The following is a 72,089-nucleotide window of genomic DNA, read 5'->3' on the forward strand; positions in this document are numbered from 1 at the left end:
ATGCAAACAATAGGGAGAAAAAAGCAGGTGTTGTGGTACTTGTATCAGACAAAATAAACTCCAAAACAAAGAAAGTCACAAGAGATAAAGAAGGACATTACCTAATGATAAAGGGGTCCGTCCAACAAGAGGATATAACCATTATAAATATATATGCACCCAACACAGGAGCACTGACATATGTGAAACAAATACTAAAAGAATTAAAGGAGGAAGACAATGCAATGCATTCATTTTAGGAGACTTCAACATACCACTAACTCCAAAGGACAGATTAACTGGACAGAAAATAAGTAAGGACACAGAAGCACTGAACAACACACTAGAACAGATGGACCTAACAGACATCTACAGAACTCCACACCACAAAGCAGCAGGATACACATTCTTCTCAAGTGCACATAAACATTTTCCAGAATAGACCACATACTAGGCCAGAAAACCTCAGTAAAATAAAAAATATTTAAATTCTATCAACCAACTTCTCAGATCACAAAGGTATAAAACTAGAAAAAAATTGTAGGAAGAAAACAAAAAGGATCGCAAACACATGGAGGATGAACAACATGCTCCTAAATAATCAATGGGTCAATGACCAAATTAAAACAGAGATCCAATGCAAACAAATGAAAAGAACAGCACAAACCCCCAACTTCTGTGGGACACAGAGAAGGCTGTTCTAAGAGGAAAGTATATAGCAATGCAGGCCTATTGAAAGAAGGAAGAATCAGAAATGAATAGTCTATAAAGTCACAATTATTGAAACTAGAAAAAGAAGAACAAATGAGGCCCAAAGTCAGCAGAAGGAGGGACATAATAAAGATCAGAGAATAAATAAATAAAGTTGAGAAGAATAAAACAATAGAAAAAATAAACAAAATAAAGAGCTGGTTCTTTGAGAAAATAAACAGAATAGATAAACCCCTAGCCAGCCTTAGTAAGAGAAAAAGACAATCTACACACATAAAGAGAATCAGAAATGAGAATGGAAAAATCACAATGGACACCACAGAAACACAAATAATTATTAGAGAATACTATGAAATCTATATGCTAACAAGCTAGAAAACCTAGAAGAAACGGACAACTTCCTAGAAAAATACAACCTTCCAAAACTGACCAAGGAAGAAACAGAAAATCTAAACAGATGAATTACCAGCAATGAAATTGAATGGTTAATCAAAAAACTACCCAAAAACAAAACCCCCAGGCCAGATGGATTCACCACTGAATTTTATCAGACACATAGAGAAGACAGAATACCCATTCTCCTTAAAGTTTTCCGAAAAATAGAAAAGGAGGGAATACTTCCAAACTCCTTCTATGAAGCAAGCATCACTCTAATACAAAAACCAGGCAAAGACCCCACAAAAAAGTAAATTACAGACCAATATCCCTGATGAACATAGATGCAAAAATACTCAACAAAATATTAGCAAACCAAATTCAAAAATCCATCAACAGAATCATACAATATGATCAAGTGAGATTCATCTCAGGGATGAAAGGATGATACAACATTCGAAAATCCATTAACATCATCCACCACATCAACAAAAAGGACAAAAACCACATGATCATCTCCATAGATACTGAAAAAGCATTCGACAAAATTCAACATCCGTTCATGATAAAAACTCTCAACAAAATGGGTATAGAGGGCAAGTACCTCAACATAATAAAGGCCATATAAGACAAACCCACAGCCAACATTATACTTAACAGCGAAAAGCTGAAAGCTTTTCACCTAAGATCGGGAACAAGACAGGGATGCCCACTCTCCCCACATCTATTCAACATAGTATTGCAGGTCCTAGCCACAGCATTCAGAAAAACAAAGAAATACAAGGCATCCAGATTGCTAAGAAGATGTCAGACTGTCACAATTTGCAGATGACATGATATTGTACATAAAAAACCCTAAGACTCTACTCCAAAACTACTGGAACTAATATCTAAATTCAGCAAAGTTGCAAGATACAAAATTAATACACAGAAATCTGTTGCTTTCCTATGTGCTAATGATGAGCTAGCAGAAAGGGAAATCAGGAAAACAATTCCATTCACAATTGCATCAGAAGAATAAAATACCTAGGAATAAACCTAACCAAGGAAGTAAAATACCTATACCCTGAAAACTACAAGACACTCTTAAGAGAAATTAAAGAGGACACTAACAAATGGAACCTCATCCCATGCTCTTGGCTAGGAAGAATTAATATTGTCAAAATGGCCATCCTGCCTAAAGCAATCTACAGATTCAATGCAATCCCTATCAAAATACCAACAGCATTCTTCAACGAACTGTAACAAATAGTTCTAAAATTCATATGGAACCACAAAAGACCCCAAATAGCCAAAGCAATCATGGGAAGGAAGAATAAAGTGGGGAGGATCTCGCTTCTCAACTTCAAGCTCTACTACAAAGCCACAATAATCAAGACAATTTGGTACTGGCACAAGAACAGACCATAGACTAGTGGAACAGAATAGAGAGTCCAGATATTAACCCAAACATATACTGTCAACTAATATATGATAAAGGAGCCATGGACATACAATGGGGAAATGACAGCCTCTTCAACAGCTGGTGTTGGCAAAACTGGACAGCTACATGTAAGAAAATGAAACTGAATCATTGTCTAACCCCATACACAAAAGTAAACTCAAAATGGATCAAAGACCTGAATGTAAGTCATGAAACCATAAAACTTTTTGGAAAAAACATAGGCAAAATTCTCTTGGACATAAACATGAGCAACTTCTTCATGAACATACCACCCCAGGCAAGGGAAACAAAAGCAAAAATGAACAAGTGGGACTACATCAAGCTGAAAAGCTTCGGTACAGCAAAAGACACCATCAATAGAACAAAAAGACATGCTGCAGTATGGAAGAATATATTCATAAATGACATGTCCGACATAGGTTGACACCCAAAATATATAAACAGCTCATGCACCTCAACAAACAAAAAGCAAATGAGCCAATTTTAAAATGGGCAGAGGAGCTAAACAGACAGTTCTCCAAAGAAGAGATTCAGATGGCCAACAGACACATGAAAAGATGCTCCACATCACTAATCATCAGAGAAATGCAAATTAAAACCACAGTAAGATATCACCTCACACCAGTAAGGATGGCCACCATCTAAAAGAGAAACAACAACAAATGTTGGTGAGGATGTGTGGGGAAAGGGGAACCCTCCTATACTGCTGGTGGGGATATAAATTAGTTCAACCATTGTGGCTAGCAGTATGGAGATTCCTCAAAAAACTCAAAATAGAAAAACCACTTGACCCATGAATTCCACTCCTAGGAATTTACCCTATGAAAGCAGCAGCCCAATTTGAAAAAGACATATGCACCCCTATGTTTATCGCAGAACTATTTACAATAGCCCAGAAACGGAAGCAACCTAAGTGTCCATCAGTAGATGAATGGATAAAGAAGATGTGGTACATATACACAATGGAATATCATTCAGCCATAAGAAAAAAACACATCCTACCATTTGCAACTACATGGATGGAGCTAGAGGGTATTATGCTCAGTGAAATAAGCCAGGTGGAAAAAGACAGGTATCAAATGATTTCACTCATATGTGGAGTATAAGAACAAAGAAAAAAACTGCAGAAGCAAAATGGCAGCAGACTCACAGAACCCAGGAATGGACTAACAGTTACCAAAGGGAAAGGGACTGGGGAGGATGGGTGGGAAGGGAGGGACAGGGGGAAAAGGGGGCATTACAATTAGCAGACATAATGTAGGGAGGGGCACGCAGAAGGCTGTACAACACAGAGAAGACAAGTAGTGATTCTATAGTATCTTACCACGTAATGGACAATGACTGTAATAGGGCATGTGGGGGGGACTTTGTGAAGGGGGGGCCTGGTAACTGTAATGTTGCTCATGTAATTGTAGATTAATGATAACAAAAGAAAGAAAAAAAGAAAATAAATAAATAAATAAATAAATAAAGAGAAGTCATCACCAGGCAAATGGAACTTTTTCTTTGCATCCACATTTGTTCATAAAGATAACAGAATTGTCAGAGACATCCTATCATAGCACCAACCAAGATTTTGGGAGAAATGAGTGGATCTTTATTTTATGCTAATATAATAAAATCCTTAAGAGGGGAGGGCAGTAGTAAGGAAATACATAAATATGACAGTTAAATTAAATACATTTGCAGCACAGAAAGTTAAACAGCATTTTATAATTGATAAGCACATTCCTGACAATGACCTAGGTATAAAAATTTTGAAATATATGCAGCTAATATTTTGAAAACACAATAAGCAACAATGATTATTAGGAACTTAATCTTTCCCAAAAATAAGGAACTTTTTAAAAGATGATTTAAGTATATGCCAGAAGTACATAGAGTTTACAAAATATTCAATAACAAACTATAACCTGTTTTCTGTGTACCTAGTAAGTTGGTTTTGAAGAGAAAGAAATCTCAAGTTCTGACTGTATTTTCTATGTACTATTCATGTACTAATTTCCTTTAAGGGATTCATAAGGCACCTTATTTTCTTACCTTAATATAGCTTTGCATGAGTGTGTTTAAACATATGTAACTGTATAGTTATGATAATGTGAAACTTTCCAGCTTATTTTTAAAATATAATTAACTTTCTAAACATATTAAATAAAACAATGCGTATGTTATGTTGAATGTATATCTTAATAAAACTAATAATTCTTCTAATAAACAAAAATATGAATGACATCTATTATCTCATATACATTCATTTCTCTCTGTAACTAGTATATATAATCTAGACTCAACCATTTATCTTTATGAGAATCAACCACTAAAACTTTTCCCTTCCAGAAATAACTGGAACCCAGGAAATCAAGAACTATCTAGTACTTTTTCTTCACCACATTTCATATTATTTATACTATGTTAAAGTAACAATAAACATATTAATACTATCCAAAGGATTTGTTCATCCTTTTAATTTATAGCTGTTATATAAATAATGAAGAAGAGTAAAAGAAAATTGTGTATAGTAACCAATGCTTTGTACACTTTTCCTGCTTAGAAATTGTCCAGATAGCAAAAGAATATTTATTAATTAGCTCAACTTAATATGAATATGAGGGCACAAAGTTAACAAGGATGTGGAACTCACAATTGGCATTGTCTTTATGATTTGTAGTACTATTAAAATTCACAAGACTAAACTTTTAAAAATAGAGCCGTGCTTCATTTTATTGTACTTCACTTTATTGCAATTTGTAGTTATTGCATTTTTTACAAAGTGAAGATTTATGGCAACACTGCATTGAACAAGTCTATCAGTGCCACTTTTCCAACAGCATTTGCTCACTGTTGGTCTATGTATCACATTTAGGGAATTCTCATGATATTTCAAACAGTTTCATTATTATTATATGTGTATGGTGTTCTGTGATCAGGGATCTTTGATGTTATTATCATAATTGTTTTGGGTGAGTGAACTGAAGCCATGTAAGACAGTAAACTTAATACATGTGTGTGTTCTGATCACTTCACTGACCAGCCGTTCCCTTGTCTCTCCCTCTCCTCTGGCCTCCCTGTTCCCTGAGATACAACAACATTGAAATAATCCTACAATGGCCTCTAACTGTTCAAGTGAAAGGAAGAGTCACATGGATCTCACTTTAAATCAGAAGCTGTACATGATTAAGTTTAGTGAGGAAGGCATGTCAAAAGCCCAGATAGGCCAAAAGCTAGGCCTCTTGCACCACACAGCTAGCTAAGTTGCGAATGCAAAGGAAAAGTTCCTAAAGGAAATGAAGAGTGCTATCCAGTGAACAAATGGATGATAAGAAAGTGAAACAGCCTATTTGCTGATATGGAGGAAGTTTTAGTGTCCTGCATAGAAGGTCTAACTAGCCACAGGATTCACAGACAAGCCCAACCCAGTGCAAGGCCCCAGCTCTCTTCAATTCTGAGATGGTGGAGAGAGCTGAGGGAGCTGCAGAAGAAAAGTGTGAAGCTAGCAGAGGTCGGTTCACGAATTTAAGGAAATCTGTCTCCTTCACATCAAAGTGCAAGGTGATGTGGCAAATGCTGGTGTAGAAGCTGCAACAAGTTCTCCAGATTATTTAGCTAAAATCTTTGATGAAGGTCTACACTAAGAACAGATTTTCAATATAAATGAATGTGGATAAAGTGAAGGTTCCTGTGGCCAGGATTCTCACCTGGCCCTGGTGGGCTAGCTCACTACATACGTGTGGGCAATACGTTGTCATTGACTCTATACAAAGAGCTCTGCCCAATGCTCTGGGCAACATGGTGGCAGGGCTGCATGGCTGCAGGAGAGCAGAGATGAGACTGCAGTCATGGAAGCTCCGAGGACAGAGACTGAGATGTCTGCGGGGCCAGAGGCCCAGAGGCAGAGACTGGCTTACTGCATGCAGACTCTCTCTGAATGGAGGGGATTCTGAGTGGATGGGATACTAGTGATTGACCTGCCACCATGGGAATAAAGTTGCGTATAAACCCTTTCACCCCGAGAATGTTCTACTGTCATTTCTTTGGTCACACTGAATCCATAGTGAACTTGGCCAGGAACGAAACTCATTAGCAAGACAATGAAACAGCCTTATATTGAAAGAAGATGCCATGTAGGACATTCACAGCTACAGAGGAGAAGTCAGTACTTGTTTTCAAAGCTTCAAAGGGCAGGCTGAATCTCTTCTTAGAAACTAAAGCAGCTGGTGACTTTAAGCAGAAGCGAGTACTCATTTACCATTGCAAAAATCTAGGGTCCTTAAGAATTAGGTTAAGTCTACTCTGCCCATGCTCTCTAAAGGAGGGAGGAGTACTTCTAAAATCTAGTATTTCACCAGTCAGTTTGGAATCTATTTCTACCACGTTTCAGCTTCCCAGGAGTCCCAAACTTCCCCATCATGCCTTAACTCTCCTCTCTTACCTACCTAACCCAGTAACCACCAGCGCGAGGCTACAAACTGCCTGCTGGTCTCCGGCCAGCCGGCTTGACGTCGTCACGTTGTGACATCGCGAGCACCCCCACGCGCATGCTCACTGTGAGGCCAGGCACCCTGTAGGCTACGGGAGCCGAAGCGCCCCTCAGCTACACCGGGAGGAGCGTGACTGGAACGCGCCTTCCCCTCACCGGGCAGCTAGGGTCCCCCTGCTTTCCAACCAACTGCCAACCGGGTGCCTCCATTCCGGAGAAGAGGAAGACCCTGAGCAGACGCCATGAGCATCCTCCTGTTCTTACTGAGCATCATTTTCATAGTCTTGTTCTGTTTATGTAAATGCTGTTTTGAGGTAAAGTGTAACTGGAATTAGGTGAAGCTAGATGAATACGTGGAGGGTGGGGCGGGGGGCGGGGGGATGTCTAAGAGAGTAGAAAGGTAGTAAAATAGTAAAGTTAAGGGGAGATCAATTCATTCCTCTCTCTCTCCTGAGAGCCCCAGATGGTTACTCTTCACCCTCACACTTCCCTCACGTTCGCAGACCATTCGACGGCCCGGGTCCGTCATAAAAAGCCCCGTCACTAAGCGATACTGCCCGCTTTTCACCCACTTGAAGAGCTGAAAGTGCCCACTCCCTACCACCACCTCCCACTTTAAGAGTGTGTACCTTCTCTATCTGTGGCTTCCACTGCCCCGCATGTCACTACTTGCCTTCCTCCGCTGTATTTTTCCTTTTCTGACATCTTTATGAGAGCGTTTTGAGCATTCACAAATAATTCCAGTCAAAATGTGGGTTTCCTGGTGATATTTAAAGTTTCAAGTGAAGTACTTTTAGATATGGGTCAGACACGGTAAAAACATAGACCGACTGGGCTGCTCAGAAATGTACGCCAAGGCTATGGCATTTAGGCATTAAAAGGCTGCCTTCATATTTTAGTGTAGTCATTCAACAGATTTTTAATCTCTGATTCTTAGGGGAGGACAGTCAGGTCACTTTGGTAACCAAGACTCAGCATGTTATTTGGTAGTATTAGAAATTGCTAAACTCAGTAAACTACATATGTGTAATGTCTTTCCCTTACAGACACACAATGGTAAAATACCCGCAAGTTCGACTACTCTCGCCCCAGTAAGGCCGTCGTCCTCTTCTTCTGGGTCAACTAAGAGCACCACTGATAGCCTTTCAGTCAAGAGTCTCTCTTGGGATAGTTTAAGTAATTATCCTGATTCAGGAGCCACGCAGGACCAAATACTGGCAAACCTCAGGATCACGCAACTCAAGCTGACTGAATTGGAACATCTACTTGCCCCGGGTGCATCAGATAGCTCGACGTCCACCGACGGTCTTACAGACCATACTGATGATGAAGGCACTCATTAAAGGCTTTGAATCCACTTTGAGTGGATTCATTTGATTGTATGTTTTTATACCAAATAAATTATTGCTTAGAAGGAGAGGGAATGCCAAGTCAGTTACAAAATCCAGACACTTATCAATTTGCCTACTCACATTTAAAGAATTGGTTGTATGTGGCTAATACATATTACTGGGGAAGGAATGAAAGCACAATAGCAAATGAGAAATAGTGCAAAAGCTTTTTTTTTTTACATAAAATACAGTAAAATTATAGTTGTAATAGTGATTTTAAATTCACTCGAGTGTGAAAAACAGTTTTGAGTAATGGTTTACAATACCACAGATGTCTCCAAGTTTGCATTAGATGGGACTTGATGGGGTTTTTTCCCATTATGCAGAAGACTCTTTCTTAACCACTGTTGAATCTGTGTGATAATGAGAGCTATCATTGAGCACCCTAAAATATGCTAGTCACTGTTAAGATCTGTACTTTACAAGCTTGTGAAGAGAGTCACACAAACTCTTTGTAGTCAGCTCTTGAAAGGGACTTCTTCCCCATCGACCCCCACACCCCCACACACAACAATTACATATTTCAGTAGAAATATGTATGTAAATCTTCCCAGAATTGCAAGTCACCTGTAGAAAATTTCATGCCTTTTTCTATTTGGTGAAGAACAGCACCCCTCAAGTAGCACCAAAATATCATGGTGGAATACATATAATGTAAAATGGATTCACGTTAAGAAAAAGTATGTCTAAGGTCTCGTCAGCTGTCCATTCCAAGTAATATTTTATAAGCTCCAGAATAACTAAAGAATTAACAATCTGTTGAAGTTCACTAACATCATTTGACCTACCCTCAAAGAAAACCCTCAAAATATCTAACATGAGTTCGTTTAATCTACAGTTGACCCTTGAGCAATAGGAGGGATGGGGGAGCCAACACCCTCCCACCACAGTTGAAAATCTACGTATAACTTTTTTGACTTCCTAAAAACTTAACTACTGATAGCCTATGGTTATCAGTTAACATGAACAGTCAAGTAACACATATTTGTGTGTTACATATATTGTTGTGGATAAAATGAGAGTTCCTGTGGCCAGGATTCTAGGATTCTCACCTGGCCCTAGTTGACTAGCTCACTGCACACCTGTGGGCAATACATGGCTGTTGACTCTATATAAAGAGCTCTGCCCAGTGCTCTGCGCTCAACACGGTGGTAGGGCTGCAAGGCTGCAGGAGAGCAGAGCAGAGGCTGGAGTGGTGGCAGCACCAAAGCAGAGAGGCCCAGAGGACAGCTTTGCAGGACGACTGTGCAGAGAGGCCCAGAGGCAGAGACTGGCTTGCTGCATACAGACTCACTCTTAGTGAATGGGATTTTAGTGACTGACCTGCCACCTGGAAATAAAGTTGGGTATAACTCTTTCACCCCAAGAACGTTTTGCTGTCATTTTCTTTGGTCACATTGAATCCATAGCGAACTTGCCCGGGGCTGAATCCCATTGGCAAGACAATTGTACACTATATTCTTACAGTAAAGTAAGCTAAAGAATGTTTTCTTGTATTGTCCAAAAATTTCTCAAGTCCCCCCCAAATTTTCCAATATATTTATTGGAAAAAATCTGCATATAAGTGGACCCATGTAGTTCAAACCCGTGTTCAAGGATCAACTGTATATGTACATCAATCACTGAGATTGTTTAATTACAGGCCTACCTATTTATGTAACTTCATGCCCCCTCCCTCCCAAAATAAATTACCAGTATAAATTAAAGAAATACCTAATCCTTTACTTTAATCTTCAATCAAAAGGAAGAGGAAAAGGAATTTATGATGTATAGGAAGTGAAGACTTAGAAATATTCCTTTTAGTCCTCACTTGCCAGGAACAAAAAGCCAGCAGTACTGTATACAGTTTTTAAACTTTTTTGAGTCACAGATCTCTTTGAGTCACAGCATTCTGATAAAAGCTATGGACTCTCTCCCTAGAAAAACACATGCACACATACATATGGAAAAATAGTGCAGTAATTTCAGTTTCATACATTCTGTGAAGTCCAGGTTAGTAACCTTAATAGCTTAAAAGTTTCTTACATATTTAGGCAATGTTCCTCAGCCTTGGCTGTGATGTTTCAACTAATTGTCTATGATATATAATCAATGTGTAATCCTATTCATAATACAACATGTTTTCATTATCTTTTGTGAGGAAACTGGGACATAGGACTTTCTAATTTGGCTATCCTCACTCTTGACAGGTTTAACAAGCTTATTTCCTATAACTATGCAAATAAGTTATCACCTGTAAGTGGTAACTTACTCAAATAAGGCAAAATCTTTCTAGTTGTTCTGTTAACTATATATTGCAAACATAAGGTTTTAGATTTTATTGAAGCCATTTCTTCATTATATTTGTTACATGTTTTATCTGAAATTAAACCTAGATTTCAGAGAGTATAATGAACTACTCTTAATTTTGTGAAACACAGTAGAAATTAGATGGATCCTATTTATCTTCCAAATAAAACCTAAGTAAGACATTACATAGGGAATGAAGTTCTCAAAGCTTCTGGATTCAGTTTTCTAGATTTATCACTTACCGCCCATAGGATCTTTATTTTCTTTCTTTTTTCACTATTTGTAAATGAAGGACATAACCACTAAGTTCACATAGAAAAAGTGAGCCATAAACACATGACGCTTTCAGACATATTTGGATCAAAAACGTTAAACTGTGGTCTTCATATTACATAGATAGCCCATTTTTTCCATATATGTATGGTATTTCTAATCAAGTGAGGCCTTCAATTTTAACACTTTTTAAAAATATACTGATTTATTTTCCCCAGCTCTATGGAAAAAAAATGATTGCACACTGTGAAAATATAAGCAAATATTTAAAACTTGTATAATAGAAAATATAACTATTTTCTAAATCAGCTCAAACTAAAGCCTTCAATATATTAGAAAAATATTATGGTGATATTTACAAAAATATTATTGTGAAGTAGAGACAGCTATGTGTGTTACACAGATAAATATTCTAAAAAGAAATATAATAATCACATTGCTACACATTAGATTTACATTTTTATATTACATTCCTACTTAAATGGGAAAAAGGCTTATTCTATTATGAATATAGTATATACATTTTTTCTACTTAATCAACATACAAATAAATATTTTCCTCTATTCTAAAATAATCACATCATGCAACCATATATTTTTTAAAATTTGATCTCATTCTGGTAGTCTGCTGCCACTAATAGTAGGTATTTCATGGTTAGTCTTATTTTCAGGATCTATCATGTCTTTATATCTCTCCCCACGATGTCTCTCCAGGTATGGGCCCCAGTTAGAAGCTGGTCTGCAGGAGCTTACAATGCGCTGAAGAGGAAAAAAAAAAGGAAAAAGAAAGCTTGTTTTGGAACTTAAGTGCTACTATCTGTAAACAAGCAAATATCAAAAACTGTATTTTCATTTTAGAAGGTTGTCTCTTTGCTAACCAAAATGAAATTAAGAACCAGTAAATAAGTAAAAAGTGATCATCTAAATTCTTAATACACAGTTTACTAAAAAATGATACTCAAATTTAACCAACTAGCATGAGGGTTCGGTGAGGATCTAAACCAGTGTATACCTGGAAAGTTTCAAGAATCAAAGAAAGGGAGCTCCAGGGTCAAACCACGGATATCGATATCGATCCACTCATAATGGGCTTGGAAATTTATTTAAAACCTGACTCCTCAACCTACTCATGATTGTCCTAGTGAGATGTCATGATCAACGCCATCCCCCTAGGTCTCCGTGGGACGACTCAGCTCTAGGCTGGGTTCAAGATAATGTACTAGGCTTTCCCCAGTCTAAATATATTAGAATATGTATTATAATCAAACAAGCTTTTAAAAGTGAAGATTACAGATATAAAGCAAAAATGTCATCTGCTCTGTGTCATCTTCAGGAACAACTCAGTACAAGTATAAATGTCATAACTTTTACGTGCACAGTAAGCACTTGAATAGGGCCTGAGGACACAGCAAGCAAGACAAGACTCCTCCTTGAAGGAGCTTGTGGTCTAGTACAAGGAGGCACAAATATATCCACAGCATATATAATGCAATGTTATGCACCTAGTAATGGATGATTGTCTCAGGTATAGAAGAAGCCTAAAGGAAAGAGTGATCAATTTGATCTTATGTTCATAATTTCATATTACCACCCTATGGGGAAATTAATTTTCACTTTGAATATAAGTACTTAATATAAAGTATAAATAATATGAATTTAATGTGCTTACTTGAAAGAGGTTTCCTTTAGCTTGAATTATTTTTACGATAGCCATAATTGGAATCCAGATAATGCAGAAAATAATCATACACCAGCCTAGAGCAACACCCCAGTCAGGGTATGGAATTTCAGCATAATAGGGTCTATGAAATTTCACTAGTGACCAGATCAAAATTGCCTGAGAAAGTAAAATATGAAAAGACAATACTAAAGATGAGATTTTATTGCACTAGTGATTTCAATTGCACTAATGATTAGCAATTTGATGCCACTCCTCAGAAAAAATTTATCAAAAACAATTGAAATGAAAACGCATGCAAGCAGCCCAGATAAGTAGGTAATAGCCAGAAGATAACAATGCTAAATGAACCAGTCTAAATAATTTGTGTCTGGCTTTGAACAGATTCTCCCAAAATTAGCACCTCCACATATATATCTATAAAAGATAATAAATATTGTCCAACATGTATTTCAGCAAAATACTTTACCAAAAGATGTATCAGATTGAAAGTAAAATGATGTCTGAAATTTTCTGATTGAAATTCTAACTTTCCTTTATAAGTGCACGGTTTTATTCTGTGCCTTAAACTGGCCCAGCATATTGAACACTTCAGAGAATGTAAAGTACCCTTTAGTGAACATGTTTTGCTCCTTATTAATTATTTTCACTGTACAGAGCACCCCTTACTCCACACCCAAAGCACATACACATTCACACATACTACTGGTGCATATTTACCAAACACACTTTACTTCCAGCCTCTTAGAAAAAAAGCAAGCTCAATGTATGCTTGGGTAAAATGGTGAAATTTGAGTCTTAATGCTGAAAGCAGTTTAAAGCCAAATACTAAGAAACTTTCTAGACATGTTGCTGCATTAAAACTAATTATTTACAAATCTGCAAAGCAAACAAAAAAAAACAACCCCAAATCACCTAGTAGTTTCTCTAAATTTAGCTCTTTGTTTTACTAAAATCAATGAGCAAATAGAATGTAAGAACCTTTATAAGATAGACAGTCAAGTTTAATTTTAGAATTAGATTAATTCACTAAATTACAGTAATTTAAATGCATTTCACAATTACCATAATCTTCCATAACTACAAGAGAATGGATGAGGGACAGTGGAGTCTAGTACATATAAGTTTATATAAAATAGACAATAATATGTATCATTTAATACTTTCGCATTTTAAAGTAAATCCAGTTGTCAAATTTATGTAATCAATGAAAATTAGCTAGCTAAAATGCCTAGTTAGATCTTCTAAATTGATAAGGAGCTTATTTTATTAAGGAGACTTGTCAAATGAGGAAAAGAATATTTAGTAGCCCTGTCCAAGTCCTTTCACAAGAATATGGAGCATCCAAATATTTTAATTCAGCACACCCAGTCCCCAACTACTCACTATTTGAAACTGGCCTTCTAATGTTAAAAAAATAAAACAACACCCTCTAAAGACAAACATGATATTTCAGGTGTGAAGCAAATGCGAGATCAAATTCCTTAATGGCTTTTCTAGGAAAGCCTTGGAAGCATGGAGACAATGAGAGCCAAGACACATCCTCTGTGAAGCTTTGCCACTTCCTCCCGCAACCATTATCTCTAGTCAACAGGAATTCTCCAGCCTCCTCAATGTTTGTCACTCATCCAGCTACTGTCCTGAACTGTTATTTAAAGATAGCATGTCTATATGTCATGTGTCTCCAGTAAGACATCCTATTAACATAAACTAGTGTCTGTATTAACACAGGTGAGTTTCTTTTAGTAATTTCAGATATACTAAATGCCTCCATAAAATGTACGCAGTAAAACCTGAGTGTTGTTTCTTAGCTCTTAGAGTTGTTGTTGTTTCTATAGTTCATATATGATAAATTAGTTTATTTATTTACTTTTTTTTATAAATTGTTTTACTGAAGTAGTTGACGTACAATATCATATTAGTTTCAGGTGTACAACATAGTGATTAGTATATTTCACAGTTAGCTTCAGGTGTACAACACAGCAATTGGTATATTTAGATTGAACTCCTTGGTAGCAGTCTGGCTTGTAGGCATTTTTGTATTTTCTGTACCTAGCAGAGAGGTTTGGAATGTTGTAGATGGCTCAGCATATATTTTAGGGAATGAGCAAATGAATGGTCTATTTTTATTTATCCTACTGATGATTTTTAAGTATGTAGGACCTTTAAGTCTATAGGAGGCTGTTTATTTTCTCAAATGGTACATGTTCCCTTGAAAATAATACTGCAAAGGCATTTTAATTTAAGCAAGTTGGAGGTGTCAGTCATAAAGCAAAAGTTGAAAATCATTAATTTATGACATTAGTTTTCCTTATGTGAATTATTTCCAATGGGAATTATTCTTCAAGTTTCTCTTAGAATTGTTTGGATGCATACATATTATTGGTACCAAACTCATGGCATATTAATACTTACCATCAAAAGGAGAGGCGTAAGGACAAACCAGCAAGTTCTCCACCATAGCCAGAAAATCCATCTTTTTGCTCCAATCATCATTTCTATATCTTCAATGAATCTGTTCCCTCCTAAAAAAAAAACCAACAACAAAGAGTGCATTCATCCCTTGCTCATGTTTTCTTCCCTTAATCATTGTGGCCCCAAATATCAATCTGACTAAATATTTTGCTATAGCACAGCAAGGAAGCATACACCTTTAACTATATTTCATTCATAGTATATTTTTTCCCAGTTATAGTATACTTTACTGTTATAGTAAACATAATGAAAAGGAATCAAACTAAATTATTTTAATAAAAGGTACAGATAATTCTATGGTCACAATTTACCATAAATCCAGATGATTCCTATTAGTTCCAGTATAGCTGCAATCAAAATGCCCCATCCAGCACAGAAGTGGTCAATCAGATGAACCCAGTAAATTCCAGCCTACCAAAAAAATGTCAGTTACTTCTAAGTATATTTTAATTATTTTTATGATTGATGAAGTATCCCAATTGAATCTATTAATTTGGTTTTAACATATCCTCCTTGGCTTCGAAGTAATGTTTTCAAACGTAAATACAAATGTGGCTTTAAATAGCTCCAAAAGAATTCACCTTTCATTCTATACTGAGTCACTGGGAAAAAAAATAAGCATTCAGAATAGCTGATTATCAAAATGATGTGCATTGTCTGTGGGCTCTGTAGTAGCTGCCAAGAAACAGTGTGTATTTTTGCAGTCTATAACTTTATTGTAATTGGGAAAATGGTCCATTATTGGGCCTCTTCCCACTCTGCAAAATATACTTCCTATGGAAATTGTGTTACAATGGGAAAAAACCAGGGCTGAAACTCAGCAAACTTTGATCCGAGTCAGGCTTGAGCTTGTCACTAAGCATCCTCTTAAATCTTTGGTTTCCCCATTTAGATCATAAAATACATTCAGACTCACATTTTACTGATGAAAAAAACACTACACTGTACCTGAGTGACACACACAAGACCAAGGAGAAACAAAACCAAGCAGCATCCCAGCGTTATGGGGATCCTCATTTTCTTCATCACTTTTGGAAATAAATCCTGAATTGTAGTTGTCATCGTTTCTTCAGAAGGGAAGAAATGACATGTTATATGCCAGCTTGTTTGCCGATAGTTTAAATCAGAAAATTCAACCTCTGGTAACCAGATTCACAAATACATGCTGAGCACATACTCTAGACCTTCCTCCTTGCTTTTAAAAATCCACGGGGTCTCATTGTGTATATGTACCACATCTTTTTTATCCTTTCATCTACTGATGGACATTTAGGTTGCTTCCATATCTTGGCTATTGTAAATAGTGCAGCAATAAATATAGGGGTACATCTGTCTTTTTCAAACTGGAGTGCTGCATTCTTAGGGTAAATTCCTAGAAGTGGAATTCCTGGGTCAAATGGTATTTCTATTTTGAGCATTACTCAGCCATAAGAAAAAAACAGATCCTACCATTTGCAACAACATGGATGGAGCTAGAGAGTATTATGCTCAGTGAAATAAGCCAGGTGGAGAAAGACAAGTACCAAATGATTTCACTCATATGTGGAGTATAAGAACAAAGGAAAACTGAAGGAACAAAACAGCAGCAGAATCACAGAACCCAAGAATGGACTAATAGTTACCAAAGGGAAAGGGACTGGGTAGGATGGGTGGGAAGGGAGGAATAAGGGCGGGGAAAAAGAAAGTGGGCATTAAGATTAGCATGTATAGTGGGGGGGGGCATGGGGAGGGATGTGCAACACAGAGAAGACAAGTAGTGATTTTACAGCATCTTACTACACTGATGGACAGTGACTGTGAAGGGGTATGTGGGGGGGACTTGGTGAAGGGAGGAGCCTAGTAAACATCATGTTCTTCATGTAATTGTAGATTAATGATACCAAAATAAAAAATAATAATAATAAATCCACAGGGTCCTTCCTCTTGGCACTCACCACTTGGCATTTCTGGCAAAAATCAAATGCAGCTCTATTTGTTGGTTTTAGTTTGTTTCATAAAGTTTTTCATTGATAGTAACTGTAAGATAACAGGTCTCTTAGGGCCAGAGTAGTTTGAAAGGTGATAGGGAAGGAAAAATTCTAGCAGAACTTCTATGTAAGGTGAATATTTGAACAAATGTCATGCAGACAGAAAAACCTTCTGGGTTTAAAAAAGAAATGTATTCATGAAACAAGTTACTGGCTAAAAGTAGAGGGATGTATGAATGAACGGGTTAATATACACATTTGGAACGTTCAAGGGCTTTGAACGTTGCAGGCTGGACTTTCCCCTGTAAACAGTAAACTATTTAAAAGGCTCTATTTACGAGAATGATAAGATGAAAACTATTTCAGAATCCCTAGGCATGCACCATAGGGAAAGTCCCCGTGTGTGCATACAGCCGCATGCAATAATTCTAATTGCAGCAGCGTCATTGTGCTCAACTGGAAACAATCCAAATGCCCACCATTAAGGTGACAGATTGTGAATTAACTAGATCTCAATGTCTATGCTTCAACATGCATTTATAATACATGTAAAAAAACAACAGTCAGAATGTTATATATGCTATGAAACTTCACACTGATGTGAAAATTTAAAGTTTATATATATTTTTTGGATACATGTAAAATGTATACAAACATGGACTGAGTAACATATATAATCCATGGTAATGGTTGCTTCTAGGAAAGAAGGAATGTGAATGAGGGAGAGAAACATAGGGGACTTCAAATTTACCTGTCACAGATGATTTTTCTAAAAAATATCTAAAGCAAATATGATGAAATATTAATGTTTGTTTCCTTTTGGGTGTCTGGTACGTGAGTGCTTAGTATTTCTCTGCATTGAAGATTTAATTTATAAAGTATTTTCAGAAAGATCATTCTGAGACTAAAAGCTAGAGGCGGCAACGAGGATATTTTTAAGTAGAGAAAATATGAGTCAAATATGAGAAGGATATTTTATCCCTAGGTGTATTACTTACCAATGGAAGCAAACTGAGAGTCAAGACCCAAAGTCAAAAGCATGAAGAAAAATAATATGGACCAAAATGGCCCTCCTGGGAGTTGGGCTAGAGCTTCTGGATAAGCAATGAATGCCAAATCGAAACCTAAGAAAAATGTATGGCATTTTAAGCTAGTTGCCAAGAAAATTCACATATTTGGATATTTTCAGAAGATGATATTAGGAAACTCTCATCATAATTTGGTACCCCAATCCATGATATAAATTCTTTAGCAACTGTTTCACTTTCACCTTTAAAACTATTTGACTTGGTTCTTCTATGATGTGATAATGTGAACATGTGACATGAGTTAAGTTAGATAAATTTTGTAAATGGTACATTTTTCACAGGAGACATCTTTAGCTATTTCAATGATTTTGTTTAACTGATTTCATTTTTTTTAACATTAATCAAGACTAGCACCTGTCTGAAACTCCAGAAACCTAAATCACGTCACATGTTCTGAGCCTAGAAATCTAAAAGAATTATACCACCTATGAAAGATTTATGGAACTAGCTTTTTAGTGTTCAACTGTGTCTCCAAATCTTTACCCAGAATCATTATATGTAGTGCTACTTTAATTAGTATATGGGCACCTGCAAAATTGTATATAATGAAACTATAAACTAAATCTTATTTTCCATTTGATGTATGTTACCATCAGAGATCCTTTCTTTAAAAACAATTTCAATTATATTGTGTAATATTTAGTTTTATGTATGTTAAATTTCTCCAACCTTCCGGAAAACTCATCTAGGATTCAGGACTAGTAGCTTTTACCCTAGGCTCTGTCACTTCCTAACAATTTGATCTTCTGCAAGACATAGCATTTCCATTCATCAGTCCTTTCCTTTGTAAATGAGGAGCTGGACACTAGACTTCCCTCCACAGTCCCTTCTAGTCCTAACATTCCATTCTCATTCACCAGTCTCTCCATCAAATGATACTAACCCTAAATCAAAATTTAATGAGTAATTCATACTTTAAAGAACCTTAGAACTCACCAGGTAACTAAGCATCCCTAGCTAATGTCTTTGAAGTTAGGAAGCTCATTGATCAGATTCTTTCAAAGCTGGACACAGTTGGTCAATCAAAGTGACTTGAGTTTCTATCTATATGATATCGGTGTGTTTTAAAAATTCAAACCCAATACTGTAATTGTACATAGAGGAATTTTTGTATATGTTGTCTCTCACATATTCTTATATATGTATTATAGATAGATAGATAGATAGGTAGATAGATAGATAGATGTATAGTGCTTAGCATACCTGATACTTTTAATTGTGCAGTAAGTAGTTCATATTAAGGTCTAAACAAAACTTGGAAAAGATATCTTCTTAAATAATGGTTCCCTAATATAGTCCTATTTTCTCAGATCATTTAAGAATTATTACATCATTAAAACAACTAAAATATATATATATATCATTAAAACAACTAAATTATATATATGCAAAAGAAAATGGAATACCCTAAATCTTGAATGCTTTAAGTAAATTGCTATAAAATATATTAGTGTTTCTTAAGTGAACTACATTGGATTAATCAAAGTTAATAATATACAGCATAACATACCTGATTTTACAACTTGAGAGACTTCCTTTCCAGATATATGAGCCATGTGTCCCAAGATAGAGAAAATAGCAAATCCAGCAAACACACTAGTGAGGCAGTTTGTCAAACAAACTATAATGGCATCTGAGAAGCAGTTGTTATTGAACTTATTGTAAGATGATAAAGCAACTAAGCCACCCCAAGCCACTGAAAGGGAGTAAAATATCTGAGTGGCAGCATCTTTCCAAACCTACAAAAGAAAATAATTTGATATTTTAAAGAATATGTTCTTAATTTTTAATTTTAGAAAATAATTTAATTTTAGAATCAAGTTTAAATATAAAACTAAATCACTTAAATTTAATCTTAGAAAATAGTTTAATATGTAAAAATATGGAATCTTAATGTTCATTTTCATCTGTATAAAAACACATATACAAATGAATAACTATTATAAATAACAGTGAAAGGAACACCCAGGTACCCACTACTCAGCTTAAGAAATATAATGTTACCAGTCTTCTAAAGCCTCCATGTGCCCCTTCCTGATCATTCCACCCTTCTACTCTCCAGTGGTAACTATCCTGACTTTTGTGTTTATCATTTCCTTGTTTACATTTTTACTACATAAATATGTAAACCTGACACAATACGGCATTTAGCTTTGTATGTTTTGGGGTTTATAGAAAAGTTTTCTGAATGTTGTAGATAAACTGGCATATCTTTGGGCAAGTGTTTTTTTAGTCCATCTGAAAACAGGACTGGTCAGTGGAAGGCCAGCAGTATAATATGGTGTCTAAGAGTTCTAGCTCTGGGGTCAGAAAATTGAAGGTTACATCCAATACTTCTCACTCTCTCTGGTGTCAATTTACTTGACATTTTTAAGCCTGTATTTTCATCTATAAAATGGAGATGATAATAATAATTATTGTAAGTGTCCTAGGAATGATGTGAGAATTAAATGAGATAGCAGATGTAAAACAATTAGGATGCTCAATGGTAGATATTAATGTTATTATGAAAAATCTTCATAAATTGATACTCAGTTTCCTCTGAGGAAGTTAAAAACAACAATTTACTCCTGAAAGGTATGTAATCTATTTCCAAGTTCAACAAAGATAAAGTTGTTAGGGAGTAAGAGAAATATTGCTAGGTTTCAGAATACAACGTGATGTTAGATGATTACTTCACTATAATTGCCTCATCATGGCAGGAAGCCCATAGGAAGCAAAACGGATGGATAGACAGAGTAACTGAGCAATCAATCAGGGTTATTTCACTTACATATAACAGTCACGTTAGAAATAAAACGCTCTTATTTCTTAGGCAGTTGTACATATTAAGAGATGAACAACATGCTCCCATTGGTCTCAGCTGCTTGTATTCGATACATTATATATGTATATGTGAGTGAGGGGGAGCTGGAAGTGGGTATGGCAGGTCTGGGTGGTGTAAGAATGCTACTGCATACCTTGAGGTATGCCTAAGTTGCAAAAAAAGTGAAATTCCAAACATAATTATAATCTCCATATTTAGCAGTCTCATAGCTGTATACAAGATTATTAGTTTAAGGACTGGGAAATCTTAATTCAGGATGCACAAACTGGCTGTGTAAACTTAACTAAATGTGAATCTTTCCGGGTCTGAATTTCATCACTGTAGAATGAGGGGCATTAGTAAAATAATCACTGAAGACCTAAAGACCCTCTAGCTATAAATCTGTATGGTCCTTTACTCTTCTAGACATCTCAGCAGAATTCAGATATTCAAAGAAAAGGAAATATATTTTTATCATATATTATACACACACATAAATATAAATATAAATATAAATATAAATATAAATATATAATCCTATGGCTTGAGAGAAATAAAGAAAATAATCTAAGAAAAAATTCTCACTGCCTGCAAACCCAAAGAAGCAGTGGGGGTAGTGCTTGTGTTGAGGTGGGACAGTGGGAAGACAAAATTGTGTGTTTCATGAGCAGCTTTGCGTTTAGCTCTGATGATTTAAAAATAACAGAAACACCAAGACACAGACCAATATAAAATAGTCATACCAATTTTTCAGGAGAGTTTCAAGTAACTAGAAAGCCCAGGTGATCTGAGGCTTATAAAAACCACTTAAAGAATATCAGAGGGAATTTTCAACTGTGCCCAAACTTATTATGTTTAAAGAATATGGAGGGTCTACTTCTTAGAGAAAATAGTGCATCTATAATAATATGGTATATTATAACAGCAATAATGGAAATATTTGCATGCTCATATTTATAACAGTTCACCATTTCAAAAGTACATTAAATATTTTATCTTATTTAATAACCTAACAGAGAGGATGATGTATCCCAACTTCCATTTTATTTATTTCTTATCCACCAACAAAGGTGGCCTTCTAGTTGGGAGGAGATTAACAAGCAAGGTTAAAAGATGTGAAGCCCAAGATAAATGAAGAAATAAACAGGTGGCTTGTGGACACATCAAAATATGTTAATCTCCAAGACTAAAACAATAAAAGTTCATGGTTTTCAAATAATTCAGTGCTGTTGTAGTTAATTATTGAATGAAAACTATTTGGGCACAAGAAAGGTAACCAAAAGCCAGAGATTGACATTTCATTTTTCATGAAGGTAAAGGGTAAAATGTGTATGACCAAAAACTGATCAATTTGACATGCTTACCAGAAAAGTTCTCCAACAAATAATTAAATATCTGATTGTAAGTATTTAGGAAACAGCAGTTGCTGGAAATTAGGAAGACTTCCACAAAGAATACCAATAGCAAACTAAAACTCATATCCATTTTGGTTAGCACTATTAGTATGGTAGATACTAGTAACATAGTGTTTCTTGATTTCAACATGAGATGGCAGGGCTTCAGCTGACCAGGAACTTAATGTGTGCCAAGAATGTGATGTGACTCCTAAAAAAGTGAATGCACTCTAAGGCTGTATCAATAGAACCATAGTACATAGAGTACACGTGGTGTTAATGTTCTCTGCAGCCAAAATTGTAAAAGATTTCATGTACCCGTGACATACACAGCCTTCATCTGGAGGTGGACTAAAGTTAAAAGAGGGTTACCCAATTCATGTTCATGGCACATATTATGTCTCAGGTACAAGTAACTGTTTTATTTATGGAATTCTTTGTCCATTTCAAATTTGTGTTTTAAGTTCATAATCTGTTATGGAAAAGTTTATCTTACTTCTGGGATATTAACTTTTGAAGACAATGAAGACGTATTTTTGAACCATTAAACTTTCAACTAAATCTTGAAATCTACTGTGAGTTTATCCAGCAGGCCACATAGTGCTAGCCATCAATTTGCAGCTATTCATGCATGAAATGTTATTTTTCAGATTAATAAGCCCCAAATCCTTTTGGTCAAATAGAATCAGTTATGTGAATAAAATGACTTCTAAAATCCTATTGCTGAAAATTATTATCTCACTTCCAAAAAGAGAGTATTAGGATCATGTTAAGTAGCTAAATCAGACATCCTAGCAGACAGGAACACTAACTAACTTAACTGCATACATAGTCTTCTGCAAGCTACAACATTATGACGCTCATATACAACAAAAGATTTTCGGTATTTGTCTTTAAAGTTTACCCCTCAGATCATTTGAAATCCAAATTAAGACTTACCTCAGCTTCCCTAAGTTTTGTAAAATTTGACTGTGCTCCAATATAGTATGAAACTCCTTTGGATGCACCCTCCAGAGTGGCACCTCGTATTAACAGGATGAATAAAACAACATAGGGGAAAAGAGCTGTAAAATATACCACCTACCAAGAAAAACACCAAAAGTTAATGTTATTTTTTAAATCATGGTGTATAATTATATACAAATAAGGTTATTAACCAGTTGAGATTAGTAAAATAAAGTATGAACGGTTTTCATAAGGGTGTCAGTAATTCTGGTGTGGTAATACCAATACCAAAATGGACATTATTTCCTCTTTCTGTGCTCACCCTCTCAAATGATCCATTTTCAAAACACTCTGACATATGAAGCAATATTTCCCAGGTTCGTGATTGTAAATACATGATCAGCTCAGAAGTGATAACTTGGAGTCTAGGTAGAGAGCTTTCCTAAATATATAAATACATCTGAATGAGTATCTGAACAGACCGAATATCACCTCTTGGTAAATTATCACATTGAGGTGGGAAGAGAAATGATTTTAAACCCTGCAATGGTGACTATGTACTCAGTCCCCAAGGACAAGAAAAATAATCTTCTAGTACATGTCCAAATCCCATGAAAGCTGATTAAAGTGCATGCTGGACTCTTGCTATTATTATCCTTAAAGCCACCAGTAAGAGAGTTTGATAGCACACAATACAAGTGCACTGCTTGTGTCATAGTAACACATGGTTCTAGATGAGCACATTGCCTTTGAGGCTGGCTTTTCATTAATGTGGACGATTTCCTTGATCCGCTTTGGTATCCTGTGTTTGAAAAAATGCCCAAGGAGATGATTTCAAGAAGTCATCCAGAGACCAATACAAATTAATTGCTTGGGTAAATGGCCTTTAATGGATTCTTTCAATGTTAACATCAAAAAGGAACTGAAGGTTTAAAAAATATGCAATTGAAACATTTTGGAAAGTTTCCACAGACTCTGTGATGTTCACAGTAGTTTTGCAATCTAACAGCATGTCTCATTACAGTTTAACATTAAGTGCATGTGCTAGATATTGTACCAGGAATACAAAGATAGTACACACAATTACTCCAGTCCTCCATCTTTAAGGAAATTTCATTCTACTAGTTATAAACACATAAACATTCACTTTTCTGGGTACTGTACAAGTGCTCACAGAGAAAATTTCATGTCCTCTGAATTTGTCATGATGCACTATGACATTTTCATTTAAAAAATAAAGTAAATAAGTGGGAAAATACGATGATTTTTCAGAAGAGGATTCTTTGCTGAGGGAGAGGGTTCTGAGACAGTTTTGGCAAGCTTTAAGAGAACAATTGCATAGTTAATTTTTTTCCCTCTCTCCAACTAGGGGAATCCTGACACTATTACTCTACATAACAAGAATCTAGACTTCCCAAACCAAACATTGCAATATATAATTTCACTCAAGATGCTTTTTCATGTAACAGAAAATCTTAAAAATATACTCTCAAGTTGCAGAATGCTGTATCAACTAGAAGGGTTCAAGTTTTGAGTAATTGCAGAACTCTACTAGATTTTGCTTGTTTTATTTTTAAAAGTAGTAGTGATCTTATGTTTTTTCTTTGAGTTACGCTACCTACTTAGCTTTTCACACATTTGAGTATTCCCATTGTGAACAAAACAGGATTTGATAATGCTTGACACTGAACTAAAATGACGTTGGAAAACAGCTACATCACTATCTAATGTGTTTTCCAAATTACCTTGCCGGAAGACTTGATTCCTCTATATAGTGCTGCTCCAACTATGAGCCAAGCCAGAAGAAGACAAAGGGCTAAATACCACACAATTACTCCAGTCTCATCCATTCCACTTGATCGCTGGAGCGCCACTTTACTGAAAACACATAAGCCCTTTTACGAACACAAAATCACTTGTCTTAATACATTGAATTTTGTAATATCTTTAATCCAGGGAAAAGCTTCATGACTATTTTATCTTAATGCATCAATGTCTTGTGAACTTTTTATTGATACTGTTACATACAGGGGGAAAATCATTTCAATGAAAAGTCAGGCTCTAAACCTCAGGGTTAACTATAGCCAATCCAAAGTTCCAAACCCTGGAATAAAAGATCTACTGATTCCTTCAGCTATGATTTTCCCCCAATATTTCAAAACTCCTTTATGTAAAGAGGTTAACCTTATATCAGACTATTTCATCTTACTTGTTACAGCATTTTTTCTTAAGTTAAAATGACAGAAAACATTTAAAGTTGTATTGAATATTTTCTTATTCATCATACTTGTAGTTGTCATGAAATCTAAATGGTCCCATTATTTATACCTTTTTCTAAGACTTTCTGTAAAACTCCATGAATTCTACAAGGGGCATGCATGGATTTAGGATTTTAATTCTTAGCTTAGTGTTTGGGAACATTTCAAGATCCAAATTTTAAGAGGGTCACATAAACACTTAACATGTAGATGAGGAAGAGTTCATTACAGCAATAATCAAGGAAATTAGGTAAAAAGATAAAGGGTAAGTAAGTATAGAGTAAGGAAAATAAAAAGGCCCCAAATATTTTTTTTACCATATAACTGTTAGGGAGGAATTCAGTTCAAAGACGCGGAGAAGTCAGAGCATGAGGTGAGGAAGGAATTCATTAAAGCGAGAATATTAGGGAATGACAGCTGCCTTGCAGGCAGCAGAGAGTAAGGAAGAACACAGTGATAAAAGAGTTCATTGAACTGCTGCTCAGCATGAGGCACATACCCTGCTAACTCCTTAAGCCAGTGTCACCTGGCATCCAGTGTCCACTTGGATCTGCATGGCATGGGAACTGAGTCCCTGCCACCCCAGCATTTGGGGGAGCCACAGAGCACTGGATGGAGTGAGATTATGTTCTGCAAAATTCTCAGAGGCAAAGAAAGGAGACTTTCAGAAAAGCACTAAAGAGCATGACCATATAGCTGCAGTTCCATCCAGGTCAACCAGGAAATGGAGGCTTGCGAGCCCATATATGAACTCTCAGCAGCCCCTCCCTACTTATCTGAAATAAGACAGAGAGAGTGAAGATTTGAGCTTAAGTCCAGAGGATTAGAATGAAATAGCAAAGTAACAAGGACACTTACTACTGGAAAGGCACAGAGACAAAAGTTATAAATTGAACATTGAGAAGTTTATTTCAGGCAAAAAGGTGCACGCTCAAAGAAAGGAGAATATGGGAAACCTCAGAGAAGAGGTGCCCTGAAACATTGGGGGTTCCCTCTTTTAAGGATTTTTTAGGAATGTGACAAAGGGCTAGGGTGTGTAGACATGTTAAGTGGTCTCAAGATGCTTATCTCTGGTGAGAGACACCATGTCTCCTCTCCTCTATTATCAGTCCTGGAGGTAATTCTGAAAAATTGGCTTAACACAAGAAATTTACTGATTCGGTTCCTCCCCAGGATAGCAGTTTCCCTCTGGGAACATATCAATCCAGACTGCTTGCCCTGCCCCCAAGATGGGCTGAATTATTGTCTGTTTGCGAAAGAATATGTTAGGAATCTTACTTCCTAACTTCCTGGCTTTTAGAATGTAATCTTAGCTTTAAGATGGAATCTTTCCTGTTCTTACTATACTGTTTATATCTGGGTTTTTTTGGAAAATTAATTATGGTGCTTGTCTCCTGCCCTGGTTACAAAATTACTTGATGAGGGGCTGGAGGAGGAGGAAAAAACACCATATAGGCTAAGTTAAAGAATTAACTGGCCTTTTAGCAAGCTAAAGTAAATCTTACAATGGCATCATCTAATTGGCACAGTGAAGACATGGACTGTGTACTCGGATCCTTGTCTTTATCTGGGGAATATCTGGACATTCCAAGTTACTCCTGGCCTTGGGAGCTTCAGACGATTAACTCATTAACTCTGTGAGTATTTTCTGGCTCCTTATATCTGGGAGTTTTATCTGTTTAACTCTTTGAGTCCCTTTTAGTGGGCGTTACTGGCCTTATTCTCTCTAAACCCCACTGATATCTATTTTTCTGCATAACGTAATGACAATTATAAGCAAGATGGATAATGAAGAACTGCAGCCTTAAATAGCAATTTTGCCCCAAATATTGCTCATCACCCAACTGTGTATTGTGAGAATTTGTTCATTATAGTCTAACATTTGAATATTATTTTTCTTCAAAGCAATGCCCTAACTTATACCTAATAAGCACTAAATAAATCATTACTGACAGTGTTGTGCCCATTTAATTGATTTATAAATGACAATTTTTTAACTATGAACTAATTTTGCAGGTACAAGGTAGGTATACTTTTGGAACAAATGAAGTATAATTTGCTCTGATTCCCCCCTTTTTCTCTACTTGTGTGAGTTAAGGGCTGATTAATATTTTATTGTCATTTATAAAAAGTTTTGAATAGCACCTGCTTAAGAAGCACATCATCTAATGCACTTACTTCCAATATTGTTCACTGGGAAGCTGCCCTGGCTGATAAACTTCACTTCCATCGATGCAGGTAAAATTGTTGGCATTTACCCAGCTCTTATTTGCTTGGAAGATCTCTGTCATGTTTATACTCACACTACAGTGAGTTACTAAAAATTATAAAAGGAGTATACAAATAAGTACTTAGTTTTGAAGAATATTTTCCTGGGAAATAGTTTTAATGGTAAAATATTTAAAGTACTATCTAAATTGTTACTTAGTGACAGTGGAGTAGAAATCTTACAAATGAAATAGCTATGCACATTCAGCATCTTAAATCTCTGCTACACAGCTGGGGATGAGTCTGGAAATATCTGCCCTTTTAAACTGTGATTGTATTTATGATAAAAACAGCTACAGAGTAACAATCACTTCAGTTGGGAATTAATGCTTTAAGGAACTTTTAGTATGTGGACTTATTTAGCCTATATAAATAAATGACATCTTTAAATACCTAAGAAGCACTAAATCATTTTCACTTTGTTCTCTGATATACATATGCAATCCCAGTCATATTAGTCTGCAATACTGACACTACATTATCCCAAAGATTAGCAACATATGACATGCACAACACTCAGTGTTTCCTGAAAAATACTACTCCAATCATAGGTAGCGCTTTTCTCTCTTTACCACTTTCCCATTTTCTTCCTTCTCTCCTGCCCAGGACTTAGGCCTGTAAGAAGTTCTCCTAGTTGTGATTTTGCCTTATGCCCTCAGAAATTAACATACTGCGTTAGTCAGCTTTCAGGTGTACATGCTTTACTCTGCTTTCATCAATAGCCTATGGCTCAGTTAAAACTTTACCTAAATTGGTTAGAAAATGACTGAACCCTTTAAGTTTATTAGATAATATAAAAGAATGATGCACAGTTAATAGTATTCTAAAAATAAGTAAATTAATTTTACCAATAGGCGATCTGCTACAGTTTGTATCTGCCCAATAAGAACAATTTTTCCATGGTAGTTCACTTTGAAAAGAAGCAAACATGTAGTAAAGACTATAGGCAATTATGACATTGTAATAGATCGTCACAAAAATGGCTATCAGGACCATTGTAATTCCCACACCTGGAAAAGAAAACAATGAAAAAACCAAATGAGAAATTTCTTTTGCTGATTCATAAAAAAAGCTGTACATCAAAAGGTTTCCAGAAAGTCTATTTAAAATGAGAAGGCTATTTCAAACAACTTTTTCATTTTTAAAAAAAATTTTTGAGGAAGTCTGTGGGGGAGGCAGTACTACATTTTAAGTAGTTTCCTTCTCAAATATAAGGTAATTTTGATGATTGGCTTCCTGAGACAGTTTTTAGTTGATTAGATAAGGTACTAAGACCTGTATTAACTCATCAAATTCACATAAGGGAAAACCCATGTCCATTACTCTTTCTTATTAAGTCTGTAAATTCTTGCTAGGGTGGGTACTATCCTTAAAAAAAAACTATTCAAAGCTCATATACTCTTGACTCATTGAACAATACATCTTCATCTGTAAACCAACATTTTGACAAGTAGAAAAGCTGCTGAGTTAATACCCTGAAAGGATAGTGTACAGGCATACCTCAGAGATATTGTGGGTTCAGTTGCAGAGCACCCTAATAAGGTGAATATTGCAGTAAAGCAAGTGAAATGAAGTGTTTGGTTGCCCAGTGTATATAAAAGTTATGTTTACCCTACATTGTAGTCCACTAAGTGTGCAACAGCACTGTCTAAAAACACATGCATACCTTAATTAAAGAATTACTTTATTGAGTCATAATCACTGATCACAGGCAACCATAATGCCTATAATAATGAACAGGTTTGAAATATGGCAGGAATTACCAAACATGACACAGAGGCACGAAGTGAGCAAATGCTGTTGGAGAAATGGCACCAATAGATAGGGTTGTAAGGGTGTCATTATTTTCCTATTTCAACCTTTTAAATTCTCTTGGTACATAGTCCTGTTGTGCATTAATTCATGTCTCCAGCTTTTTTCTACTTCACTTGCAGTCCTTGTCTTCTTTCTTGTGCATACCTTTTACAATGCCTCATTCAGAAAAGTTCTTCCTAATTCCTTCTATATCTGCAACCGTGGCTTGACACCAGGTTGCCACAAACTTTCAATTTATAAAAAAATACAATTATCTGCAAAGCACAAAAAATCAAAGTGCAGTAAAATGAGGTGTGCTTGTACAGCATTTCTACAAACACATGAAAAGAAAATTCAACAACTCAGTAACAATCTGAATTTAAACGTTCGAAGTTTCTTTAACTCAGTAGTTTCAAAATGCAGTTTAGCATACTGAATATGACTCCCATGCTTAAGACTAGCTATTGAGGTAGCTTCCTTAATATTGCAGCACAATATTCTATTCATCTCACTGTAACTTTATTTTTGATGTTGCACTGAGGCTTTTACAAATATTTTTCAGCAGCTAGCACATACCCAAATGATATCAAATCTTCAGGCAAGTTGTTTGATGTTTAGTAACAAGGCATTTTGTAAAACTTTTCTATTGTCCTTTTAGGAGCATCCAAGAAAAAACAGTGACCTGCCCTTCACCTTTTCTGAATGAGGCATTGTAAAAGATATGCACAAGCAAGAAGACAAAGACTGCAAGTGAAGTAGAAAAAAGCTGGAGACACGAATTAATGCACAACAGGACTATGTACCAAGAGAATTAAAAAGGTGAAAATAGGAAAATAATGGCACCCTTACAACCCTAATATTCTTCCTAATTCATTCTGTATCTGCAGCCCGAGATAAACAGAGATACAAATTAACACTTGACTTTTAAATTCTACAATGGCAAATATTCAGAAAAACAGTGTATGCTTCTTTGCCTTTAATATGTCTTAATTTTAAACACTTTTCTTCCACATAGTGAGGACAGCTATATATACGAATAGACCAATAAACACAATAAGGAAAACATTTTAATACCAACCTTGAAATAATGGAAGAATTCTCCAAACTGAAACTGGGCCTAAGCTAGCAAATTGTCCCAGTGAACACTCTAGGAAGAACATAGGTAAACCAGCCAATGCTAGCATAATCGCATAAGGTATCAAGAAGGCACCTAGAAAATGCAAAAAAGATCCAAAGCACCGTTAAATCCCAAAATCTTGATTGCACTTGGACAACCAGGATAACATTTGGAAAGCATTCTGATAAAGTAGAGTTGGAGTACTGGACTTAGGTCCCAAATTTACTACTTTCTGCAAGAAAGTAATTTATTCTAAACCTTGTAGTAATTCTAAATTAATCTAGTAATTGACTCTAAACCTTGGATTCCTCATCTATGAAATGCAGATGCTAGTATTACCTAATGAGGTTGTTGTGGTTATTAAAAACAGTAGCCTATGAAAAGTAATTCACAGATGTTGAATGATCCACACACTCTGAAACCAGAAAGACCTAGGTTTATATCTTGGATCCACTGTTCACTAGTTATGTGGCCTGAGGGCAGTTTACCTAACCTCTGAACTTTAGCTTTCTCATAAATGGGGAGAACAATACCAAATACTCAGTTTGTAGTTAAGGGTTCAATTACATGTGTGAAAATACTTGGCAAAATGGCAGACACACGGTATATGTTTCAAGTTCATTTCCCTCCTTTTCCATTAAAAATAAGTGGTCTGTTTTTAAGACTTCAGGAGCAAAGGCAAAATGTGGTTCAGCCTGAAAGTTATTGTAGTGAAATTCACTATTCTCCAAATAACCACAAGTCTTCATTCAATGTTAATAAGCAGTTTATTGTTTTTGTTAGAAGAATCTGAACTTTTGAGATGCATTCAGAGTCAACTTTCAACTTCATAAGGACTAATTCTCCTACATTTAAATTAGCAAGTCCCCGTCCCCATTTTGTGTTTTTTTTTAAACTTTTATTATTTTACTTTTTTCTGCCCTCTTTTGGGGTAGAGTATTGCTTATTAGAACTGTTACCAGATTGTAGGTAGAAGCAGGGGCCGAATATTAAACCTAGTGATCTAGAAGTCTTAACAAAATTTAATAAGAAAATGTGGGGCTCACTGTATAAAAATGGCCTTTTGGATTATGTATATTTCATTTACTCATGTTACATTTTTTTCATGTGTTTTTCATATAAGGATAATACTGTAACACTATACCTGAGAATTACATTTTTTCCAACCCTCAAAATTTTCTAAAAATAATGAGACAATAAAGTACTTGTTACATATAAGTCACTAGTCACTCAAATATAGGGACACATATTTTGATAGATGTTGCAATGTACATACAGTTTTTTTACCATGACTAATAGAAGTTTAAGTCCTACAAATAATAAATATAAATAAAAGGTAAAACAAATTACCCCTGTTTAAATATAACAATAAATTAAGTTTGACTAGTCCAGTGTAAAGAGCTTTTTTGGGGAAAAATGGATTCTTTTCTTCCATGTTATATTATTCATTATTTTCACCCGTTTATGTTATTTCATCTGTTATATTATTTCATTATTAATAGCAGCCATAATTGGTAAATTGTTAATATAAGATAGTGTTCACAAATTGTTAGTATCATTGACCTAGACCCTAAGGTAGCCTGATACTTCTCTTTAATAAACTGTTAAAAAAAAAGAAAAAGAACCTGCAGATAAAAATGATTCCAGATTTTGGCAATAGTTTTTCAAACCTGACCATAATTTTAAATCTGACCTATTAACATTTGACAGGTTTGAATCTCATGTTCCTTTTCTACCCTTGTGCAAAAGAGAAAAAAGCAATTAAGAAAGCCAATATTATCCATCACACAAATAATGTGATTGCTAAAAACTGAAAGCTGATATGATATATTAATTTTTAGGGGAAAGAGATGATAGCATACAATCAATAATATTATTTTGTTTTGGCTGTGTTTAAAAAGTCTCTATTAAACCTAGTGTAATATTGTTCCTGGAATTTATGGCAATTATTGGGCCTATATATGATATCAGGTCACAGGGAATTTCTTATTCTACACCTAAACACAAGAGGCTGGAAAGGAGTTCAAATGTTTCTCTTCACTACACTGGACCTCAGTATATAAACACCAAAAAAACATTGTGATTCCTGACTCATTTTTCCAGCCCAAACTTAGACCAACCAATGAGTAAACAATGTAGACTCCTGATTGGGGAATTTATGCCACCAACACTTAAAATGTTTAATAGACAGAGCTCCTTTCTTAAGTCTCTGAAGGTCAGTATGAATGTTTTAATGCAACCAATTAACCAGGAATATAAGATTGAAATATCACCACACAAAATCTTATTGTACCAAGAAAAATAATTATAGTGGCACAGTTTCACTGGTACCCAATTACAAAATCTAAGGACATGCCACCTCTACATTTCTAATAGAACCTGTAATTACGAGTAACTAAAATGTGGTGTAAGTGAAAAGTTATTTCAACATTAGTAGAGAATTGTGTAATTCATTTTGTTTCCCTTTGTGTGTCACCTCAGAGTTATTTTTTTTCTCCTTATTCTAATTGAGTCTTCTTTAATGATCTATGAGGTATAAACAGTATCCTTTTGCAGAAATTAAACATCTAGCCTTGAAGTAAATTCTGTTGCATTTTAGAAACATATTCTACATGGTCAATCCAGTTTGGAATATATATAACTCAATATTGCAGTTTAAAATACTAGCCTTTAATTAGTTTTTAATCAACTCCTTCCACAGTTAATTTTCCAAAATGTAATGTCTTATTCTATTTAAGCAAATAATTTATTTGAGCTTCTTATTAAAACTAGAAGTCCCTGCCTATTTCTTAGATTCAGCTATAGATTAAGCAAAACACAACTTGAGCTTGAGCAGATTATCACAGAACATGTATAGATTAAGAAGAGCAAGTCATAGTTGAAGATTACATAGATCTCAAATCAGAAACTCAGAAGTGCTAAATATACATTTTTTAGCAGATTTATATCTTTGTATTTTGTGAAGCCAGCTTCCTAACCGGACCTAGCAACTCATAATCTAATAATAAATGCAGTATTCTTGCTTTTCATCCTCCCACAAACCCAAACTATCATATGCCTTTCCTGAATTCTTAAAACATCCTCAGAGGCCATACAGTACCCCACTTAAAACTGGAGTGGAACATGGGGGTAAATGGAAATACCTCCGCCATTGTTGTAGGTCAAATATGGGAATCTCCACACATTCCCCAATCCCACTGCATAGCCAATCATAGATAGAAGATAATCCGATTTTTTGGACCAGTTACCACGGTCCTGATTCTCATCATTTTCACCAACATGGAAATTCTCAGATGAAGCCGTCACTTTCTGGAGAAGGGAAAACATCAGTAGTTTGTATTTCTACTATTAAAAATTCCATAAAAGCATAATTTCACAAATCCACAGAGTGACAATGAGAGAGAGAGAGAGAGAAACTCTGAAAACTGTAGCCAAGGGGAACACATTCCAAAACTGGGGAGAATTCTTTTCCTTCACAACATTTACCCCTTGAAGTGAAAAAAGCCTTAGCTCTATAGGAAGATATTTTTACTACTTCTCTGGGTGAGATCATTCCAATTTTGGTGGAAAGGTTATATGTGGCACCTAGCATGAAGGACAAATGAAGGTGGACAAATAAAGTTACAAATACAAAAGTCTTAAAGATGAATTCAGTAAAATCAACACTCTTGAGATTGTAGATATTTGAGAAGAATCAAAGATACCTTCTTCTAAAAAAAAATTCATAGACTTGCTTTCCTCTAGGCTGACAGTTTGAGATGTCTGGAGTTAAGGGAAGTTTCACTTCTCTCCCTATCTTGGAAAGCAAAATCAGTGCTTTCCTGAAAGTCACAGAATAATATTCAGAGACAAATGCTCCTGTCCCACAGGGTGGAGCAGCTCTCTCCGCTTAAAGAGGGGAGGGTTTCCTCCCAACCTCTTAGCTGCTCTAGTGCATGGAGAGTTTCTCGGGTCAGATAAGGTCAGTGAATTTTCTAATTTTCTCCAGCATATGGATACAGTCCAGAGAGGGATACATCACAGGATTTTGTGGGCACACCCAAGGCAGAGGATGAGGTGACCCTAAGTCTCCTAGTTACCAGAATAAGAGCTGTTCTATTTATCCTCTACTCTATGGGGACATCTCAGGCACATTGGAAGGCAGTTGGACAGAAATGTGGAGAAAAGGAAAAGGCCACAGAAAGCAAAACCTGAGATTTAGTTTGCCTCCCCTTAAGCTTTCCCTGCCCCAGCCCTCCCCTCCTCCCACAGCTGCCAGACTCCTACCTCTTTCCTTCTGCACTTGAAGAAGCTCAGGCACTTCAACTTGTCCATGGTTCGCTCACTCCTTGTCTCACACTCTGGCTGAACTTGACTGGTGGCAGGTGCACACTCCCCTGTTCCTACCTGCCAAAGTGAGCCACTTTGCCCAGGGGTGAGACCATTTATGGAGGGAATCTATCCCCTCCCCCTCCAGGACTCCCCGTCGTGTCAATTACCGGAAGGGACTAAAGTGAGGCTCTGGTTTTTCCCCAGGTAAGCTGGCATGTAGCAATCCCCAGGCCCGGCCCCGGGAAAGGGCTGGGCTGTGAGAGAGCGGAGCAGCCAGCGCCTAGATGACTGACAGCATTTGAGTCAGAGCCCAGCAGGTGCCTTCGCAATCGCTCCTGCTTTCCCGGGTTCCCCGCTTCCTACTCACCTCCTCTCCGTCTGGCCTCTGTCCTGGGGCCAAGTGCTGATCTCCACTGGCGCAGGAGGAGGAAAGGGCATGGTCTGTGGGGCTCGTTCTGCTCCTCATGATTTTCCTGAACAAACCATATATCGTCCTGGGCCCTGGGATTTCCCACTTTTGCCCTGCACTAGAAAGCACTTGATTCCCTGGAGCAAATGCTGCTCCCAGAGGGAAAGTTCCTGAATTGGGGACCTTGAAAAGCAGCCAGCTAAGATAAGATTACCCAGCTGGCTCTGCCTGAAAAGAACAAATTTGAGCCTGTATCTTAGGCACCTTTCTCAGTCTCCAGGACAATGTTGCCCTTTGCAGAGATTGCTTTGTGTAGTATTTCAAAGAGGCCAAACAAAAACAAATTATTGAGAAGGTTTATGGGAAATTCTAACCCTAACAAAGGAATCCACTTTGTAAAGAAAGGTAAGGTCTAGAAAGTAAGCTATGAGGAAGCATCCCAGCTTGGCCAGGGAGGAAAGAATCATCATAATGCTGTTTTTCAATGTAGCACCTTTTCTTCAGAAAACTCGATGGATTTAAACTCAGTCTGACCTGGTAAAACGATGGTGGTAGCTCTGTGAAACAGTACAAATCTCTGCGCACAGAGGAACCAGCAGAGACCTAAGCTCTTGTACCCAGTGTACCACTCTTTTTGTGCAGGTCCTCCACTGACTGACATGAATTTTCCCTTTGTGATAGAAGTATATTCCCTGGGGAATCTGGGCAGGTAAGGCAGAGGAAAGTCTACAAAGGAAGTAGGAAAATAGTAAGGAGAAAGTGTCAGTAAGTTTCATCTAACTTTGTCTTGAACGTAGCACAGACTGGGGTGTGTGTGTGTGTGTTTGTAGCAGAATCAAGACCTGTAAACCTCTTTATTAAAAAATGAGCTGAAAAGCAAATCTTATAGCATTTATCAAACTCTCAAAGTCCTGTAGAAACAAAAGAGGCCCACCAAGGGGTCCTGCAGACAGATGGTAACTATGGGAATAGAGAATAGGAATCTTAGGGATAGAGAGATAATGGGGACAGCAAGGCAGGTGTAGGTGGTATACAGAGGAAACAACCAGCAATTTGCCTTGCTTATTATTCAGTAGAGAAGCTTTTAACAACTTTGAGTGTGGAGTATCAGAGGCATACAGTTTAAGATAGAAGGTTTTTTAGGGAATGTGTTGTTTACTTGTTTGTTTGGGGGTTTATCATTCCCATTTCCATGCATAGCTTTTCATGACACAACTCCTGCCTACAGTTTGAGTGTCATCTCTTGCCATTCTCTGCCTCAAACTCTAAAGCTTGTATGTTCTTTCCTGTGCATGAATATACATATTGTGTCTCACCTCTGTGCCTTTACTCATGCTGTTTCTTCTTCTGGAAATTCCCGCCCTCCTCATTTGGCTAACTACTACTCATCCTTTAAGACTCACCTCCTCCACATCTTTCCATAGTGGTTGGGCCTCTATAACTGCAGACTGGGTTTAGATGCCTCTCCTCAGTAGTTCTGTGCTACCCTATGCTTGTTTTACATTAAGTGAAATTATTTGCTTACAGTCCTCCAGAATGCATGTTTTCTGAGAGCAGGGAAACTGTCTTAATGATTCCTGTATTCCCAACACCTAGCACAAAACCTGACACAGAGCAGGCACTCAGTAAATGCTTATGAGAGAATTTGACTCAGAAAGGCCATTTAATGATTTTGTGGTCAAAAATGGGAAAGGGCAACTGGTCTAGAATCCATCCCCAAGAGATCATAAAATGCCAGGAGTGCGTTTTTTCTTCTTTGGGGTCTGACTTATTAACTCATGAATAAATTGTGTTTGTGATTTTTAAAATGTGCTTGGGACTTGAAAGAAGTATAGAAATTGAGTGGCACTAGAGAGAGGAAACTACATAAGCTCAGTCATGGGGGTAAAAATGAGTATGGTGTGGGAAAATGTGAGAATACTCTGCTAATGGCCACGGCAATAGGAAATAAGATGGAGAAAGTGTGGCCTTTCAAGGGCCTTGAAATCCAGGCCTAAACTATTGCATGACAGGCCAGAGTAAACTGAGTGTTAACTCGGGAATAACACATAGTACACTCAACTTTATCTGTGCAAAAATACCTCAAAATTATAACTAATGATATCCATGCACTGAGTTGTGCAATGCTAGACTTTTAACCATGGGTCTTCTTTTCCAGGACACATACACCACAGCCATGAATCTGCTTTGGTTAAAAGAGAAATATCACTGACAGCAATTTAAAGATTTATTTAATAATAAATCACTAGTAACTAAAAATCAGCTCATAATTGTGATTTTGTCCAGGAAAAAAAGTTAAAAACTGATCCTACAGGTTAGTTATATCCTACATTCTTTTCCCTTCTTACTAAGATTAAATTTGTCATTATCCATGGGAGTCCCTTCAGTATTGCTTGTAGTCACTAAAAATAGAGGACTCATTGCCTAAAGCTTTCTTCTAGATATTGTGGATGTGAAAAGTTTGACAAATAAGGTGTTTGAACAATCTCCAAACCTAATGCCTTATTGAGCAAGCACACTGTTTTCTAGCTCTGTCCTGGAACAATCTTCCTTTCACCAGCTGAAAGTCTAATAGAAGGAACCCCACTAGGCAGTATACAGGAAAAAGAACATATACATACATTTTTTACAAATCTTATCACAGTAAATGTGTGGATATGAATTATCCCTTTGAAGTTTATACTTTCAGATATTAACACTTTTTAAAAATTGGATTCCACCCATAGTCAAAACATTAATAAGTTATTACTAAAAAAAAGTTTCTGTCAAACCTAGGAAGCAAGACTTACTTAAGAAAGGCAATCACATAGATTTCCTTACTGCCATCCAAGGAGGTTATAATTCTAGATACATCAACTAGTGAATGGGTGGAGAAAACACACAGTACTTTCCTACATAATACTGAAGGATAACATGTCAAAGAATATGATAGTTCCTGAGGCATAATTTCATACTGGTGCTTTCTAAATAGGAAAAGTGAATTTGTTAAATTTTGTGATTTCTTTTTACATTCACTGTAACATACCATATAGCTTTTCTTGAGTATTAAGTGCACAGTTCATAGGTGTACAGCTCGATGAATTTTTACAAATATAACTCTCCCACACATCCAGCACCAAGTTCAAGAAACAGTCCCAGAACACCAGAAGACCCCTCCTTATCTTCCTCAAGATTAAGCGCTATCCTTGAATTTTAACACCAAAACTTACTTTTGTCAGTTTTTGAACTTTTAATAAATGGAATATTGTAGCATGTATACTTGTATGTCTGCCTTCTTTTGGCTCATCATTATGTTTTGGAGATCATATGTTACCAGACACAGTAACATAGGTCTTTAGTTAGTCTATTATCATTCTGCACATTTACAGTATTCCAATGTATGAATACACTATAATTTGTTTATCTGTTTTACTGATGGACATTTGGGCTGTTTCTGGACTGGGGCTATTTTGAAGGGTATGGCTATTAATTTTCTTGTAACATGTCTTCTGTATGTGCTTCTTTTCAGTACAGACCTACAGTGGGCTTCCTGGATCACAGGGTATGAGCTGGTCAGCTTTAGTAGATTTTTCCAGTTTTCCGAAGTGATTTTCCACTTTACATTCCCACCAGCACTGCCACATAGATTTTTTTAAGGCCATGTGGAATGGAATGGACTATGGAAGGAAAAGAAGGAAGGTGGAAGGAAGAGAGTGCTTGATGGGAAAAGAGAAGAAATAGTTATTTACTGACCCAGATACCATGTGAAGTGATCAACATTTATGATCTCATTTAATTCTTATAGAACTCCTTTGAGGTAGGAACTATTATAATCCCCATTTTACAAATGAAGCAACAGAGGCTTAGAGAAGTTAAGTGACTCACTCAGAGTCACACAACTAGTAAGTGACAGGTCTGGTATTTGAACCCGGACTATCTGACTCTATAGTCTACACTCTCAAACCACTTAATATAAGAACATGAGGACAAGGTATTAGAAAATGCTTTGTCTGTGGCATTCCAGCTGCACAGGGCTTGGTACCCCACCAGCATTAATAATAATAATATGGAATAATTTGGCATTATTTGATCCTCCATATCCAGCAGAACAGTGCACATAGATGAAACTGCTTAATCTGATCTTCAGTAGCATTGAATAAGCTTACCTGTACTCCCTCCTTAAAAGAGACTTCACTACTTAGACAACATTTATGCTACCATCCCAGCTGAGTGTTACATTATCAGTTTGCATGGATTCACCACTGGGGGGTTTGGATTCAACTAATTCATAGTAAGGACAATCAGTACTGGGTGTTCAGGGTGAGGCCTAGATTTTGGTAGCTAGGGCTTAGAAATAAGCACTTATTGTTCTCTGAGGTGTAACAAACACATAAGATTTGGAGCCTGCAGAACACTTAGATGCTTCATTAACTACCCCACGCAAGGCAACTTGTTTTTCAAAATATCTTTAACCAAACCAATGCTTAATATAAGAGATATCTGAATTACACTAGGCAATGGAACTAATGAGGATTTTTTTTTTGACCAGCAAATCAGGAATTTTCTTTCCCAGGACAGAAAGTCTCTTTCTTCAGTACATCAATATTCATTCTATCACCATGAAACCTTGACTATGTAGCAACTAGCAACTAGAGATACTCTTTAATTGTTAGTAACAATGAATAAATGTTTTCATTTGACCTAGTTATCTAATACTAATATAATGATGCACTAGAGGAGAGAAATATTTAGTCTTCACTCTTGATATACTGGTATTTCTCCTTTTAAAAGCATTGCTGTAAGGCATGCTTACTGCAAGTTTGCACTTGCAATAATAAACTGTATCAGAACAATTTGCTGTATCCCTTAAACATCAGACCCTTTAGAAATCTAGGTGCCTAATCTTTTGGTTTCCCACTTAAGGAAATCATTAATTTCATATGATCTACAGAAAAATTGCTCTTGTTAACTTCTTAAATAAAAGCAAGCATATAAAAATAATTTCATTTTGAGACCTAACTGAAACCCACCAACAAGAGTCCTTTGAAAAGAGAAAATCAATTAACGAATAATTGTGTTAAGACTATTTGTGTGCATGTGCAGGGATTTTCAGTATCTTATTCTAATTAATAAAGATCAAACTGGGATTGCTATTATGACATAGTCTAAACTGGAAAAGGAAGTGTTGAACAAAGTCAATCATGTGTATGAAGTATAGCATCTATTTTTTCTTGCTTGGCTGAAGCCCTCTAATGCAAAAGTGACATGCAGCAGAATATCTAATATATGAAGAATATGAAATTCTTTCCTCCTTCACCATGCACAGCAATCTTCTAGCTTCTTCTCCTGAAACTGACACCCGGAGGGCTATCTGAGGCCGCCTTCATCAGTGCACTTTCTTTTATTGCTGAATGTCATGGAAACTGATTTGTGTTTCATTATCATCAAACAATACTGTCACTAACAATAACATTACTGCCTCTAACAATAATAACCATAACCATTACAACAGTAATAATATCAGTTTCCCTTGTTTGAGTAGCTGACATATGCCATGCATTTTACGTATGTTATTTTCAATTCTCCCAACTCAACCAAATAGGTAGAGTTTTTTACATTTTACATTTTTACAGCTTAATAAACAGGCACAGAGAGGTCAAATAACTTATCCAGAGTCATAGGGCTAGAAAATGCTGATATTCAAACCCAGTTCTGTTAACGAAACCTTAGCTTTTCCCAGTAATCATACAATGGGACTTCACTTCAGCCTTTCTTGATTATCCAACAACTTCTTTCTCTCCTCTCAGCAGTCTTCCTTCTTCCATCCCTCCCCTCTTAGCCAGCCTCTCCTTAAAACACAAACAAGAGGTAATTAATATTCATCACTAGTCCGAACAGATAACACCTTAACACGTGCCAGATATCCCACTTCTCCTAAGCTGGAGATTCCTTTTGGGGAGCCGCTGGAGAGAAGAGGGGTGAATTGGTATGTCAGCCAACTGGATCAGTTCTATGGGCTTCCTACAATCAGAGATTAGTTTATGAAACCAGTACCAAGACCTCCATCAATACCTATGGGAAGGAGGGCTTAGAAATAAATGGAATCCAACTCTGTAATCTGGTGGTCAGAATTTCAGGCTGCCCATGATCCTGTGTTACTGGGATATTGTTTTGTTTTCAGGTTTAGGAGTGGTGATACACCTGTCTTGTAATTACACAACACCAGCTAATGCCTCAGTGTGAGTTACAGACTGACTCACTTGTTTAGATCTTTTGTGTCTCAAAATGAAGGGAGCTATATGATTAAGACTTACTAGGAAATATTATTGAAAAATGCAGGAAAAATGAAAACAGTATCTTACATAATATCTCTCCATTAAATCATTTTACTAACTGGAGTTGCTCATTCCTATGAGATATGCCAAGTGAAGTAAATACAATATGTACTAGTCCTATTTTTCTAACGAGCTAAAAGAAAAACACATTGCTTTATCATATCTTCTTGATAAAAAAAATCTGTGGAGCTAGAAAACTAGCAACATTTCCTGACGTAAGTACTAAATCTTACTATCTATTCTGACTAGCATATCCTTTTGGGAATAGAAAAAATATCTATATTGATATCTAGTTTTTGAACAGTGGTGAGCACACATGTAACTTTTTTCTGATTACTGCCTTTAACATGGTGTGTTGAACTCAATTTTCTGACCCTTAGGAATATGTTAAGAATAAAACTCACTATTTTCAGATGGCATGATATTATATATAATAAACCCTAAAGACTCCACCAAAAAGCTGTTAAGAGCTAACAAACTAATTCAGTAACATTGCAGGATACAAAATCAATATAAAAAGGTCTATTGAGTTTCTATACACTAGTGACAAACTATCAGAAGAGAAATTAAGAAAACAATCCCATTTACAACTGCATCAAAAAAAATAAAATACCTAAGAATAAATCAGTGAAGGAGGTGAAAGATCTGTACACTTAAAACTATAAGACATCTGTGCAAGAAACTGAAAAAGACAAATAAATGGAAAGGCTTATGTGCTCATGGATTGGAAGAATTTATTGTTAAAATGCCCATTCTACCCAAAGAAATAATGACATTTTTCACAGAAATAGAACAATCCTAGAATTTTTGTGGAATCACAAAATACCCCAAATAGCAAGAGAAATTAAGCAAGAAGAACAAAGGTGGAGGCATCGTTCTCCCTGATATCAAAGTGTATTACAGAGCTATAGTAATTGAACAGTATAGTATTGGCATAAAAACAGACACATTAATCAATGGAACAAAATGGAGAACCCAGAAATAAACCCTTAAATACATGGTCAACTAATATATGACATAGAAGCCTAGAATATACAATGGAGAAAGGACAGCCTCTCCAATAAATGGTGCTGGGAAAACTGGATAGCTACATGTAAAAGAAGGAACCTGGACCACTATCTTATACCACAAGAAATAACAAACATTGGAGAGGATGTGGAGAAAGAGGAACCCTCATGCACTGTTGGTAGGAATATAAATTGGTGCAGCCACTTTGGAAAACTGTATGGATTTCTTCAAGAAAATAAAAAATAGAACTATCTTATGATCCAGCAATTCCACTTCTGGGCATTTATCCAAAGAAAATGAAACACTAGCTCTAAAAGATACATGCACGCCCTGTTCATTGCAGCATTATTTACAATAGCCAAGATATGGAAATAACCTAAGCTTCTATCAATTGATGAATGGATAAAGAAAATGTGGTATATATGCATACAATGGAATATTACTCAACAATAATGAATGAAATTTTCCTATTTACAACAATATGGATGGACCTTGAAGGCATTATGCTAAGTGAAATAAGTGACACAGAAAAATAAATATGTTACGATCTCACTTATATGTGGAATCTATAACAAGCAAACAACAACTAAAAAACCAAGCTCATAGACACAGAGAAAAGACTGGTAGTTGCCAGAGGTCAGTGGGGAGGAGGTTGGGCAAAATGGGTGAAGTGGGTAAAAAGGCACAAACATCCAGTTATAAAATGAGTAAGTCATGGGGGTGTAATGTTCAGCATGGTGACTATAGTTAATAATACTGTATCACACATTTGAAAGTCACTAAGAGAGTAGATCTGAAAAGCTTATCACAAGAAAAAATTTTTGTAACTATGTATGATGATGGATGTTAACTTGACTTCTGTGATCATTTCACAATATATACAAATATCAGATCACTATGTTGTACACTTGAAACTAATATAATATTATATGTCAATTATACCTCAATAAAAAACATGAAGGACACTTGAGAAAAAAAATTAACACCTCAGGAGTATCCCATAGCTTTTTGGTCACTTTTAGGTATTAAAAAGTTCAATCTAGTCCAACACATCTTAAAACTTCAATTCATTACCAATATACTGTTCAGTATCTTTCTCCCCCCAGTGGCAGCCAGACTTCAGCATAAGGGACTTGGAGTGTTGAGGAAATGCTGGCCCTTTCTTTCCTGTCCTCAGTTTTCAGTCTCTTTCTGTAGGGTTGGAGACGAGAAAAGCTCCTGGTATAATCTGCATTCAGCTGTCACTGTTTCCCAGTGAATGACTGGTCACCAATGCCCTCTGCAAGGCAGGCATCATCCAAATCAGGGTGCATGCGAGGCCACCAGGAGCATATGGACGTGTGGCTCCTCCTTGTACTGTTCACTGATATCTAGTTGCAACCTCTTCCTGGCTGGTGTCAGTTGTATACCTCAGAGCCTCTGGCTGCTGGGGACACCTGCAACAACTGGAAACCCTCTTGGGTAGCATACTGGCAAGACGACTTGAGCCTGGCTACCTTTGGTGGCATTCATTTGACTAATGGATAGCAGCAAGTGTGTTTTCTATGCCAAATAGGAAGTTCAGGCTGTTCCACTAACAAACCCTCTCTTTTCCCTGCCATCTCTCTTCTGTTATTTCCTCCTTTTGCTCAAAAAGAGTTATAAAGGAGAAATCAGATGTTCTATTTAGATAAGCAGAGGTTTAAAAAAAATGACATGCCAGCATCCTCTCTGGCCAAGCCCTGAAGCTTCTGGCAAACAGTTATCTTGGAGTCCTCTCCGCCTTTCCTCGGCATTGGAGCACACCTCCTCTTCCCCTTTAAGAAGAAAGAGGACTTATTGTGGCAATCATTTCACAGTATATACAAATACCTCTGTTCTTCTGCTACTGCCCCCCCCTTAAAGTTGGTCTATAATTCAAAACAAAAAAAGGAGGGAAATGTACTCTAGAAACGTTGACAGTGTTTACTATACTTCCTCCCCACTTTGGAAACAGTGCTCCTAACCTCAGACAGGCAATTCCCTGCTGGCTAACTTTCTGCTGACGTCATCCAAGGTAATGCCTGGATAGCAGCAGGAAGGGTGGTTCTTTTCTGAACTCCATGCTCTAGGCCCACAGTCTTTTCTCTTTCCTTCTCCCTTACCTCCTTCCTCTGTACCATGTCTATTGCTCACATGCTCAGTGAGCCATTTGAAGCGCAAAACTATTTACAGAGCATGGCAATTTCAGGGTATAAACTATACACAGTTTAGGTAAATTGTAGGTACACAGGCCTATTATTGAAATTAGCTAGACACAGCTTATTTGTTAATTAGGCCTTTAAAGAAGCTGTCACTCTAGATTTTTCTCTATGGCTGGACAGCTCACTCATCTGTTCATCTTCCCTGACAGACCAGCAGGCCCACCCCTCAGGGCTGAGGTAAAACTGCACCTTCCTTAAGTACTCCAAAACTATGTAGTATTTATTTTACCTAATAATTTTAAAAGTAATATTTTTTGTTACAAAAATCACAAAATAAGAAAAGCGTAAAGTAAAAACAAAAATCATCCCTAATACCTCCATTCAGATACAAACCACTGTTGTTGAGACAGATGCTTTATATAAATGTAAATGTATATGTATGTATAAACAAAGAAAAAAGTTTTATGTTGTAAAAAAGGTTTAGATCCTATTTTTTTCTCCTAGTATTATATTTTCAGCATTTTCTCATGTCAACATCTTTTAAAATGGCATCATACTACCCAACACATCTGTATGATGATTTATTTGATCTGTTTTTGGTGATTTATAATTCTCAGGTTTTCTTTGCTATAAATGATGCTTAGATAAGGATCTTTGTCTACAAATTATTAAGGATTATTTCCTCAGGATAGATTCCTAGAAGTATGGTTAGAAATCAGAAGGAATGATTGTTTTAAGGTTTAAAACATATTACCTAAATTACTATCCAAAATTGTACCAATCCACATTACCTTCATAAGTATATCAGAGAACCTTGGCAATTTTTGGTACTACTATGGGCCAATATTTTCAGTATGGTTTGGGAATCCTGACCAGTCCCAAATGTGCATGGGTCTTACCTATTTATTTGCATCCCACATGTACTGCAATTTACTACCTATAATCAGCATCTCTATGGATCTCTATGGATCTTCATGGAAAATGACTTCTTGATATGGCCATGAAGTCATATTAGCGGTTTTGTTATCTGATATCTATTAGTTACATTTCTCTGTAAATTCCACTTGCTTCCTAAATCTCACTAGAATGTAATAAAAATTACATGACAATCATTCATGTGAAAATCTTCATTAGCAGCTAGTATGATTCATATGGCTAAATAGACCACCAAATAAATGTAAAGTGTAATTCCTTAATGTATTGTGTATTAAGTTTCATTTTTAGTCAATTTCTAACATTTCTTGGATGGTAACCTGTGCGAGGGAGTGTACACTTCCCATTTCACAGGCATAATCTCATTTAATCTTCACAGGGCTCTTAGGTGACATTCTCAGTATGCTGTTTCCTGATGAGGCTTAGACAGGCTCAGGAACTCTACTCCAACCCTTCAGAAAAAGCAGAGCCACAGGTGAGACCAAGGTCTTTCTGACATCACATTAGAGCTCTTTCCAGTTTGCCACATGAGATTCTGAAAGGTTAGGTTGAAACAGAGATATCACCTCTTATGATCATTAATTTTTACCTTCGTGCTAATATCTCACACTATGCTTGATTCTATTTCCAGCCAAAAACCTTCTACCAGGAACTATTACTAACCCAGGAATATTCTGGAGATGAATCAATAAGTGATTGTGGAGCACATTAGAAGTCTAAATACAGGAACCTAATCACGCAACACACCTACATAAAGTATTCGAGATTAAAACTGCTGTAAGAAAGAATGACTCACACCCAGTGGTTCCAACTTTAATGTTTTCTATTAGTCTATTTGTAGACATGCATTTTGTTATTTTACAATATTAGGGGAAAATATTTATCCTCAGATATCCTCCTTGTAACTCTTGCTGACATCCAAGAGTTGTGCACAAATATCTGGGGGCAGAATTCAGCTCTCTGTAGGTCAAGGTACAAGTTACTAAATATGAAGCCAGAAGTAATCTAATGTATATATGAATCGATTTCTTTCAGCGCATCTTCCTCCATCCTCCTCCCTTAAGAGGAGTGGCTTACTTTTCAAATGTTTTCTTCTTCTTTCTTTGAATCAATTATTAGCCACTTGTGTGAGAATCCTATAAACGTTTGGGAAACAATCTTCAAGACAATTCTTTTTGTCTGTAGAAGCCATCTCAAGTACATTAAAGCTGTTGGAATTTACAAGATAGCAGCCTAGTTACAGAACTGGTATTGTCCTAGATAAGCTCATGAAACAAGTCTTGTAAGGCAATTTATGATTATCCCTCCAAGTTAGAGTTTCTCAACCTCAACACTATTGACATTGGGGGCCAGATGGTTCTCTTTTGTTGGGACGGATCCCTGTGCATCCTAGGATGTTCAGTAGTATCCCTGGCCTCTAGCTAGCAGATGCCAGAAGCAACCCCCATCCACCAAGTTGTGACCATCAAAAATGTTGGTCATTCAGACACTGGCAAATGTGCCTGGGGGTGGAGGATACTGAACAAAATCTCCCCCAGTTGAGAACCGCTGATCTCCGTAAAGTGTCCCTAACTTCTCCATAGTGAGGTGCTCCCTCTGGTTTCCACTTAAAGCTTGAGGGTAGGTAAAGGAGAAAGAAATGGCTACAGAGAGGAAAATCCTGACTTGGGCACAGGTGGTTAAAAGGGTAGGATATATCTATAAATGGATACAATATTAACCTATTCCCTAATGGATTGTTTTAAAGAAAACCCAAGAAAGTTATACTTGCACTATTAGATAGCACATTTATATGGGAAATATATTGGAATGTTTAAGAATGTAGTCTCTACAATAATATGGATTTCAAGTGAATCCCAGCTCTGCCACTTACTAGCTGAGTGACTTTGGACAAGTTTCTTTATTTTCCTCATTGTAGAATTTTTCGTTGAAGTATAGTTGATATACCATATTATATTGGTTTTAGGTAGTCAATGTAGCAATTGGACAATTATATACATTACAAAACGTTCACCACGGTAAGTGTAATTACCATACAAAGATATTACAGTATTATTGACTATATTTCATATATTGTACATTTCATCCCGGTGACTTCTTTATTTTATAATGGGAAGTTTGTACCTCTCTATATAGTTCATCTATTTCAAACATCCCCCGCACCTGCCTCCCCGATAGCAACCACCAGATTGTGCATTCCGTGTCTCAGTTTCCTCATTTGTGTAATGTGAACAATAATATAGCACTTGTTTCCCTGGGTTGTTGTGATGATTCGATACTAAGATGTAAATACAGTGCCCATCAGGGAAAAGCAAGAAAAACACTCCAAAAAGGCAGCTCCCTTTAGGTCAACAAGAAAGAAAAACTCTTGAAAAGTTGTTTGACTAGTTTTTTTATACCTTGATGCTTAGATTTGGGAAAAACAAAGAAGAAAAAAGCAGCATTCTATCTATTTTTATGAGCTAACCCATAGAAACTTCCATCAACAATCTTTCTAATAATCTTCCTGCCAAAATGGCATTTAGCTTTGTTATTTGTAACAGGGAAATGATTTCCTGAAACTGTAATCTATGCATGGTTATCAAAGGAGGGGGTAGGACAATGGTAGAGCCCACTGAGGTTGCCCAAAAGGACCTGTACTTCACATGCACCCATGCACCTGGAACTAGAGAGCCCCAGCCATGCTGGAACCACTACAGGGATTATTCAAAACTTGTGAGGTAAGAGACAGTGCACAGAGGCTGGCTGGATTTTGGCCAGTAAAATCATGTTAGACCTGTTTGGTTCATATGTGACTGAAATACCTTATGCAAAACAGACATTTATGAGGCCAAAATTTTTACCTTTTCTGGATCGTCAAGACAAATCCACCAATGGAAGTGAAAACACTGAAGTCCAGGCTCATGTACCTTCCTTCCCCTTATATGACAACAAATTTAATATCTAAGGTTCACCTAGGAAGAAGACATTTATGTATTTGAAGGGAAAATAAAGAGGGAAATTGGTTCCAGTGTACATAAAGATTTAGCAGACAAAAATTATCTTACAAATATCTCCTATATTTCTTAGCCCCTCCATTTCCATTCTCTTTTATTAAGGCACCAAGTCTAATATCCCTTGAAAACCAGGAGAATAATATGAAAATGTTCTGTTCCTGTCTCATGCTCCCAAAATCACCCTTAAGTTTCAGCATCAATACTATCTCAACCAAGTACCTCAGTGCTTCAAGGAAGAAGAGTGTCCTACTGACAGAGATCTATAATGAGCCTTCAACAACAGGCTCCTACACAGACTTTGAAAACCAGAATCTCGAGAGTAATGATTCCAACTAAGGAGGACCTGAGCTATATCTCTAGCACTTGTCTTTCTTGCCAGCCTGATTCAAATCTGTTCAACTTCACAGAATAGTGTAGATCTTTTTGTGTTACCCAAGGTTGTAAAGCCATGTGCAATACCCATGTATTTCTTCCTACATTACTCCCACCCTCAATAAGTAAAAGTACAAAGCAGAAAATTAAAATCATCAATAATGCCACCACAAAAAGGTAACATTTTGATATATAAATAAAATTTTTCTATGGAGATGGGTATTTTAAACAAACAAGCAAACAAAGAATCGTTTGATACTATTTTAACAAGTATTTTGACTTATCTATGATATATATATTTTTGGAAGTACAGCATATTTACAGAGAAATGCATACATTCTAAGTATATAGTTGGATGTTTTCTCAAAGTTTACCTGCTCCATATAATCAACACCCAAGTCAAGAAATAAAATAGTACCAGTTTCCCAGCATTTTGTGCTTTCTCACAGCCACACTACCTATGCCAAAATAAAGGACTATCCTGATTTCTTTCATCATCAAACTTTTACATTTCAAACTTTTTATAAATGGAATTGTAGAGTATGCACTTGTTTTTGTATCTAGCTTCCTTCATGTTTCATTGGATTTATAAGACTCACTGAAGTAGCTGTATGTGGCAGTAATCACTCTCCAATATTATTGTACAGAAATCCATTGTGTGAATATACACAAGTTATTTATTCATTCTACACTTAACATTTGGGATGTTTCTAATTCCTGGCTATTATGAGTAGTGCTGTTAAGACTATTCTTGTACGTATCTTTGGTGCATTTATGTTCACATTTCTCTTGTGTATAAATAAAAGTAGAACTACTGGATCATAGGTTATGGTAGCTTTAGAATAGAATGTCAAGCCATTTTTAAAAGTGGTTGTATATGTTTACCCTCCCACCAGGAGTTAATGAGTAATCCAGTTGCTTTACATCCTCACCCAAGCTTGTTATTATCTGTCTTTTTCATTTTAGCCATTCAAGTGGATGAGAACTTACGTCTCAATCTGTTTTCAATTGGCAATTCCCTGATGGCTGGTGATGCTGCATAGCTTTTCATAAATTCATTAGACATCTCTTCTGAGGTATCTAGTCAAGTACATTACCCTTTGGTCTATTGGGTTGTCAGTCTTTATTGAGGTGTAGGAGTTCCTTAGCACTTCTATTGACAACAAATTTGTTGGCTATATGTGATGTAAACATCCTTTACCAATCTGAAGCTTGTTTTTTGCTCTCTTAATAATGCTTTTGATTAACACAAGTTTTTGATTTAATGTCCAGGTTTTTTTTATTTTTATTAAGGTGTCACTGATGTACACTCTTATGAAGGTTTCACATGAAAAACAATGTGGTTACTACATTCACCCTTATTATTGAGTCCCTCCACACATACCCCATTGCAGTCACTGTCCATCAGTGTAGTAAGATGCCACATAGTCCGTACTTGTCTTCTTTGTGCTACACTGTCTTCCCCGTGTAATGTCCAGGATTTTTTAATGTCCAGTTTTATAGCAACATCTTTTAATAGTGCTTTTGTGTGCTGTTTAGGAAGTCTTTGTCCAACATCAGTAAGATATTCTCCTACTTTCTTTCTAGAAGCTTTGTTGTTTTATCTTTCACATTTAGATCTACAGTCCATCTAGAATTGATTTGTATATGGTGTAATATAGAGGTGAGATTTCCTTTTTTTTTCTGTTTGTAATCCAATAGATGATGAATCCAGCACCACTTATTGAAAAGGTCATCTTTATCTACTGTACCACAGGGAAGTCAAGTAACCATATATATGTGCATAGGTTTCTGAACTCTATTCTCCCTCATTATTCTATTTATCTTACTTTGTCCCAACATCATGTCATAGTAATTATTGTAACTTTATTGTAAGTCTGGTAATCATGTGGTACATGTCCTCCACCTTCATTTTTCTTGTCTTGATTATTCTTCACTCTTTCCATTTCTATAAAGTCTTTAGAATAAGCATGTCAACTCCCACAAAAACACCTACTGCAGATTTAATTGGGACTGCTGTGGAATTTATAGATCAATTTAGAATAATTGCTTTCTTTACAATAGTGCATGGTACTACATGTGCATGGTATGTGCCTCCATGTATTTAGGTGTTCTTAATATCTCTTGATTTTTTTATGGATTTGCGTGCATGGATCTGGCATATATTTCATTTGATTTTTCCTAGGTATTTGATAATTTTATGGTATTTTAAATGCTATCTCTTAAATTTTCTTTTTTTTTGAGGTTTTTTTTTGGGGGTATCATTAATCTACAATTACATGAAGAACATTATGTTTACTAGGCTCCCCCCTTCACCAAGTACCCCCCACAAAACCCATTACAGTCACTGTCCATCAGCGTAGTAAGATGCTGTAGAATCACTACTTGTCTTCTCTGTGTTGCACAGCCCACCCCGTGCCCGCCCCACATTATGCATGCTAATGATAATGCCCTTTCTTTTTCCCCACCCTTATCCATCCCTTCCCACCCATCCTCCCCAGTCCCTTTCCCTTTGGTAACTGTTAGTCCATTATTGGGTTCTATGATTGTGCTGCTGTTTTATTCCTTCAGTTTTTCTTTGTTCTTATACTCCACATATGAGTGAAATCATTTGGTACTTGTCTCTCTCCGCCTGGCTTATTTCACTGAGCATAATACCCTCTAGCCCCATCTACGTTCTTGCAAATGGCAGGATTTGTTTTCTTCTTATGGCTGAATAATATTCCATTGTGTATATGTACCACATCTTCTTTATCCATTCATCTACTGATGGACACTGAGGTTGCTTCTATTTCTTGGCTATTGTAAATAGTGCTGCGATAAACATAGGGGTGCATCTGTCTTTTTCAAACTGGGCTGCTGCATTCTTAGGGTAAATTCCTACAAGTGGAATTCCTGGGTCAAATGGTATTTCTATTTTGAGCTTTTTGAGGAATCTCCATACTGCTTTGCACAATGGTTGAACTAATTTACATTCCCACCAGCAGTGTAGGAGGGTTCCCTTTTCTCCACAACCTTGTCAACATTTGTTGTTGTTTGTCTTCTGGATGTTGGATATCCTAACTGGTGTGAGGTGATATCTCATTGTGGTTTTAATTTGCATTTCTCTGATGACAACCAATGTGGAGCATCTTTTCATGTGTCTGTTGGCCATCTGAATTTCTTCTTTAGAGAACTGTCGATTCAGCTCCTCTGCCCATTTTTTAATTGGATTGTTTGCTTTTTGTTTGTTGAAGTGTATGAGCTCTTTATATATTTTGGACGTCAGCCCTTTATCGGATCTGTCATTTATGAATATATTCTCTCATAATGTAGGACACCTTTTTCTTCTATTGATGGTGTCCTTTGCTGTACAGAAGCTTTTCAGCTTGATATAGTCCCATTTGTTCATTTTTGTTTTTCTTTCCCTTGCCCAGGGAGATATGTTCATGAAAAAGTCAGTCATGTTTATGTCCAAGAGATTTTTGCCTATGTTTCTTCCTAAGAGTTTTATGATTTCATGACTTACATTCAGGTCTTTGATCCATTTCAAATTTACTTTTGTGTATGGGGTTAAACAGTGATCCAGTTTCATTCTCTTACATGTAGCTGTCCAGTTTTGCCAGCACCATCTGTTGAAGAGACTGTCATTTCCCCATTGTATGTCCATGGCTCCTTTATCAAATATTAATTGACCATATATGTTTGGGTTAAAGTTTGGAGTCTCTATGCTGTTCCACTGATCTGTGGCTCTGTTCTTGTGCCAGTACCAAATTGTCTTGATTACTGTGGCTTTGTAGTAGAGCTTGAAGTTGGGAACCGAGATCCCCCCACTTTATTTTTCCTTCTCAGGATTTCTTTGGCTATTCAGGGTCTTTGGTAGTTCCATATGAATTTTAGAACTATTTGTTCCAGTTCATTGAAGAATGCTGTTGGTAATTTGATAGGGATTGCAATGAGTCTGTATATTGCTTTGGGCAGGATGGCCATTTTGACTATATTAATTCTTCCTAGCCAGGAGCATGGGATGAGTTTCCATTTGTTAGTGACCTCTTTAATTTCCCTGAAGAGTGTCTTATAGATTTCAGGGTATAGGTCTTTCACTTCCTTGGTCTTGGTTAGGTTTATTCCTAGGTATTTTATTTTTTTTATGCTATTGTGAATGGAATTGTTTTCCTGATTTCTCTTTCTATCAGTTCATTGTTAGTGTATAGGAAAGCCACAGATTTCTGTGTGTTAATTTTGTAACCTGAAACTTTGCTGAATTCTGATATTAGTTCTAGTAGTTTTGGATTGGAGTCTTTAGGGTTTTTTATGTACACTATCATGTCATCTGCAAATAATGACAGTTTAATTGTTCTTTACCAATCTGAATTCCTTGTGTTTCTTTGTTTTGTCTAATTGCCATGGCTAGGACCTCCAGTACTATGTTGAATAACAGTGGGGAGAGTGGGCATCCCTGTCTTGTACCCGATCTCAGAGGAAAAGCTTTCAGCTTCTTGCTATTCAGTATGATGTTAGCTGTGGGTTTATCATATATGGCCTTTATTATGTTGAGGAACTTGCCCTCTATGCCCATTTTGTTGAGAGTTTTTATCATGAATGGATGTTGAATTTTGTCGAATGCTTTTTCAGCATCTATGGGGATGATCATGTGGTTTTTGTCTTTCTTTTTGTTGATGTGGTGGATGATGTTGATGGATTTTCGAATGTTGTACCATCCTTGCATCGCTGGAATGAATCCCACTTGGTCGTGGTGTATGATCATTGTGATGTATTTTTTAAATTCAGTTTGCTAATATTTTGTTGAGTATTTTTGCATCTACATTCATCAGGGTATTGGTCTGTAATTTTCTTTTTTGGTGGGGTCTTTGCCTGGTTTTGGTATTAGGGTGATGTTGGCTTCATAGAATGAGTTTGGGAGTATTCCCTCCTCTTCTATTTTTTGGAAAACGTTAAGAAGAATGGGTATTATATCTTCTCTGTATGTCTGATACAATTCCAAGGTAAATCCATCTGGTCCAGGGGTTTTGTGCTTGGGTAATTTTTTGATTACCAATTCAATTTCGTTGCTGGTAATTGGTTTCTTTAGATTTTCTGTTTCTTCCTTGGTCAGTCTTGGAAGGTTGTATTTTTCTACGAAGTTGTCCATTTCTTTTAGGTTTTCCAGCTTCTTAGCATATAGGTTTTCATAGTATTCTCTAATAATTCTTTGTATTTCTGTGGGGTCCGTCATGATTTTTTCTTTCTCATTTCTGATTCTGTGGATGTGTGTAGATTCTCTTTTTCTCTTACTAAGTCTGGCTAGAGGCTTATCTATTTTGTTTATTTTCTCAAAGAACCAGCTCTTGGTTCCATTGGATTTTTTCAATTGTTTTATTCTTCTCAATTTTGTTTATTTCTTCTCTGATATTTATTATGTCCCTCCTTCTGCTGACTTTAGGCCTCATTTATTTTTCTTTTTCCAATTTCGATAATTGTGGCATTAGACTATTCATTTGGGATTGTTCTTCCTTCTTTAAATATGCCTGGATTGCTATATACTTTCCTCTTAAGACTGCTTTCGCTGCATCCCACAAAAGTTGGGGCTTGGTGTTGTTGTTGTCATTTGTTTCCATATATTGCTTGATCTCTATTTTAATTTGGTCATTGATCCATTGTTTATTTAGAAGCATGTTGTTAAGCCTCCATGTTTGTGAGCCTTTTTGCTTTCTTTGTACAATTTATTTCTAGTTTTATACCTTTGTGGTCTGAAAAGTTGGTTGGTAGAATTTCAGTCTTTTGGAATTTACTGAGGGTCATTTTGTGGCCCAGTATGTGGTCTATTCTGGAGAATGTTCCATGTGCACTTGGGAAGAATTTTGCTTTTGAATGTAGAGTTCTGTAGATATCTATTAGGTCCATCTGTTCTAGTGTGTTGTTCAGTGCCTCTGTGTCCTTACTTATTTTCTGTCTGGTTAATCAGTCCTTTGGAGTGAGTGGTGTGTTGAAGTCTCCTAAAATGAGTGCATTGCATTCTATTTCCTCCTTTAATTCTGTTAGTATTTGTTTCACATATGCTGGTGCTCCTGTGTTTGGTGCATATATATTTATAATGGGTATATCCTCTTGTTGGACTAACCCCCTTATCATTATATAATGTCCTTCTTTATCTCTTGTTACTTTCTTTGTTTTGACGTCTATTTTATCTGATACTAGTACTTCAACACCTGCTTTTTTCTCCTTGTTGTTTGCATGAAATATCTTTTTCCATGCCTTGACTTTTAGTCTGTGCATGTCTTTGGGTTTGAGGTAAGTCTCTTGCAAGCAGCATATGGATGGGTCTTGCTTTTTTATCTACTCTATTACTCTGTGTCTTTTGATTGGTGTATTCAGTCCATTTACATTTAGGGTGATTATTGAAAGATATGTACTTATTGCCATTGCCGGCTTTAGATTCCTTGTTACCAAAGGTTCAAAGTTAGCTTCTTTACTATCTTCCTGTCTAATTTAAGTTGCTTATTGAGCTATTATAAACACTGTCTGATGATTCTTTATTTCTCTCCCTTGTTATTCCTCCTCCTCCATTCCTTTTATGTTGGGTGTTTTATTCTGTGCTCTTTTGTGTTTTCTTTGACTGCTTTTGTGGGTAGTTGATTTTAATTTTTGCCTTTAGTATTTGGTTGGTCTGCTTTCTTTGCTGTGATTTTATTTTCTCTGGTGACATCTATTTAGCCTTAGGAGTGCTCCCATCTAGAGCAGTGCGTCTAACATACCCTGTAGAGGTGGTTTGTGGGAAGCAAATTCCCTCATCTTTTCCTTGTCTGGGAATTGTTTAATCCCTCCTTCATATTTAAATTATAATCATGCTGGATATTGAATTCTTGGTTCAAGGCCCTTCTATTTCATTGCATTAAATATATCATGCCGTTCTCTTCTGGCCTGTAATGTTTCTGTTGAGAAGTCTGATGATAGCCTCATGGGTTTTCCTTTGTTGGTGACCTTTTTCTTCTCTCTAGCTGCCTTTAAAATTCTGTCCTTGTCCTTGAGCTTTGCCATTTTAATTATTATCTGTCTTGGTGTTGTCCTCTTTGGGTCCCTTCTATTGGGGGTTCTGTGTATTTCTGTGGTCTGAGTGACTATTTCCTCCCCCAGTTTGGGGAAGTTTTCAGCAATTATTTGTTCAAATACACTTTCTATCCCTTTTTCTCTCCTCTTCTTCTTCTGGTACCCCTATAATGCGGATATTTCTCCTTTTGGATTGGTCACACAGTTCTCTTAATGTTGTTTCAATCAGGGAGATCCTTTTATCTCTCTCTGCGTCAGCTTCTATGCATTTCTGTTCTCTGGTTTCTAGTGCATCAGTGGTCTCTTGCATCTCATCCATTATGCTTTTAAATCCTTCCAGAGATTGTTTTATTTCTGTATTCTCCCTCCTTAGCTCTTGCATATTTCTCTGCAAGTCCATCAGCATGGTTATGACCTTACTTTTAAATTCTTTTTCAGGAAGGTTGGTTAGGTTTATCTCCCCAGATTCCTTTTCAGTAGAGATTGTCTGGATTAATCTGGTCTGTATTAAATTCTTCTGCCTTTTCATGGCGATAGAGATAGTCGTGGGTAGTTGACACCTGTCAGCTGGGAGAACATCCCTTCTTGCTAGTTTATGGCCTTCCTCTCCTGGGAAAATAGCAACCACTAGTGGCTTGTGCTGGGCAGCTGTGCGCAGATTAGGTCTGATTCTTGCCCATCTGCTGTGAAGGAAGCTCTGTGCGTGGTTGCTGTGGGTGTGGCCTCTGCTGCTATGGTGGAGCCGCACCAGAGGGGGAACTGACAGGAGGCTGTTTATCTCCGTGAGGGGCCTCTGAGGTGCGCTGCTGCCCAGGGGATTAGGGTGCCCAGAGTTCCCCAGGATTCCCAGCTGCTAGGCTACGTGTCCCGAGATGCTTCCATCCAGCGGTGGGGTCCCTGTCCCTTTAAGACTTTCAAAAAGCACTCACTTTTCTTTGTCCCAGGGGCACCAGCTGCAGGGACCCGCTCACAGGTCATACTGTCCTGTTTCCCTTGTATCCAGCACCTCACACACTGTGTGTCTGTGCTCTGGTGCAGATGGCTAGGGCTGGGTGTTTAGCAGTCCTGGGCTCCCTCTCCTTCCCCGCTCCAACTCCTCTCCTCCCACTGGGAGCTGGGGTGAGGGGTGCTCGGGTTCTGCCAGCCGGGTCTTGTATCTTACCCCCTTCGTGAGGCGCTGGGTTCTCGCAGGTGTAGATGTAGTCTGGCTGTTGTCCTGTGTTTTCTGGTCTCTCTTTCAGGAATAGTTGTATTTGTTGTATGTTCAACAATATATATGTTTTGGGGAGGAGATTTCCATTGCTCTAGTCATACTGCCATCTTGGCTCCACCCCTAAATTTTCATTTTCTATGATTGCTTCTGGTATATAAATACAATTGTATATTTGATCTTGTAGTCAATAACCTTAATAATTCACTTATTTATTGAAATGGCTTGCTTATATATCTTTTGGATTTTATATACATGCAATCTCATTTGTGAATAATGACAGTTTTATTTCTTCCTTTCTAATCCTTCCACCATTTTATTTTCCTGTCTTGTTCCATCTGGTACAATGATAAATGGGCATCATTTTCTCATCCCCATCTTGGTGTGTACTGGGTGGAGGGCCTTTCAACATTGTTTTATTATTAAAGAATCATTGATGTGCAATCTTATGAAGCTTTAACATGAGCAACATTGTGGTTTCAACATTCACCCATATTATCAAGCCCCCCCACACCCCATTGCAATCACTGTCCATAGGTGTAGTAAGATGCTATAGAGTCACTACTTGTCTTCTCCATGCTATAGTGCCTTCCCAATGACCCCTCTACATTAAGTGTGCTAATCATAATGCCCCTAAATCCCTTTCTCTCTCCCTCCCCATCCACCCTCCCCTACCCCTTCCCTTTGGTAACTTCTAGTCCCTTCTTGGAGTCTGTGAGTCTGCTGCTGTTTTGTTCCTTCAGTTTTGCTTTGTTGTTATACTCCACAAATGAGGGAAATCATATGGTACTTGTCTTTCTCTGCCTGGCTTAGTTCACTGAGCATAATACCCTCTATCTCCATCCATGTTGTTGCAAAAGGTAGGATTTGTTTTCTTCTCATGGATGAATAATATTCCATTGTATATATGTACACTTCTTCTTTATCCATTCATCTACTGATGGACACATAGGTTGCTTCCGTATCTTGGCTATTGTAAATAGTGCAGCAATAAACATAGGGGTGCATATGTCTTTTTGAATCTGAGAATTTGTTTTCTTTGGGTAAATTCCTAGAAGTGGAATTACTAGGTTAAATGGTATTTCTATTTTTGTTTTTTTGAGAAATATCATATTGCTTTCCACAATGGTTGAATTAATATACATTCCCACCAACAGTGTAGGAGGGCTCCCCTTTCTCTGCATCCTTGCCAGCATCCTTTCAACATTTTATCATTAAACATGTTTTCTGTGGGATTTTGATATATACTCTTTATCAGACTAGACAATTCTCTTTCTAGCTGGCAACAAGTTTTATTTTTAAAAGCTTGAATGGATGTTATCAAATATGTTTTTCTGCATCTAGTGAGATAAAATACAAATTCCTTCTTGACTCTGTTAATATGAATGACATTCATTGATTTGAAAATGTCAAACCACCTCTGTATTTCTGAAATACACTTAACCTATTTGAGATACATGTACTTTTAAATACAGGATTTTATTTGATAATGTTAAGATTTCCCATTATACAAAATTTAACATGCAGTTAATATCTAAACATGTCAACAAATGTGGGTCTATTTTATCAGTTTTAATGATTGAATTCATCCCCATATTGATGTACCAGAATGTAAGCTGTTTTCAAAATTTTGCTGTCATAAACAGCATTGTCCTGAACTCCCTTGTGCATACATATTTAACTTGTACGTATCTTCCAAAGTTCTAAGTAGCACTGCCTTCTTGTTCTCATTTGAACTCAGCTCTAGCGTTATAATTATCAACTTCCAAGAATCAGAACTCAGATTTCCTGGTTGCTTTCTATAGGCTTCTTGGGTAGCAGAAACTCCCTAATGTATAATCTTGAGCTTGCTACCAATGGCACTGCTAAAGATTGATATCTATTCAAAGGACATAGGGCCTGGGAAGTGAAAAATCAAATCTATTCAAAGGACATAGGGCCTGGGACGTGAAAAATCAAAACACCTTAGTGTTAAAATGGAAAATAACCTGGGAAAAGATTTTATGAAGCAATTGAATGTGGTCTCAGGAAACTTCAAATTGATAACAGAAAGGCAAATGAACAGAAACATTGGATTCACATACCAATTACCAGCTATGTAATCTTAGGCAAATTAGTCCTTGCTGTAACCCTGAGTTTCTTCACCAGTAAAATAAGAATATATTAATATTAGAGGATTGTTAAGATGATAAGATGGGCAGCTCCTACTACTACATTTTTACAGAGTTGGCATTCAGTGAATGACAGTTCCTTTAGTTTTTCTTTAGTTAAGAGGCAGTATTTTTAAAAAAAGAAAGAAAGAAAAGAAAGACTGTAGAAGGGATTTGTTAGTTTTTCTTTTAAGAGGGCACAGAAAAAAAATATTTTTCGTACATGAAGATCTTCCCTTGAACTTTAATGCATGTAAACAAATAGGATATTTCCTATACTTCGAAGCTGCCTGGAGGAAAAAGATTCTATGTTATCAATGACATCATTTATTTTGCATGCTCACCAAAATATCCATGTAAATATTTTCTCTATGTGACTTTTTAATTGTCATGCAAGGAGAAAAAGGCAAGATGAAGTCCTAGTTTAGAGGTGATTAATTAGGATCATATTAGGTACTTCTTAGTTATGAAATGATTGAGTCACACTCTCTCAGTCTACACCTTTTGGTCTGAGGGTGGTGACATAATATTAGCAGAGAGCACTTGGAGTATGACCCATTGGTTAATTATTTAAACTTACGGGAGCTTATGCTAGAGATGTGTTATCCTTAATGGCAACTATAAGTCTATACGGCAATGTCCAGTGTGCTCACATCATTGCTCTTCCACTCCTGGTCCTGGTTTTATCCTCTAGAAGTACAAAAGTTAGTGTAAACCTTATTTACATAATAACCATTCAACTATTCCAAATCACTGCTCAATTCTTAATGCACTTTTCAACAAGCATTATTATATAAATCCAGCTGACAGAAGAACAATAAACTTATAAAAGCACAAGTGGAACCCATTTTCAATAAAAAATTCATGATGTCTGGTCCTATAGGATGAGGCCATTCCCATGTTTACAAAAATCTCAAATCAAAATTCCTGTAAAATAAGTAGTCAGTTTAAAAAACCCTGATAAAGTTGGCCCTTTGCTAATACCTCTGTGTATAGCACCAGTATTGACTATCTTTACAATTTTTACATTTCTTCATAAATGCTGACTTATCAAAATGTTTAACTGATGATTTAGGGAAAAGAAAGGAGAAGTTATAAAGGTCCTCTTCCTCCCATCCCTTTTAAAAAAAAATTCTCTCTAGAAAGTAAAGGACAGTTTGGGCTGTAAGAAAAGTACTGAAGTACCGTGGATGTTGGGAATTAGTCTTCTCAAAGCCAAAAATGTTAGAGACCTAAGAGACTTTTAAAATCACTAGTTCTAACCTTTTATTTTGCAGAAGAGGAAACCTAGCCACAGAAAGAAAATGATTTGTTTTAAGGTCATTCAGTCAGTTTAAGGTCATTCAATCAGTCAGAAGTAGGACTGGCTACCCAATCCCAATTTACTGCTATTTCTACCATTCTTAACTATTTTCTGTTGAAGGAAAAAGAAGAGCTGCTGTGAGATATGTAAAAACCTGAGGGTTTTATATCTCAGTAAAGAAACACTATTGCTTGACTTGGCTTGGGTAGTCTGGTTTTTGATAACAAGTGTAGGGTGGCCACGCTTCCTGGGAGACCTAACCAAGGAGCCATCAGAGTTACCACACTCAGCAGCAAAACAGAGTGAGCTACAAGATTCCTACACTCAAAAGAGTAAGAAGGATAAGGTTGTGGACTTCCAAATCACCAGTTAAACCTGACTAGAATGGTAACTCACACAGGCTTCTTAGAGTATGAAAAACTACTTTCCCAGAGAACTGATTTACAGATGTATTGGTAAGTCTCCTGCATCAATATGCCAAATCCATTACTGCCTTCTCTGCCCAGTGAGGCTACACGAGCAGTAGCCATGTTCCTTCGTGACTCCAGCTTCTGCCTTGTGCTCCTTATCCCATTCTACAGATCCCAGCTCTCCTTGGCCTAAGGGTGAGAGTTTTCTACTGTTGCTAGTCTCTGGATACCTCACCATTCCTCCTTGGTTTCCTTAATCCTGCTTACACCTCTGTAAATATTCTTTCATTAATTTTATTCAGAATCAAATTGAGTGTATATCCCATTTCTTGCTGGAATCCTGGGTGATACACAAGCCTCTCTACATCTTTTCCATATAATACCTCAAATTGTATTGAGGTTTTATGTTGCATCCCTTAGGAAGATAAAAACAGACATTCTTTGCCTCACAGTCAACCTATAAAGATAACTTCTTTGAAAATCACTACATTTCCATATTTGCATAATTTTATCTCCAGGATATTGCTGTTGGCAAAAAATAAACATCAAATACTTGCTTTACTTAAATGGGAAGGAAATCTGTAAATAACTGAGAACACCAGTTCTGCACATTGTAACAACAGACTTCCATTTTAATAAGGCTTGAACACAAGGCAACAATTTTCACATCATGTCAAAACTCATTAGAGTGTATCTGTGTAGCCATTTCTATCAAGAACCACTTTTAGATAGTAGCTGACAAATAGTTTTTATGAAAAATATCCATAAAACACCCCAAAGGTGGTCCTGCTTCTCAAGGAACATTGGCATATCTTTACCATGCCTTAGTATTAAGGAAAAATTGGGAAAGGCCTAGGTATAAGCCCAAAGTTAATCAAGGCCAAGGAGGGGATAATTTGCTTCCTCCAGGCAATAGAGACTTAATATAGCTATTTTGCTACAAGAGCTAAGGCAACTAAACACACATACAAACACAGACATCCACAGATGTCTGGGCTCCTCCATATGCCCCTCTACTTTGAAGCATGTTCCCCTCTTTTTTTAGCAACATGTCTCTGCAAAAAGCCCTTGTCATATGATTGTGGAATTTCTGATTTGGGTATTAGATATTGTGGAGTCTAGCCACCCAGTAGTCAATTCATAGATACTCTCCCAACATCATGACTGATACCCTCAATACCTTGTAATTGCTCCAACTTGTCCTCCTGGAACATTCATATAAACCATTTTAACAGACTCCTAACTCATAAAGTCACTTGCCTACATTTCAAAACAAAACAAAAGTAAACAATCTTCAATGACTTTCCATTATGCTCAAAAGTGAAGTTCAAATTCCTTTACATGGCATGCAAGGGCCTTCATAATTTAACCCCTTCTAACATCTCCAGAATCTTCTCTTGCATGCCTCCCATTACAATTCTGTGGTCCAGCCAAACACAGTGCTCTCATACCTCAAGGTTTTGGCTCATACTATGCTTACTCCCCTCCTGCCCTCCCCTTTGACCTAATTTGTATCTTCAGGTATAAGCTTAGATGTCATCTTTTCTAGGAAGCTTTCCCTAATTCTCCAAGTTTACGTTAGGTGACTTATAATATACTTCCCTACTAGCCTACAATCTCTCTTTTTGCAGTGTTTCTCATAGCTTAATGTAAAAATCTATATGCCTTTTCCCCAAACTAGAATTTCATCAGGAATGAGAATTACTTCAATCTAGGTTATGATTGGATCCCAAGCACCTAACTCGGTGCAAGGTACATGGGAAGTGCAATAAATGTTTATTAAATGAAGAAGATAACAACTGCTTTCCTCTGGCTTTTAACCTATAGGTCTTTCATCTGGAGTCACAGAGTCCCATTCTTAGATCAATAGGTGGTAAGTTACAAGGAAATATCCTTGAGAAGTAGTCTTATCCCAGCTCTGAGCCATCTCTGTTTCCTCTAAATGCCAAGGTAGTTTTGAGCCACTTCACTACCTTGATGGTTTCAGACTAATGTTGCAATACATTTCTTCTGAATGTATTCAAAGCCCAGGGAATTAATTCCTTCATTCCTTCAACAAATATTTATTTAGTGCTTTATATGTAAGGCACTGTTCTAGGCATTGAAGGTACAGCATAGTTAATAATACAGACAACAATCCTTGGCCCCCTTGGAGCTTATATTCTAGGTGGGGGAAGACTGCCATAGAACAAAATGAGTAAATTATATCAGTCACTAGAATGTAATAAGCACTAAGGAGAGAAATAGAGCAAGGGAGAAGGTGAGGGAAAACCAAGAAGTGATGAAAATTTAAAAGATAGAAAAGCCAGGAAAATTTCAGTGTTCCAAGCAGAAAGAACAGCAAGTGCAAAGTTCCTAAACCCAAACTGTTCCTTGGATATTCAGAGAACAGCATAGAAGCCAGTATGGCTGAGGCAAAGTGAGCAAGGAAGGGAGTAGAGGAGATGCAATCAAAGAAGTAGTGAAATTGGATGTGGGGAGAAGCCATGTAAGGCACTGTAGACCATTGTAAAGACTTTGACTGTAAGTGAGATAGGGAGTTACTAAAGGTTTGTGAGAAGTGATGTGGTCTGATTTAATATTTTTAAAAGATCACTCTGGAAGCTGTGTGGAGAACAGATTATAGCTGATAGACCAGTTAAAAGGCTATTACAGTGATTCAGCCAAGAGATGATAGAGAAGAAAGGTAGCAGTAGAGGCAGTGAGAAATAGTCAGATTCGGGATATATTTTAAGAGAGGAGTCAACATTTCTAATGGATTAGATGTGGAATGTGAGTGAAAGAAATGAGTCAAAGCTTAATGCCTAGAAAGACAGAGCTGCCATTAATTGAGATGGGAAAAACCATGGGAGGAGCTAGACTAAAGGATTTGGGGCCGTGGAAGATCAAGAATTCAGTTTTTGATGTGCTGACTTTGAGATATGTATCATACATCTAAGTGGAGGTCTTGAGTAAGCTATTGGATATTTAAATTTGGAGTTATGTGGAGATGTCTGGGATAGAGATAATTTAGGAGCTGTCAACAGACAAATGAGATTTAAAGCATTGATACAGGATTAGATCACCAGGAGAGTTACAACAGTAGATAAGAGATATGAGGACTGAACTACTGGAATTATTGAGAGGTATGGTATCCCTTTAATGTTAAGAGGTAAGGTAGATGAGGAACCAATAAAGAGAATGAATTAGGAACAACTTATTATGTAGAAATAATACCAGAAAGGGGAGGAGTCCTGGAAACCAAAGAGGAGGGAGCAATCAAGTGATCAAATGTTGCTGATGGTCAAGTAAAATAAACGCTGAGAAACAGCTCTTGGATTTAGACTGCAGAAGTCATTGGGAATATTGAAAAGAATAATTTCAATTCATTGGGGAAAACAGAAGCCTGATTAGAGTTGGTTTATATGAGGATGGGACTAGAAGAAATGGAAACAGCCAGTATTGACAACTCTTTGCAAGATTGGTTCTTAAGTACTGACTGATGGATTAAGGAGGCATCTCAGGACTTTAGGTTACAGATAGGTTTGCCTGATTTAGCAAACAAAAATGCAGAATACCCAGTTAAATTAGAATTTTTGATAAGCAGATAAATTTCAGTTTACATTCCAGATAGACTGGAATTTAGTATAAATGTATTTGTTGCAATATTTGAAATATACTTATTCTAAAAATTATTCTTTGTTTCTATGAAACTCAAATTTAACTGGGAATCCTGTTATCTGGCAACCTTAGCTACAGACAAACCCTAACAAGGTTGATGTGAATTCAAAATTTCCAGTACTTCCAAACCTGTCTAGACTTCTGAAAAGTTTCTGGCTTCCTGGGCTACCTCAGACAACAAGAGAACTAGAGATATAATGCAAAGGTCTGGAGCATGTAACCCTGAGGACAGCCAAACTGATTAATATTCTCTTCTTACCAGGGCCCCTTTGAGTAAAAAACTAAAGCAACTAACATTACTCAGAGATACTCTTTGGCAAGAAATTTAAGTGTATTCAGTCAATCAGCCTCAGACAATTTCCAGCCATTTAGAAATGGACAGACAAGGGAGTTTTTCCTATGCAAAGACATTTGCCAAAAAGGAGGACAGGGGTTGTAGAAGAGAATGGGAGAACATTTTCATTCTATGATGGATTACTAAAGATAATTTACGTTAATAAATGGATGTGGGCATCAGGTGACTTATTTAAATATTATATAGAAATTACTAGAAAGATCAGTTGATATAATAAAGTTGCCTTGAACAGTTACAATGTGTTGGGCATTGTGCTAAGAGGAGAGGCATTCAACCCTGAATATGACACAGTCCACACCCTCAGCCCCTTACAAAGAGTTGCAAAGGAGCAGACAGTAGAAAAATAACAGTTACCACTATCTCTTTGACCTCATCTCCTACCTTTCTCACTCCAATCCAGCCCACTGGGATGGCTTGCTCCACTTCTTGATCTTTGTACTTGCTGTTTCTTCTGCCTATAATGTTCATCCCTCAGATATCTCTGTGGCTCACTCCCTTACCTCCATTAGGACTTCGCTGAAATATCACCTTACCTGAGAGGCTATCTACAACCACCTGAAAGAAATAACATCCATCACTCTCTATTTCTGTACTCTGCTTTATTTTTCTCCACAACACCAACACCTTATGAAATTATGTTTATTTGCTTGTTTGATTGCTTATTACCTGTCTCCTCCAACTAAAATGTAAACAACATAAAGTAGATATGTGGTCTGTTTTGCTTATTACTATATCACCAGCATCAACAACAGTGCCTAGCACCAAGTAGGAGCTCAATATTTGTTGAATAAATGATACTGTCTAGTTTTTCTAGAAACTGTGCTACTCAAGATAGATATATAAACTCATTTAATTTAATTTAATCATCATTACAATCCTATGAAGTAGGTAGCATTTTTCTCATTTTTCTAGATGAAGAGACTGAAACACAGAGGTTATTTGAGTGTGGTAGACAAAATAATGCCTTCCTCCTGAAGATGTCCACATCCCAATCTCTGACACCTGTGAATATGTTATGTTACATGGCAAAGAGGTATTAAGAGTTACAGATGGAATTAAGATTGCTAATCAGTTTACCTTAACATAGGGAGATTATCCTGGATCTTCTGGGTGGGCCCAATATAATCAAGAGGGTTCTTCAGGTGGAAGAGAGAGGCAGAATAAAAGTTCAGAGGGATATGATATGAGAAGGACTTAAGTTGCCATTGTGAGTTTTGTAGATGGAGGAAGTAGGCCACAAGCCAAGGAATATGGGCAGCCTATAGAAGCTGGAAAGGAAAGGGAAGAGTTTCTTCCCCAAAGCCTACAGTGAAGGCAAATTCTGCCATGTTGAGACCCCCACCCTTAAGATCCAATCACCAATGCAGAACACACCCTACCCCTACTCCTTAAAAACGCGCTTCCTCACCCACGAGCTGCTGCTCCCTCTCTCTGGGGGCAGCCATTTTCTCTTTCAGATAATAAAATCTCTTGCGTGGGCCCATGTCTCCTGAGTCGTTCTGGGGTAAGGAGGGTTGCGGTGAGATACCCTTTCATACAGAAAGGAACAAAATGCCACCAACACATTGATCTTAGTCCAGTGACACTCATGTCACAGTTCTGTCTTCTAGAACTGTAACACAAAAAATTTGTGTTGTTATAAGCCACTAAACTGGTGGCAATTTGTTATTGCAGCAGTTGAAAACAAACATAATAAGCTACCTAAGATCAACTAGTTTGTGATATATCTTAAACCCAGTTCTGACTCACGTACTCTGTACTGCTTCAGACAGCACAAAATGCTATGGGAGTTCAGTGAAAATAGAGATCTTTATAACCAGGGAATGAGGAAAGGCTTCATGACAAAATTAGAATTTGAACTGGGCACTGAAGGATTGGTAGGGCCTCAAATTGTGAATATATCAAAACAGCCCAATGTCCATCAGTCAAGGAATGAACAAACTGTGGTATGTTTGTACAACAGACTATTACTCAGCAATAATGAGACAGGGACTGTGGGTGTAGTCAGAGTAGGGTGAGGGCCTCCAGAAAAAACAAGGCAGGATATTTACAGAGAAAGCAATGTGACAATGTAAAGTCCCTATGGAAACTCTGTGTTCAGCATTATGCAAAGTCAAGGTCACACTAATTCTCTAGGGTAAAGATACAAGACTAGGAATATAGACATCTTCAGTGAGATCAGTTAAAGGTCAAAAGGCCAGGAGCAACTTGGCCTGGAATGTTTGAGTGTTCTGCAAGGGTATCTCTGCATAACCCATGACTTCACTGTAAATGGCCCTAGCAAACAGACAACAACCCAGCCCACCTTGAGGGCAGGGCAGGTGGTACAAGTCCACACCCTAAGCCCTCAATTCCCCAAAATCCCCAACTGCCTATAAATCCCCTAGACAACACACCACCCGGGGCTCTCTTGTCCCCTCCTGGCATGAGCCAGGAGCTCTGTCCTCTCACTGTATCTCTCAGTAAAAGCCTCTCCCTGGCTCTCCTACCTTGACTGTTTGCTAAGTTCATTCTTTGACTCCACAGACAAGAATCCCGGCATCAAGAAGAGAACCAATTACTATAGATACAATAACACACACAAATCTGATAGACTCTATTTTAAGAGAAAAACACAGACAAAACATAATATACACTTTATGGTTACAATTATATGAAGTCCATGAATGGACAAAACTAATCTATATTGTTAGAAATACAAAAGTGCTTTCTGGGAAGGAGGAAAATTAATTGGAAAAGGGGCACAAAAGAATTATCTGGGGTGATGAAAATGTTCTTATTTGGAGTAGTAGTTATAGATGTGTAGAATTTTCAAAATGCATAAAATTGAACCCTTAAATTTTCTTCATATTATTGTGTGTTAATTATACCATTAAAAAGGTTCAGTACAGACACAGACAGTATTTTTCAAAGAAAAGTATGAGTAACGGCTGAGAAGCAAAATACATGGGTCAAATTTAGAAAACAAAAAATAGTGCAGTTGGCTTAAAGAAGTTCCTAGTCCCAGTTATACATTATAATCACCTGGGGAGATTTTACAAATAAATATGCCAATGCCAACCCATAGTTTCCAATTTAATTGGTTTGTGGTGAGACCCAAATATCAGTATTTTTATCAGCTCTGCAGACAATTCTTATATGAAGTCAGATTTGAGAACCAGGAGCTGAAAGCATAGATGATGCAAAATTCACAAATTGTGAATTCCCTGGAGCATATGCCAAAGAGTTTTAGTTTACTTGGAGATACAGATACATTGAAAGTTTTTAAACAAGAGGAAGAAAACAGAGCTGTGCATTAAGACTATTCATCTCACATCTGTGTCCTCTGTAGAGCACACCTCCGTGGAGAAGCAAATCAGAAGACTGGCCCAATGATTTAGGCAAGAGACAATATAAGGCAGAACTAATGTGGTGGCTTTAGGAGTAGAAGAGGGGACAGATGCATTTCTTCAGTCATTCAGCTAGTGATTTGTTCATCTATCTAAAGAGATAGATGAATAGATTAGATGGGTGAATACACTCATTTATTCAGGTAATCAGCATGTATTTATTGAGCATTAACCTGTCAGTCTAGAAATAAGGTGGAGAAAAAGATATGCCTTGCCCTCCTCAGACTCCTCAGACTTATATACTAATGGGAGGCACTAACAGTTTAAATGCCAGAAGTATTTTGGCTATCTGGGGGTGGGATTGAAAGAGAAAGAGAAAATATAAAGATGCAGTGGATCAAAATAGGAGGAAAGACTCCTTTTAGATTAAGGAGAGAAAGGAGAATAAATTAGTTTTGTCTCATTTTACTTGTTTGTGTTTGTGGTGTCTGTGGTTGATCCTGATAGGAATGTCTACTAGATAACGGAAAACATGGAGCTATTGCTTAAGAAAGAGGCCTAAGATAAGGACATAGTGGTTAGGATCACTCAAATCAGGGATATTGTTTAATCAGCAGACTCAGCCAAGCAGAAAAAAGAATTAGTGAACTAGAAGACACAACATTCAAAACCATACAAAGGAGAAAAAAAATGAAAAAGAGTGAAGAAAGACTATATGGACGACAGGATACCATTAAAAAAAATTACACATTATTGGAGTCCCAGAAGGAGAAGAGGGGAAAAAAGGAGCAGAAAGCTTATATAAAGAAAGAACAGCTGAGGGTGTCAATAAAATATTAGTTATACAGCCAAATGGTATTAAGAACCCAGCTGAAGAGGGCATGAATTTTCCTTAAACCATGTTGACACAGCCTTTACTTCAACAATCTTGGGATTCTTGAGTAAATGGTGGTTACTCAGGTTTAGGAGTCAGTGACGAAGAATGGGATAAACTCAAGAGGGTAAAAAATTACAGGGATTACCAAAGAATTGCTGAAGTGATTCGCCATGGGGCCAAAATAAAATAGGTGAAATAAAGCCAATCAGGATGAAGGATTGGATAAATAAGATTAAAGTGATTGTAGACAGTGATGACAATAGGAAATAACCAAATTGAATTTATTCAGTAGGTAAGAAAGAGTGACTATGGGAAAAAGATCATAGTGCACTCTCATTCTTAAATTGAAAGCTTTTATTCCTGTAGTTTCTAATAAAATATGAATTCTAAAATTTTCCGTTACCCTATTTTACTTTGTGAGAAAGAATGACTTCAGGTAATGAAGAAAATGAGTATGGCTCTAGCCATATTGACTGTTTTTCAGGTTCTCAAATATGCTATGCTCCTTCTCACCACAGGACATTTGTACATGCTATCCTCTCTGCCTCAGTCAGTACCACCCTCCCTCACCTAATTAATTAATTCATTCTTCAATTCTTGGTTTAAATATGACTTCCCCTAGAAAGCCATCCTTGACTTGCAGGCCCAAGGATATGTTTTCGTAGTGCTATGTAGCTCTTTCTCCAGGACTTATTTATTACATTTGCAATTTTAAATCTGTTTGTCTGCTTATTTGATTACTATCTGGCACAAAGTAAATATCCAATAAACATTTAGTGAGTAAATTATTGAAGGAATGTGATCTTTGAAAAAATATGAATTATAACAAATCAATTTGCTTGAGTTTTTAGCAATAAATAAAAAAGACTTTCTTATACAGTAGAGAATTGGACTGTTCAAATTACTACCCTAGAACTCATTTTTGAGAAATGCTTTTACAGCTTATGAAGTTTGTTTTATACTTTATTCATTCTTGAGGGTAGAATTGAATTTGGGCAACAGCAAGTTATCACTTACCTATTGTTCCATACAGAAGCCCAGAGTTAGAAAGATAGCTAAATAAGCAGAGTAACACAATTTAGGTCCCAAACTAAGCCATGTTATTAAAATAAGACTGGTATTCTTATGTGGCTTATAACCTGTTTCTGAAGATGGTTAACAAGGTGTTACACACATGATTTAACATTCCCAAGGCTGTTGGGACTTGGAGTTTGTCCAAGTTCCTGATGCACTTCTTTTTAATAATCATATTTATTTGATGTGATATCTGATACACTTACCTGCTTCATTTGAGACCTGGAAGTTAAGTGAGTAGTGAACATTAACAAAAATGGCAGTTCTCTGTATTTTGTTGATGTATGTGAAAAACTATAGTCCCTCTTACATTACCATCACCAACATCATTGTTCTGAGCCCTGTATTCTCCAAGCTACTCTAGCCTAGGGGTAATGATAGTCACAGAGCATGGCCCTGCCTCTGCCCATTCTGTAGAAAGGCCAGCCCACAACCCTCCTCAGACATTTTCCCAGTATTTCTGAGAATTAATACACAGGGAGTTTTCCCATGTGCTCTACTGTAGCCACCTTATACTGTTCATGATTCCCCTTCCCCCACCCTTCCTGCCTGCTCTAATGCTCCCTGACCAGGTGTCCAGTTACCACCAAGGCCGAAAAGTTACAGCTATACTGTGGATGTTCAGCAAAGGGTCAGAAATGCTGACGCCTGACAGAGGCACTGCTTCCAGTCCCAGAATCCATTCATGTCTATAGCAAGTCTGCACTGTCCCCTTTGGAAGGCACTGACATCTACAATAAGGGCACTGCCTCCTGTTGCTGCTCAAACCAATGACATGGCTTTCTGTCCCCGCGGGAGCCACGGGCACCGCCACTGCTGACTTCCATCTGCCTGGTTGTTACAGATCGCTGCTCCCACTAGAGACAGCTAGAAAAGACATATTAAAAAGTTATTTGAGGGTATCTGAGAGGTGCCAAGACAATTGAAACTTGAGGGGCCAACACTTCAGAAAAGTAAAGCACAGGAAGATGGAACAACACTCTACAAGTGGCTCTTCCCTTTAGGGTATTTGCCTATTCTTGGTATAGGGTGGGGAGACTGACAAGACAGAGTGCTTTGGCTAAGAGAATTCAACAGAGCTTTTGGCAAACTTCAGGACCAGAAGAAAAAAATAGAGTTTGGAGCTATCAAGGGAACCAGGACTTTAAGGACTAACCTCCCAGACAGAAGAAAGGCAAAGAAAAGTGAACCTGACATTCTGCACTTCTCCATCATGGGGAGCTGCTGAATGCATCATGTGTGCAGAACAGCAGGCTAGGAAAGAAGCTAAGCAGAAAGCTGCTGAAGAGTGCAGCCAACTTTTCAAGCAATTTCTTAGTTCTGCATTCCCACAAAGCAGGAGAGATCCTAATAAACACAGCTGCTCTCAGTTGAAATTCATACAGTGCTACACTCTAGACCTGAGGCAAAATAGAGATAGACTGAGAGTCAAAAAAATATCCTGCAACCAAGCTCAGTCTC

At 36.9% G+C, this 72,089-nt stretch overlaps 1 protein-coding gene across 2 annotated transcripts; it reads right to left on the minus strand.

Moving 5' to 3' along the window:
- Window positions 1–10,882: 10,882 nt before the first annotated feature.
- SLC6A14 (solute carrier family 6 member 14) lies at window positions 10,883–35,219 on the minus strand. 2 transcript variants are annotated; one of them, XM_036929952.2, is made up of 14 exons: window positions 34,996–35,219; window positions 33,873–34,038; window positions 30,691–30,822; window positions 28,667–28,828; window positions 27,729–27,867; window positions 25,038–25,170; window positions 23,287–23,427; window positions 19,658–19,886; window positions 18,058–18,183; window positions 16,041–16,159; window positions 15,404–15,503; window positions 15,033–15,142; window positions 12,609–12,776; window positions 10,883–11,698 (listed from the first exon to the last, which is right to left on the minus strand). In XM_036929952.2, the coding sequence occupies exons 1-14, from the start codon at window positions 35,041–35,043 to the stop codon at window positions 11,552–11,554; spliced, it is 1,920 nt and encodes a 639-aa protein (XP_036785847.2). In that variant the 5' UTR covers window positions 35,044–35,219; the 3' UTR covers window positions 10,883–11,551. The 2 variants fall into 2 exon arrangements, with proteins under 2 accessions (XP_036785847.2, XP_036785849.2); XM_036929954.2 differs by lacking the exon at window positions 28,667–28,828.
- Between the last annotated feature and the right edge of the window lie 36,870 nt (window positions 35,220–72,089).

Source organism: Manis pentadactyla, chromosome X (assembly GCF_030020395.1).
Source record: "Manis pentadactyla isolate mManPen7 chromosome X, mManPen7.hap1, whole genome shotgun sequence".
NCBI classification, from domain to species: Eukaryota; Metazoa; Chordata; class Mammalia; order Pholidota; family Manidae; genus Manis; species Manis pentadactyla.

Coding starts and splice junctions, on each gene's coding strand:
- SLC6A14 (XM_036929952.2), bottom strand. CDS start 35,043: ATGGACAAGTTGAAGTGCCTGAGCTTCTTCAAGTGCAGAAGGAAAGAG. Junction 30,823..33,872: donor GACCTACAACAATGGCGGAG/GTATTTCCATTT, acceptor TGCATTTTCTAG/GTGCCTTCTTGATACCTTAT. Junction 27,868..28,666: donor CTGTAGCAGATCGCCTATTG/GTAAAATTAATT, acceptor TATAATTTTTAG/TAACTCACTGTAGTGTGAGT.